At 31.6% G+C, this 71,346-nt stretch overlaps 7 protein-coding genes across 7 annotated transcripts in view; 3 read left to right on the forward strand and 4 right to left on the reverse strand.

Annotated features, from left to right (window-relative positions):
* Positions 1–6,981: 6,981 nt before the first annotated feature.
* LOC114755023 (ent-copalyl diphosphate synthase, chloroplastic-like) lies at positions 6,982–10,480 on the reverse strand. Its single transcript, XM_028943896.1, has 12 exons — positions 10,180–10,480; positions 9,898–10,081; positions 9,561–9,775; positions 9,322–9,442; positions 8,960–9,072; positions 8,553–8,779; positions 8,285–8,400; positions 8,110–8,208; positions 7,780–8,010; positions 7,580–7,670; positions 7,286–7,480; positions 6,982–7,194 (listed from the first exon to the last, which is right to left on the reverse strand). The coding sequence occupies exons 1-12, from the start codon at positions 10,478–10,480 to the stop codon at positions 6,982–6,984; spliced, it is 2,106 nt and encodes a 701-aa protein (XP_028799729.1).
* A 5,697-nt stretch (positions 10,481–16,177) lies between these two features.
* Positions 16,178–20,011, forward strand: LOC114755021 (ent-kaur-16-ene synthase, chloroplastic-like). The gene is made up of 13 exons (XM_028943894.1): positions 16,178–16,203; positions 16,317–16,605; positions 16,729–16,909; positions 17,112–17,329; positions 17,422–17,542; positions 17,654–17,751; positions 17,851–18,077; positions 18,205–18,317; positions 18,479–18,577; positions 18,725–18,946; positions 19,059–19,200; positions 19,299–19,544; positions 19,640–20,011. The coding sequence occupies exons 2-13, from the start codon at positions 16,353–16,355 to the stop codon at positions 19,952–19,954; spliced, it is 2,235 nt and encodes a 744-aa protein (XP_028799727.1). The 5' UTR covers positions 16,178–16,203; positions 16,317–16,352; the 3' UTR covers positions 19,955–20,011.
* Positions 20,012–25,268: 5,257 nt separating this feature from the next.
* On the forward strand, positions 25,269–25,808 carry LOC114755040 (cytochrome P450 71D10-like). The gene has a single exon (XM_028943911.1). The coding sequence runs from the start codon at positions 25,269–25,271 to the stop codon at positions 25,806–25,808; it is 540 nt and encodes a 179-aa protein (XP_028799744.1).
* A 9,603-nt stretch (positions 25,809–35,411) lies between these two features.
* LOC114755067 (cytochrome P450 71D10-like) lies at positions 35,412–37,174 on the forward strand. Its single transcript, XM_028943939.1, has 2 exons — positions 35,412–36,298; positions 36,427–37,174. Exons 1-2 carry the CDS (start codon positions 35,546–35,548, stop codon positions 37,045–37,047), a joined length of 1,374 nt encoding a protein of 457 aa, XP_028799772.1. The 5' UTR covers positions 35,412–35,545; the 3' UTR covers positions 37,048–37,174.
* Positions 37,175–40,752: 3,578 nt separating this feature from the next.
* LOC114754953 (ent-copalyl diphosphate synthase, chloroplastic-like) lies at positions 40,753–45,882 on the reverse strand. The gene is made up of 14 exons (XM_028943808.1): positions 45,704–45,882; positions 45,416–45,603; positions 44,993–45,302; positions 43,778–43,961; positions 43,410–43,624; positions 42,998–43,118; positions 42,702–42,814; positions 42,383–42,609; positions 42,159–42,274; positions 41,969–42,067; positions 41,648–41,878; positions 41,463–41,574; positions 41,187–41,381; positions 40,753–41,053 (listed from the first exon to the last, which is right to left on the reverse strand). Exons 1-14 carry the CDS (start codon positions 45,831–45,833, stop codon positions 40,841–40,843), a joined length of 2,454 nt encoding a protein of 817 aa, XP_028799641.1. The 5' UTR covers positions 45,834–45,882; the 3' UTR covers positions 40,753–40,840.
* An 11,905-nt stretch (positions 45,883–57,787) lies between these two features.
* The window catches only part of LOC114754975 (ent-kaur-16-ene synthase, chloroplastic-like), a 15,019-nt gene continuing 1,460 nt past the window's right edge, over positions 57,788–71,346 (reverse strand). The window contains exons 2-15 of the mRNA XM_028943838.1: positions 63,128–63,221; positions 61,533–61,588; positions 61,118–61,403; positions 60,817–60,997; positions 60,504–60,724; positions 60,273–60,393; positions 60,053–60,150; positions 59,733–59,956; positions 59,526–59,638; positions 59,333–59,431; positions 59,009–59,224; positions 58,760–58,901; positions 58,395–58,640; positions 57,788–58,298 (exon numbers count right to left, since the gene is read on the reverse strand). Of these exons, the coding sequence (XP_028799671.1) occupies positions 57,990–58,298; positions 58,395–58,640; positions 58,760–58,901; positions 59,009–59,224; positions 59,333–59,431; positions 59,526–59,638; positions 59,733–59,956; positions 60,053–60,150; positions 60,273–60,393; positions 60,504–60,724; positions 60,817–60,997; positions 61,118–61,403; positions 61,533–61,588; positions 63,128–63,173 (2,358 nt within the window). The 5' untranslated portion in view covers positions 63,174–63,221 and the 3' untranslated portion in view covers positions 57,788–57,989. The remainder of the gene's footprint in view (positions 58,299–58,394; positions 58,641–58,759; positions 58,902–59,008; positions 59,225–59,332; positions 59,432–59,525; positions 59,639–59,732; positions 59,957–60,052; positions 60,151–60,272; positions 60,394–60,503; positions 60,725–60,816; positions 60,998–61,117; positions 61,404–61,532; positions 61,589–63,127; positions 63,222–71,346) is intronic.
* On the reverse strand, positions 69,398–71,252 carry LOC114754977 (cytochrome P450 71D10-like). The gene is made up of 3 exons (XM_028943840.1): positions 70,352–71,252; positions 70,139–70,240; positions 69,398–70,034 (listed from the first exon to the last, which is right to left on the reverse strand). Exons 1-3 carry the CDS (start codon positions 71,234–71,236, stop codon positions 69,519–69,521), a joined length of 1,503 nt encoding a protein of 500 aa, XP_028799673.1. The 5' UTR covers positions 71,237–71,252; the 3' UTR covers positions 69,398–69,518.

The following is a 71,346-nucleotide window of genomic DNA, read 5'->3' on the forward strand; positions in this document are numbered from 1 at the left end:
TGCCTGCTGCTTTTGTACCTATAGAATAATTATTTTGATATTTAATTATCTGACTTATTAGATGTTTAAGAGCAAGTAACCCCCACTTACTAGTAATTATACTATTTTGTGTCCTTCTTTAAGGGAGTGTGTACTTTCAGTGCTCAGGTAAGGGTCATTGTCCTGAATGACCAAGGTAGTAACTTATATAATAGTAGTATTATTTTAAATCTGTGTGCCTTTCATACGTGCTTCAGAAGTAGGGTTCAAGTGTGTGAATCACTCGTCAGTATTTATATATAAAAAAAAATTGTCATTTTCTATAATAGAACACTGGCGTCTAGTGATCTACAGGTGTTAAGTGGACCCTACTGGTTTATAGAAGGTTAGGCGTTGCAGTTACAACAAAAGAATAAAATTTGAAATAAGACATTCAATGGTGGTTTGAAGAACAATGATTTCTGTCTCAAAAGTTTAAAATCTGCACATTGGTGTTGTTTCATGATTGTACTTTAGCTCACTTTGAGTTGATACTTTATTACTCATGTATTTCACTTGTTAGTTCATTTCATTCATTTGGCCTTGCTTTCCAACATTACAACCCTTCAAGTCCCCTTGATCATGAGTCCAAGGTATATTAGTGGTGGAGACATTAGAATCTTTACAAGCTTATGGTAGGTGCTAATCTAGGTAGATTGAGTGAAACTTTTCCCATTTGAGAGATGAGTGAAACACTTGTACCCTATGTGAGCTCTATTATGTTTCTCTTCCTTTATCTTGCTATGTTCTTGTGTTAATTTCTTTGCACTGAAGTATTCTATGATTGTTGATTGATTAAGAATAAAGGTTGCTTAGGTTAATTGCACATTTATGCTTAGTCAATTTTATGTTTGCTTGCATTTAGTGTCTCTATTGGATTCTTCCTTATTGATGTTTTGCCCAGGAGTGCAAAAGGCCAAGTGTGGGGGAGTTGACAAATTCAATTATTTTTATATATTTTGATATCTTTTATATGGGTTCTATCAACTTAATTAGTCCTTTTAGCTTTAATTGATTGTTAATTGATTTAACATATTTTATCTTAAATTATTATTTTATTGGGGCAAAATTGTCATATTTTGGTTTAATTGTGACTATTTGATTTTTTAGGACAATTAATGCTACCTTATCTTTGAATTTTGTTTGCAAGTTTTTGGAAGATTTAAAAATAAAAATAAAAAGAAAAGAAAAGAAAAGAAAAAATAAATAAAAAGAAAAAAAAATAATAAGGGGGGGTTTTGCTCCCATCCCTAATATCCAATAATCATCTTCTTCATCTTAGAGGCGAGACAAGCTAGACGGCAGCAGAGAAAATAAAAAAACAGAGAGGGGCGAGCAGAGTACGAGAGCAGAAGGACGAACTAGGGGCAAGACCATTGGCGACATTCTCTCCATTCACCATTCATCTTCTCTGCGTCTTCTCACTAGTGGTAGAGAGAAGACGGCAAGAAGGACAGGGAGAGACGCAAGGGTGCTTGGCAGTGGAACAGAAATAGCAAACCAAAGGCGACTTCATCGCCTTCCTCTGTTTTCTCTGTGATTTATTCCTGGCGGCACGAACAAATTAGTGACGGCAGCGTGAATAGAGAAGAGCAAACAATGACGGTAGAGTGGAAGAGCTTGACGGGAGGCAGATATGAGCAGGAGCTGGACGGCACCATTAGCATCATCTTCGGCTTCTTCATTTTTTTTCCACAGAATCACCAGTATCACCGTCTTCTCCATGGAACTTTGTAGCAGAATATTGATCACAGCAATTCTCATGCCAATCCATGGCTAAGGTTCTACAATTCTCTAATTCAACAATAATGGCAGGAGCTTGGATCATCAAAGGGGAGCTTTAGTTACTTTAATTTCCTGTCTAATAATTGTTTAACAATTCCTAGGTCTTAGGATAGTTATTCTAATTATTAAAAAATTTGTATTGTTTAATCTGATTATGTTTGGGGATTATTGTGACTAGATTATTGTTTAGCATTTGACATTGGGCTGTTTATAACTTTAATTTCAATTATAATGTTGTGGTTATGACATTTGTATTGATTTTGGAGTTAATATATTGTGATTTTCTAAGATGGCTTGGAATCTTAGATCATATTGTTTCTTGCTAGCTTTAATTTTGTTGTTTTGGATTTAAAAGTTCCAATTAAGCATTGGTTTTTAGCATTCTTAATCCTATTTTACTATTCTGGTTGCAGTTAGTAAGTTGGAATTTTAGGAAAACATTTTGTGACAATTCGAGGTGGCTCGGTTGTTGAATTAAAAGCTTAATTATAATTATAAATTCATTGTTTTAACTCCCGTATCTTTTGGAGTGAGGATTTCCTGTGTTGTTGAATTGGAGGATTGATTATTATCATTGTTATTTGTGTGTTTCATTTTCATTTCTTTAATCTTCATTCATTTTAATCATTTTTATATAAAAACAAAAAAAGTATTTTAATTTCAATTTAATTCATGGTGTTTAATTAGCAATTATCAAATGAAAAATCCTTTTTATAGTTTAGGTTACTTGCATTTATTTACTAGAATTTAATTTTATTTTCAGCTCCTCAAAGTGAATACGACCCGGATTGTGCATTATTTGGCATTAATTCGGTTAATTTTTGGAGTAACCCCAAAGCGACAAATTTAGGGTAATTAACTTCAAACCCACCACATGTGCCATGGCATTTCCTTTACTATGTTTGCATGGATACAATGTTTCTTCAGGTTTGTGTGTCCTTTTCAATTCAATATATATGTAGCTGATAAGGAATCAAACAAAAGTAGCTAAATCTGATATGATGATATGTGTACTACTTTTTCATGTGCACTTGATCGGTTCTCAAAAGACGGATTTTACAATTCCCTTCAGGATTATTTGAGGGATTTTGAGGTTGCTTTGGAGTTACATAAGGCTTCTCATACAGTTTTGCATTCAAATGATTTAGTTTTGGAGGAACTAAACTCTTGGACACAACATTTCCTTGAGGAATATTTGTCCCCTCCCTCAAAAAGTGCTAATAAGCTACCTTCTAATTACACTGACCACGAGGTATCTACATATATTAAACTCGCAAATTCAATTTTGGTTTCAACTTTCAATGATATTCTGAAGTCCCATCTCAATAAGATAAGCTCAAAAATCATTTCATATGGTAATTTCAGGTACCTTTTGATATGTGTTTTCCTCATCATGATTATTTGGATTTCATCTTAAACCGAAGATCTATAGAGCATTACGACGCCCATCAAAAGAGAATTTCAAAATCTTCATATTGGTGCATACATCATGTTATGAATCTACTCTATTTTTCATGTGAGCTTCCTGAAAATTCATGCTCACTTTGTATGTTATGGCTTTCTTGTTCAGTCCTATGAATCTCGCAAATAAAGAATTCCTCAGATTGGGAGCCGACGATTTTAATCACTCTCAATTGTTATTTCATGAAGAACTCAACATGTTCAATAATTTAGTATATTTTTCAAGAACTCAAAACCTATGAAAATTAAGATTCAATTTGTGTTAGTTTTTTCATCCTAATCTAACGCCATTCTTCAAATAACTGATAAGTTTATCAGGTGGTTTATGGAGAGTGGATTGGAGAAACAACATTGTTCAATTTCAAAAACAAAAGCTGCCTATTTCTTCTTGACTGCAGCAACTAGGGATGTGCAAAAACCTAGTGGTTTGGTCCAGTCCAGTTCAACCCGAAGCGGTCTAGTCTTGTCCAATCCAGTCCAAATAAACTACATAGTGAAATTAGACTAGACTGTATCAGACTAGTTGCTCAGGGTGGACTGGGTTTCGGACCAAGTGATCAGACCACCTCGATTGGTCTAGTCCACTCTAGGTGAATTTTTCATTTTTCAATAATTTATAATTTAAATGTTACCTTTATTTTTTTAAAATGTTTTTAGAGATTTTTATGTATTATTGATGGAGTCTTAATATTTTAGGATGAGTTTTATGTGATTATAAGTATTTTTTATTGTCTTAAATTGTATTTATCATGGTAAAATCTTGCTTCTCATAATGAAAAAAATTTTAAAAAGAAAAAAGAAAATTGGAAACCTGAACTGCCTGAACTAGACTAGTCTGGTGGACCAGGTCTAGTCCAACCCGACCTCGAGTCACTAGTGAACTGAACCAAACCACAGACTATCAAACCCAACCTAATCAAAAATCAAACCAAATTTCAAGTTAGGCTCTAGTCTGGTCTGGTCTGTTCGTTGTACAGGCCTAGTTGCAGCAACATTGACCTCCCCAGAACTTCACGAAGCACGCCTGACATGGGCAAAACAAAGTTTGCCAGGATGTGTGGTTGATGTTTTCTTTGATGTTTGGTATACTAAAGGCAAACACATAAACCTTATTCAGTCGATGGAGAAGTACGACCTATGCAATAATTACACCCATATAAATTAAATATAATGTCGCTTTCTCTATGCATAATACATATAAATTATACAGAAAGATTATGTGTTTGGAACATTGAATTTCTAGTGGGACGTGGATGTCGACAAAGAAAGTTGCTCCGAGATGATGAAGATAATATTCTCAGCACAAAACAAAACAACTTATGAAATTGCAGGCGAGGCATATTAAGTTCAAGGACGAAGTGTGTTGAACCACTTGATTCAAATTGTAAGATCATAATTATCTCCTCCTTGTTTTCTTTGTTAATTTCATCATCACACTAATAAACTCCATTAAGTAAATATATTTACGTGTATATTAACAGACATTTATTTGTTCGATCTGAGTTAAAAGAGGCAGAGTGGTGCAGAAACAAGTGTGTGCCAAGGATAGAAGAATATGAGCGTAATGGAATTATATCGTTGGCCATGGGACCAATTATTATTCCTGTAATGTATCTTATTGGACTTAAGCTTCCACTACCTGTCATTGAAAGTGATGAATGCAACTACCTCTTTGAGGTTGTGAGTCTTTATGGGCGATAACTCAATGATGTCAATGGCTATCAGGTAATGATGAGTCTTTTCCTTCCTCTTAATATTGTTTTTGAGTTTTCTTAAGTTGTAAGTGAATAAGATCATTGTATGTGTTTTTGCAGAGAGAAAAGGAACAAGGGAAATTTATCAAGTCCATAAGACTGTGTTTGCTTCATGGGCGTGGGAAAGAAAGTGAAGAAGAGATCATAAAGAAGATACAGAATGAAATAGAGGAGATCCAAGAGAAAGGAGTCGCTGAGAATAGTGTTAAAAAAAGAAGGAAGCAAAACGGCAAGAAAAGTAGGAAATGTGTATTGGAAAATGAGAACATCACTTCACATATAAAAAAAGATGTGATTCATGCCAAGGACATGCCAAATGAGCTACTCAACATCGAAGTTGTAGTTCTCAACAATCCCATTGCTTTAGATTCATATATCACTACTCTAGAATTTTCAATTCTCTCTCATTTGATTGGAAATAATTTCCAAACAGCAATAATGGCCTTATATCTTTGGCCCCTTAAATTTTATACAAACTCAATTAGCAGTTTAATATCTATCATTTTATTTTCTTCCTAAATAAAATTGACTTTTACAAAAAAAAAAATTACATTACATTGTGCGATTTTAATATTGGCCTCTCTTGGGTCGAAATCCTGGTCATGCCCTCCTCGAGAGTTCAATATGACTGAAACAAGGCCCCAAAAACCCCTTTTTTTTTTTTTTAAGTTGAATGATTCTGATTTAAGTTGCTCCGAATAAAATTTTTAGGAAAATACATAGAGATTTTGACTTTAAAAAAATAGCGCTTAGCATTTTTTTCCCCCTTGACAAAGGAAATTTTTATTGCATAGGATTCTGTTTTACAAGAAAAATATAAATGTGCAGATTGCAGAAGATAGGATTCTAATATTTTTATTTTTTAATAAAAAGAATAATAATATCGGCCCAAGGGTAATGGGCTAGAGGGCTTATTGTTCGGCCCATCATAATTCCTTTATGGCCTATTAAATAATACCAGCAAGTTTTTCCTAGCGGAAACAGCAAAATAAGCCCCCAAAAAACAACGTTACGCACAAACAGTTACTGATATGGCCACGTGATGAATACTGAGGATTAGGCAATAATTAAAATGGAAAAAAAAAAAACACACACACACATTTCTAAGTTCTATTCAAGAGGACCGACTAATATACTGCAAGATAAACAAAATATTGTGATAAAACTTATATATATATATAGATATATATTTGGATGTCAACGTCGTGGTATGTTTTTGAAATTATTTTTTTCCATTTCATCACATAATTTAAGATTAACAATTTGGTTGATCATGTTTAACACGAACGACAGAAGAAGAATAACTAATATAGTTGGCGTTGAAGAATATTTAAAATATATGGAAGTAGAATTTTTTTTTTGAAAAAAAAAACAATTAAAATAAGCTATAGAAATTAACCATACAAATAAGGAGGGGGTGATGATAAGTATCAACCCATTTTTTAGTTGATAATTAAATATAATTGGGCGGTAGCACTAGATGAACTGATGTTAAAAATAACAGACACAGACCATGGGAGTGTCTATTTAATCATTGATCATTGAAATTCATGCAATATAATTGTTCTTTAAATTGAATACACGGTATTTTTTTTTTTTTAACTTGAAGAATACACGGTAACAAGACTTTATGTAATTAGCTACTACCTCTGATCCAGCATCGAGATCAGATTTGATACCAAATATATGATCTCAATTCATTTTATCTCCCAAATTTATAATTCATTATCTAAAATATCCATATTGATTATACATACCAGGAAGATTTCCATTCAAGAGTAATCATGATTAAAATAATATACTTTAAGACAGTAAACTTACATTTATTACAAATAACTTACTTAACTAACTTCTGTAATCTATCCAAATTAGTTAAGTAGCTCTTATTTTAAGGATTGAACTTTGCGATGCACAGTAGGAGTGGGACCACCCCCCATCACTCACATGCGACTGTGTGTGTGTATTACATGACTCTCTGGAAGAGGACTTTTTCAATGTGAGAGCTAACAGTTTGTGGGTGAGTGTGAGCTGCATAATAGAAGGTTTTGGTGACAGTGAGGAATGTTTTCTTCATGTTGAGATCCATGCCATTAGAAGACAGAACCAATTGCACCAGCTCTTGCATTTTCTCCCCTATTTCTGGCTTGCCCTTGCAGCTTGCATTACTATTGTTTTCCTGATATATGAATTTCAAAACCAGATATATAAGGGACTAGAAGATTAAATAATCTCATCATTAGTTAATGAAGTTGGTAACAAGTAATCACCTGGTTGCTCTGGAGAGAACGTAGTTGGTGGCAGATTTGATTAGAGAGTTGAACAAGTCTCTGATACTGAGGATTGATTTGTAAATGATGAGGAAGTTGGTAGCCTGCATTTAAGTTGATCATGTTCACTAACAGCTCAGTTTCTCCTTCCCACTTATCTCCTTCGCTTTGCCATCCCAATAACCACTTTTTCCACTGTATGCATCGAAAATATCAAAATAGTGCCAAATGAAATTACTCAATACTGTATTTTCATATTCGAAAGTTCATGAAGGTAATAGACAGATCACTTACTGCATCATGAAGAATATCGAAGCTAGCGGAAGGTGAGCTCTGAGAGAAGGAATGCAATGTCTCTAGTAAAGTCCCTAAAAGACCCTCCCTGCTCCTGTTTTTATTCAGCCATCTGCAATATGCATATATTATTGAGTTAAGCTTTTAATCAAAATTAAAAACCTACGAGATTTTTACTGCTCCGTCCGAAGTTTAATTACCGTTCGGTTAAGGAGCCACTGATGTTATTGAATTCATACGCAAAGGCCTTTCTTTGGTCATGGTCATGATATGTGGATCTGAGTGTGTGAATAAGAGCAGAAGTTTTGACCCATGCAAGTCGTTCTTGGGATCTCTCTGGTTCAAATATGTTGGCTGTAGCCAAGAAGTAAGCCAAAAGAAGCCTTTCTTTGCTCAGATCGAACATTTCTAGTCCACATTCTGAGCACCACCTGTGTAAAAGTCATCATAAATTTTCGTTAATATTGCTAAATTTATGCAGCCTCTGAGAGAGAGAGAGAGAGAGAGAGAGAGATTTAGGTCTTTCTTACTCTTGAATTCTTTTCCATTCCAGTCGGTGCAAGGCTTGGCATTTGTTATAGTCCAGTTTTCCAAGTTCAAGGTTATCGCTATTGCTGACTTTGGGCAGCCTGCAAAAAAATTAGATCCGTCTTTTCCTCTCAAAATGGTCAAATTATATTTTAGATTGAGACTTTGATTAGTTACCTGTAGAGGGTCTTAGAAATCCAGACATCATCTCCTCCGCCATATTGGTCCAAGTAAAACCTAGTCTCTAGCCGGGGCAAGCTTGCGTACCATGGAAAATCCAATGCATAGCTCACCTGTTATTACATAGAGAGCTTAATGAAAAAGATACAAACATTCTGTATCAATGTATTATTTTAATTGCTAGGTGAAACAAATTTAATCAACAATGTTCATGACTAATTAGGTTCATTATTTATTTCAAAATAAACCTGACTAAAAAATATACCTCGCCGGGTAGATCTTTGGCTATGATCCATTTATCAAGAATCTGATTATCAGCTCGTTTTTTAGTTAAGAAATTGGTCGCAAAGTTCTTTCCTTCATCAAGAATTGTCTCTCCTGGAAATTGAACTTGAGCAGCTCTGTAAAAATTAAATATTACTGTCGCTCCTTCATCTGTCTGCCCAGGGAAGCAGTAAAACTCTCCATCTCTTTGAAATGTTTTGAATACATCTATGATCAAAACCACACCAATGCCACTCATTAGCATTTTTCTTTGAAAGTAAGTTCATTCAACTATGTAAAGTGCTGTAATATGATTATATATAGATATTTATAAAGAGATAAATTAAATTAATAATAATTAATGACTATAAAGTTGTAATTAATATAACACTTGGTATTATTACTTACTAGCTGAAACATCATAGCCGTTCAATCTTAGTAATCTGAACCCCATACTTGTATCGTCTAGATCTGGCAAGTCTGAATATCTTGTCCATCCAATGCCTCTCTCATTCCAATTTCTGAAAAAAGTGCATTTTTAGCATTGGTCGGAATTCTATTGTTTATTTCTTGTTTTCATTGAATTACATTAGTCTACAATAACGAGTCTTTTCCTATTAGGTGAGATCATCGGTTATATAGATCAAATGGCGCCGTTAACTCTATCAACAACATGGATCACGTGACCCATAAAATTATAAACAATCAATTCCATGATAAAATCCCCAGAATGAGTACTCTTGTTGAAAAGAAGAGACAGTTTTGTATACCTGTGAACGTAATCCAAAATCTCTTTTATCTTTGGTTGAAAATATCTTGCAATTCCCAAGCGCTCCAATCGATCAACAATCCATAACGGCTCAAAAAAATCTACCGGGTAAGAATCTGGGGCTACAATTTCAGAAAACACAAATAAATAATGTCACAATCATCCAAAACTAATGTACAACCATAATCTGAAAAAGGATATTTGTTGGTAAGCTAGCTGTAGGTCGATATATAGACATACCTCCGCCATTATAGTTTTGGGCAACATTGTTTAAGTAATTGAGGCAGTGAGGGTCCTTGCTTTGGTTGAAAGCAAAAGCAGTGGAAGAAGGACAGAACAAGTAGGAGCCATCTTTGCTTCTCACGTTTTGAAGCTTATCCCATTGAAGCCCTGGTATTGCTTCCAAGCTGAACAGCAACGACGTAGGAACACTTTGCAAAACCTCCATCGGTATCCTGTATATGTAAGTTTAAAATTATGCGCTATCTGATATACATATAGTAATTTTACATGCTTCCAGTAATCTGAACAAAGTCTTTTTTTTTTTTTGCCCCCCTTTAAGAGAAAGACTCTGTACCTTTTGAGCTTGGCATCTCTCCTTGCCAATATTTCTTTGAGGGTAGGGAAGTCATGAGGCAGATCGATTTTCAAATTTTGTGCTAAATGAAGAAGTGTTGGAAGAATCACTTCAAACCCACATGTCATGTTCTCTCTGTTTTCTGCTTCCAGCGTGTTCACATTCTCTTTAAAGAATCTAAGCCCTATATGTATAAACAAGCATATATTAATACAACATCTGAATATAAAATTCTCGAGACTTTAATATTTGAATATTGATCAATATTATTCAGCCACGTACCTTTCTCAGCTTTTTCAGGATGAACTTTGTAGTGTGTTAACGCAATAACAGAAGCTAAGGTGCAAATAAGCCTATCATAAGCCACAAATACGTGAGCATCTCCCCAGGATCCATCTGGTAGCTGATTGTCTATTATCCACTGAAGAGATTCTGGGAACTGTGGGGCTTCACTTCCATTCACATCTTCTACCAGAGCCACTAAAGCCGTAGTATAAGCTGAGGGTGATATGGTCTTCTCTCCTTCATTCGATTCTAAGTTCAACCTAATGGCGTCTACTCTCTTTCTGATCTCCTCATTCATTACAGAAGCCTTTTTCAAACCAAAGTAATACTTGTGAATCATCGAACTCGCCAGAAGGAAACATGCGTAATGCATGCATGCGGCATTAAGATTAGTGAAGAAATTAGAATGTTTTAAACTATACGTACCTCCAAAGCTTCCTCATCTCCTCCCTTAACCTTAATCCCATAATTCCAATCGTATGTTGGAAGTGTCAAACTTTCATGTTGCAGAACTTCTGACGAAGTTATTTCTTGTGACGCGCCACTACTGCTTCTTTTTGATCTGAAATCAGAGTTTTTTGCTGAAACGATTACTCTAGCCTTCAACGGCATAACCCCTATAACAACGTAACATAAGCAATAAAACCATATGTAAGCATTAGAGGAAGATAAATGTTTTTATATATATATATATATATATTTTCTTGAAGAGATCGTGGGATGAAGTTCAGATTACCATGAAAGGTAATGGGAGCAGACAAATACAAACAGTGAGTTGAAGAACGAAAAGAAGGAAGAGAGTGGGTGGATTGGTGACACATGGTGGATTGAGAAGCCATTATTAATGTTGTTTGCTTTTATGGTAGTAATCCTCTTCAAATGAATAATATGGCTGTGGCCTGTGGCGATAATACACTATTTATAAGCACGAGAGGGTGGTACTCCTGTAAATTCTGAAGATTCGATGGCGAATAAATAAATAAATAAATAAAATGATGATTAAAGCAAACTTTTTAATAGTAATTTATGACAAGTATACGAAAATAATTTTATCTTGACTTACATAAAATATACTTATAAGTGACATCATAACACGTGTTAATTTTTTTTTAAATTTAAAAACGGGGCACCTCATTCCCCCCTCTCATCACATGTCTGACTTCAGCTTCCCATCTCTCTTTTAAAATTCTACACACTCTGCTCAGAAACCATTTAACTTATCACCTTCCCCAGATATCAACATCCCATTTAACTTATCTACCACCATCCGCAAATCTGATTCAATTACCACTTTTAGATACTAACATATTATCTCCGGTCTTTAATATAAGAGTTAATTTAATATTCAATTTGGTCCTAAATATAAGACCACAATCCACTTTGTTTTCTATGTTTATCCATTTCTCCCAAAGTAGTCCTTATATAGTAGTTGCACATGTTAAAAATTTCATCAAATCACATATGATTAGCAAGGGTATTTTAGGAAAAATAACACTTATTTATTACAAACAACTAACTTAACTAATTTTCTTAATTTACTCAAATTAATTAACTAGCCCTTATATTTTTTTTTTTTGAGCAAAAAACTAGCCCTTATATTAGGGACTGAAAGTAGTATTATATTTAATTTTAAGATAAATAAACTTAATTGATTAAAATTAAAAATTTTCATTTAAGAATTTTTTGTCAGTATTTAAAATTATAATGCCAGCATCTTTTGTTAATAACATTAACAGTGATTAAGGGTTTAAACAAATACTTTGTAAAATAGAAAAAACTTGAAAAATTATTCTTTTCCAAAAATTTGATCCTTTTAAAAAAATTTTAAAATTAAATGTGCAGTCTTATAAGTATAATTAAATGGTTTAATAGGTATTCAAATGTTATTTTCCCTAGACGAATTTCCAGTGCGAGGATAGCTGGTATTAGACTTGCCAAAGGTCCAACGGTCACAAATTTTTATTCTATTAATCACTGGCCCACCGAATCAGAGGTTTAAAATGCAACTTCTCTTATCACTACTCTCTTGCCGTTTGTAATTTACTTACAAGAAAAAAAAATTATTTCTAAATATAAGTTACTTGTAAGGTAATTAATGGAATTTTTTAATTTTATTCCCATTGAATATAATAAAAAAATATATGAGAAAAAATTTACAACATATTTTGTCCAATGCCCTTTCTTTAATAGGGGTAAGTATGAAAAGTTGTATCAATTTAATGCATAGTATGCGAGAATAGAGTATAAGTAACTTACGCATAAAAACAGAGTAATATGTTGTTTTTGTCCTAATATTTATAAGTTAGAGAATTAAGTATTTTTTGTCTAATTCACTTCATTAATTTTTCTTTCATGAAACAGATAAAAAAAGGGGATGTAATAAGTATATTTTGTGGTGTTGTGAAAGAGACTATGACTGCTGTTGGACTTGGCAAGGGGGAAGACTATGATATAACAAAATCTGCGTGTCACTCCCATTTCCAATAGTTTTGCTTCGCTTGTTTGTGAAAAACTGCAATCTCGCTCTCGCTCATCTGTTTTGAATATTGACTTGTTTTTTTTCCCCAATAACAGCTAAACAAAAAAAGACTAGGTACGTAGTTTTGTTTTTGGGCAAAGAAATTAGTACATAGTTAAGTAAAGTAAACATTCCATGGATGCATCATTAAGTTTGTTGGGTGGGGAAAATTAAACATACGCAACAAATATCATACGTAAAAAACATGCAACAAGCGTCAAAGAATTTGAACGTTGATTAATTATTTTTACATACCCAAGTCACAATCAGAGGAATTCCAATTTTGTTTTTGTTTTTTTCAGAATAGTATCTCACATGCTTCTATTTTTGAATAGTTCAAAACAAGTTACTTCTTGTTTGTTTGTTTTAAAAACACCCTTGGAATCCATAACCTCACGCTTAGCTTATAATAAAACCTTAAAAGAGGTACTTGGTGTTTTTTGGCTTCAAATCCCGACAAGCGAAGTTGTTCATAGCTTGTAACTTGATTAATACTACCTTCAGTTCTTAATAGAAAATCTACTTGACTTAACTAATTTAGATAGATTAAAAAAATTATTAAATTAGTTATTTGTCAAAAATGTATTGGTTTTCCTAGAGTAGTCTCTTAAATAATCTAGATTGAAATTACCTTTTGATACAAGCTCCCTTAACTTATGTAATTAATAGCTTGGATAAATAACTTATATTTAGGACCGAATTCAAGCTCCTTATTAGCTTTGATATTATGGAACAGAAATAGTATTAAATACAGTCTTACATTATTCTTCAATTTTCCAATTTAAGATTGTGTAATGTGAGTTTCAATATGTTGTCACAAAACTACCTGCAAGTGGTAAATTACTGAGCTATGGGCAGTGTATTTTACTGTGGGAAGACTGAGTTGTGATAGTATCATTTTTGAGTAGGAAATCATTCATCTCCTATGAGACCAATAAAACTAAAAGAGGATGTGTGTGTGTGTGTGATGAAAAAGCTTTATATGACGGCATGGTCTGGAATTTTATTCGGGAACTCACTTCCAATAGTTTTGTTTTGCTTGTTTGTGAAAAATATCACTCATACTGCAGGCTACTTTGAAACATAATTTGTACCAAATTTTCTAAAGTTCAATACCAACCAAAAAAAAAAAGGGAAAGAAATTTGAAGATCAGTATGTGGACTTGAAATAAAAGCATAGATCTAATATAATTTAAGATAACTTTTCCTTGAGAAATATTTTGTCGCTTAGAATTTTCTTCATAAGGTTTTTGACGAGACAATTTCAATATGCATTGTGTCCTTCCTTGTTTTTTTTCCCCCCTCATTATCAAATCTCTTAATTTTATTCTTTTAATATTATTAATCTCTATAACTCTGCTCTATCAGTATTATTAGACCATACATAAAAACTAATTGTGCTAACAAAGTAAGATTAAATAATTTAATATAATGAAAAAAACCCAGATACTTAATTAAAATTAAAAATTGAAGAAAACTATTGCTACCTCAAAAATGATTGCATCAAGCAACATTATTTAGCCGCCATGGTAACTCCGAATTCCAGCCACGGAAGTTAGGCTTGCGCAAAAAAGAAATTAAAACAAAAAACAAAAAAAGACCGGTAAATCCGTGGAACATTAATCGGTATATATCGGAGCTGCTTTTCTAAATTTTACAATTTGACAACGACACTGATCTTATTTTTGTAAGACACTTTAACTAAATTACATATCTTTTTGCAAAAATAACTAACTTATAGTATCTCTAATGAATTAGTTAATAAACTTTGCTTACCGTTATTATTTAAGAGGATGTCTCAATCCAAAAGCCATAGTACTCCTACTAGTTATTACTATTTATAACCGCTGATCAGCGACAATTTTTTAAATGTATTAATTACACTTACCGATATATTAAAGTATTATTGAACGAAATAAAAACAGTTCTAATAATTTTCTATGGCTTTTTAACAACAAAGAAGCACCCGCATCAATGGCTTTTTACCAATCCAACTATTTTGTTCCTTCTTTCTCTTCTTCAAGTCACTATAATAATTCTCTAACTTAATTTATATTTAATATATATTAAGAATAACAATCCAAAAATATATAATAAATAAACAGTAAAATCGATGTGATTTGTAAATAAAACAAAAAATACTCATCCCTATAACTTATAAATAGGACCAGAAAAATATGAGAGATATTTAAACATAATATTACTAATATATAATAGAAGTTGCATCTTAATGATCCAAATAGGACAAAATAATTCGGTGGGACAGTGATTAATAGAATATAAGTTTGCGTCCGTTTGACCTTTGGCAAGTCTAATACCAGCCAATATATAACTTTTTTTTTTGGCCGAAGCCAATATATATATATATATATATATTTTTTACGACGGAGCTTGGGCGGCATGCACACACACACACATATATAAAGAGACGTAGCGAAAAAGAACTATGATCTGTCTCGTATATACTTATTTAAGGGAGCACCTGAAAATTAAACACTTGCGTTATCAGGAAGAAGAAAAGGAAAAATTTTCATCATGTTTCTTGGAACCACCATGTCTCTCTCGCACCATCGCTTGCCTCCTTCGGCTTCTCCTGGTTTCATCTCTCTCCCTCTCAGTCTCTCTCTCACACACACTCCGCAGATAATTGAGTTTGGTATTTGGGTTATTGAGATCATTAGTTTCCTCGCTACTTATGGTTTATATCTTAAACATCAATGGGAGAGGAGTTATAACCTAGAAAAGTGATGTTCGGCAGATTTTTTTTCCCCCCTTTTTAGAAGTCAAGGACTTGCTATAGTAGCTGTTACAAAAAGTGAGAAATTTTCATCTCAAATTCTTTGTGTTAAAAAATAAAATTTAAAGCATGTTTTGTAGATTTTGTATAAGATTAACGGTGTTAGAATTAAGAGATTAAAAGTACATTTTATTAACTTGAAGGATTAAATTGAAATTTGACATAAACTTGGAAGACAAAAATGTATATTTTAGCTTTTATAAAAACTTGTATTATTATTTTATTCAAATCAAATCAGTGAAAATGAAATTTTTTACGTGTTATTTATTTTATAACTTACATTATTTTGGTCAAAGACCCTTTATTTTTTAATCTTGCTCATCTGAAATAAATTGAGAGTACTTTGAATCATTTTAATCTCTCGGAGTGAGGTCTCTGGCACTAATTATAACTCATTTTTAGTATTAATATTATTAGATTACTTTTATTTGGTTGAACTTCTACATTTATGTTAAAAGTATATTAAATTGAACAAGTCATCAATACATATCATGTGTGTGTAATTAATTATATGATTTTGGCATAGCGTTAGAAATTACTTATAAGCATATTTCACATAGTCAAGATAAAACTTCTCTCATATATTTATCTCGTATTCTAAACAAGTTCTAAGAAAATCTAACGTCTTTCTCTATTCTCATATCTCCCAGCATCTCCGATTGGATCGATTGTGAAGGGCAAAGTTGGGAACAGAACTAACATTATCGTAAAATATCAACCTTCCATCTTTTGTATTTATGAACATCTAGCTAATTCCAATATCCGATTAATTTTCCTTTATAAAAATAATAATAAGATGGTGAATTGTATTAAATGCAGGTATTAGAGGAGAATAACAAGGAGAGAATAAGGAAGATGTTTGATAAGGTTGAACTCTCTGTCTCTTCTTATGACACAGCTTGGCTGGCAATGATACCATCACCTTCTTCTCCACAAGCTCCTCTGTTCCCTCAGACCCTAAATTGGTTATTAGGAAATCAACACATTGACGGATCATGGGGTCTTTCTAGTGATAATAAGTTGCTGACCAAAGACACTCTTTTATCTACTTTGACTTGTGTTCTTGCACTTAAGCAATGGGGTGTTGGTGAACAGCAAGTCAATAGAGGTAAATTGATATGATTTTGAATCTTATTATAATTAAATTCATTGGTGTTATTTTGAAGAAGCATACATATATATATATATATAATGAAATAATTGGGAGATTCCCTTTTTATTATTGTTGAAGGACTTGGATATATTGAAACAAACATTGCTGCAACTGATGATGATAAACAAGTTTCTTCAATTGGATTTGATATTATCTTTGCTCAATTAATTGAGCAAGCCCAAAGTCTGGGTCTAAATGTTCCTCTTGGAGGGAATATTTTAGAAAAATTCATCCAAAAGAGGGACTTGGAGCTCCAAAGGTACCACTTTTTTTTTCCCCCTCATCTTCATAAAACATTTAGGGAAGAGTTATTCATGCATGGTTCACATACAGATAGCAATCATTTACCCCAATCTCGTAACAATATTCACAAGCCATAAATAACTAAACTTCACATCATATTGAAGAATATTCTGGAAGATATTAGCTTGAGCTCTTTTGTGTATGGAAATTAACTACAGTGGATGGGGAAGCAACTCAGAAGGATGGAAGGCTTATATGGCATACATTTCAGAAGGATTTGGGAAGTCACAGGATTGGGAAATGGCTTTTAAATTTCAAAGAAAGAATGGCTCTCTTTTTAACTCTCCAGCCGCCACTGCAGCTGCATACACTCATATCAACAATCCCCACTGTCTTGATTATCTACTTTCACTGCTGGCAAAATTTGACAATGCTGGTTTGTTCTTTCAAACCTTACTGTTTTGATGGATTTATCTTCATTTCCATTACGTTAATCTTTGGGTTTTACACCAAAACTTGTTCGTTCAGTTCCAACAATACATCCTATTGATGTGTATGCTCGACTCCATATGGTTGATACTCTTGAAAAGCTTGGGATTGGTCGCCATTTTAAAAATGAAATTGGAAGTGTATTGGATTATACATGGAGGTAATATTAAAACTTGAAAATGAAATTATAGCTTTTGTCGTGGGAAGAACAAAGACCACATAATGTAATTAATCTCTTTTTATTATTATTTTATGTTTGATTTTCAAACAGGTTGTGGCAGCGGGAAGAAGATGACATATTTTTAGAACCCACCACCTGTGCCCTGGCATTTCGCTTACTACGTTTGCATGGATATGATGTTTTCTCAGGTTTTAATTTGCGTCTTTATATTAAGACAAATTCTGTGTAGCCAATAGAGGATTATTAAAAAGAAATTAAAGTCTAACTATGATATTTGTGTATTTCAGATGCACTTGATCGGTTTTCAGAAGACAAATTTCGCAATACTCTTCAAGGTTATTTGAAGGATGTTGAGTCTGTTTTGGAGTTACATAAAGCTTCACAGATAGTTTTAGATGCAAATGATTCAGTTTTGGAGGAATTAAACATCTGGACAAGGCATTTTCTTAAGGAATATTTGTCCGCTTCCTCAAACAATACTCATAAACCACCTTCTAATCATATTGATCATGAGGTATATATACACATAGTAGTCCCAAATTTAATTTTGATTCTCAACTTTTCTGCAATTCTGAAGTTTGATCCATCTCAATAATGTACTCCATACTAAAAAAAAGGAAAAAAAAAACTATTAATTTCAGGTACCTTTTGCTTTACGTTTCCCTCATCATGCTTATTTGGATTTGATGTTAAACCGAAGATCCCTACAACACTACAAGGTGGACCAAAAGAGAATTTTGAAATCTTCATATAGGTACATCATATATCTATAATCTATATATATATATATTTATAATCACAGCTTACTCCATTTTTCCTCGATGCCATCCACATGGGAGCTTGTTGATTTACATAGATTAATTTATTACTTGGTACATATTCTCCTTGGCTCTTCTTCTTCATCTTCTTCTTCAGTTCTTTAAACCTCGCCAACAAAGAATTCTTGGAACTAGGAGTTGAAAACTTCAATCGCTGCCAATTAATATTTCGTGAAGAACTTGAGCTATTTAACAGGTGAGTATCTTTTTCATGGCCACTAGAATGTGTGTGCGTGTTTTGGTTTCCTCTCCTAACAAATAACCAACCTTCTAGTGTTAATCTTAATTAATTGGTAATCCAAGAATAATCACTGATCAACGTATCATACATCATAATAATCAGGTGGTTTAAGACGAGTGGAATGGATAGGCTACATTTTCCAATTGCCAAAACAACAGTTATGTATTCCTTCTTGTCAGTGGCAGCAACACTTCCTCCTCCAGAACTTCGTGAAGCACGTTTAGCTTGGGCAAAGCATGGATTGCTCACATCTGTGTTTGATAGTTTCTTCGATGTTTGGAGCACTAAAGAGGAACAACAAAACCTTATAAAGTTAATGGAGAAGTATGCATAATATAGTACATACGTCTAAATTTCTCTCTCAGCATTAATAAGTGTGTGTGTGTGTGTGTGTAAGATTGTGTTTTGAAATATTATTAATTAATGAAACACACAGGTGGGATGTAGATGTCAACAAAGAATGCTGTTCTGAGCCGGTGAAGATATTATTCTTAGTGCTTAAGAGAACAATTAGTGAGACTGCAGCCCAAGCCTTTAAGGTTCAAGACCGTAGTGTCCTGAACCACTTAATTCAGCAGGTAAGAAAAAGGTCTACCTATCTCTTTTCTTCATTGATTTCCTCATCCATAAACTAAAATCGTATGTCGACTTCAACCTTTTTTTTGTGTGTTTTCAGTGGGTGGATATTCTACGATCTGGGTTGAAGGAAGTAGAATGGTGCAAAAAGAAATGCGTGCCGAGCATAGAAGAATATGAGCGTAATGGAATTATAACAATGGCCTTGGGACCAATTGTCTTGTCAGCTATGTATCTAATTGGACCTAAGCTTCCACAAGCCGTGGCTGAAAGTGCAGAATGCAATTATGTTTTAGACGTTCTTGGCCTCCATGGGAGATACCTCAACGACGTGAATGGCTACCAGGTGAGATAGATGAGTCGATCAAACTCAGTTTTCATGTGAATGTTGTAGAAAGAATGATATAAGATTTGGATGTGTGTGTGGTTTTTTGTGTGCAGAGGGAGAAAGAACAAGGGAAACTGGTGAACTCAGTAGGGTTGAGGTTGATTAGTGGGAGTGAAGAAGAAGAAGAAGAGATGAAGAAGAAGATAAAGAAGAAGGGTGAAGAGAAAAGGAAAGAGCTTCTGAGATTAATGGTAAAGAAAGGAGGAATCATAGCATCTACTGATGTGAGAGAGGTGTTTTGGAAAATGTGCAGAACTCTTGAGGTGATTTATGGGAAGGATGATATAATTTATTCAACAGAAGTGCCTGATGAGGTGCGAAATATCGAAGATATTGTACTTACAAATCCCATCGTTTTAGGTTGTTAATTCCAGGCTGGGCTCACTATAATTCTTTTTGGGCCATGAATAAAAGTGTTGGGCCTATCATAAGACATTCGTGTGTTTGGGATCCCATATCAATACTACTGCTTCCTTCCGGTTTTAATTATAAGGTCTTATTTATAATTTATAAATAAGGTCTTATAATTAGAAGTTGAGGTACATAAGGTCTTATAATTAGAAGTTGAGGTAGTGCTTTGCAATTAGTGTATTCTGTATTTTGTATTAAGTGAAAAGTAAAGCAATATGGATTTTGTATTTTGTAAAATTATGGAATTATCAGATAATCAATTAATCGATCTTGGATAACTAGATGAGAAATTTATCTTCACACCATCAAATAACTTCTAAATCGATATCATATAAATACTCCTAATAATCCTATCAGTTCATGAAGTTGAGAATTCATAAATTTCCTAAAATTTATTTTTTTAAGCAGGAGAGAGAATTTTATATTTATAAGGAAATAATTACATGATAAAAATATTTAAAAATTCTATAACTTCGTGGATTTCAACTCCGGATGATTTTATCCTATGTATATAGGTTAAAAAAATTTATTGGTTGAGATAATGTATTACTTTCGAAAAAAAAGAATAAAAAATAACTTTCCTGCATAGCTTTGCTGCATTTATAATTTAAAAAAATTCTGAAGGTGGAACATTCAGTTAATGCAGCATCAATCGTCAAATGCGCTTCTGAATTCTTCTTACATATACCCTACACACACACACACATTAAATGGAAGAAATCGGTCCTTCACATCTAAAAAATTAAATGTGTATAAATTTTTTTCCTTGCCAACAAAAATATGAAATTATCCTTTTCAGATTACAGCCGCCTGGTAAATTGAAACTTCTATTGCATTGATGGTCGGAAACATTGAATCATTTACAAAGTGTACAAATATCGTACACACACACAAACATACACGCACAATCACTTATAATTCATCCTCACATATTAATATTACCTTCAGTTCTTAATATAAGATCTTGTTTAATTTTTACTTTGATCTTAAATATAAGACCCGCATCTATTTTGCCTCTCATGTTTATACATTTTTCTGAAGGTGGTCTTTCTAATAATGATAGTTTTAACCAATACATTTGATTAGTAAGGATATTTTAGAAAAGACAAACATATTTATTATAAATAAATAACTTAACTTATTTTTTAATCTACTTAAATTAGTTAACTAGCTCTTATATTTAGAACCGAATGTAGTATATTAAATTCATAGAATTTTTTAAAGTTACCCTTATCAAAGTTCTCTTTCTGTATCCACCCCTCTTCTCTTTCTTTTTTTTCGTTTTTAAAGATAATTAAATAAAAATGAAACTAGAAAATGATAATTAAATATCCTACAAGTCACTATATATTAAGAATACAAGTGGTATATCTGTGAATGAAAAACACTATATTAAGAATCGTAGTATCCCTGAACCAGAAGCCAGATATAAATCATATAAATGCCGGAAATTGCTTAGAAAGCAACAGTGAAAATAAAGAAAGAGTCATAGAGATAGGAGGAGAAGGAGAGAGAAAGAGGGACGCTATTTTATTAATAAATTAAGTTTCACTATAATGAGAAATCTTAAAAAAAAAAAAAAAAACTAAACAGATAATGTTCAGATGACCTACATATATATTCTATATTTTTATTGGGAATAAGGAAAATCCAAAATAATCCTAAAAAAGATGTGATTATAAGAAAATCCCCCGTTAAATCTTAATTAATCTGCGGAATGTTTTAAATATTCTTATTTAAATAATTCTAACTATATAAAATAATTTTTATTATATCTTATGCCATATTTCACCATGATGCCTGGGTGTTTGGTTTTTGAAAACATATTTTCTTTTGGCAAATTGAAACCCAACTCATCATGCAAGTCAAACAAAGCAACCCCCTGAACTCAATAATGTCTACTTTTCAAGCACGTAAATTTTCCACCAAAGACCTTGTTCATTCTTTGAAATTACTATACAATTCGCAGTCTTTCGGTGTGATTATAGGTATTCTTACAAGGCATAATCAATCAAATGTCATCCTAAAACTAACTTCCTCAAATTAAATTAGTCGCACAGCTTTTTGTTTGGTAGACTAATAATACTAGTGCATTTGAATTCAACTTAATCGCTAGTTTTGAACATCCAAACAAAATACTAGTGCAAATGAAATATTAATAATACAGTTAATTAACTGGATTAATATTGGAGGCCCCTGTATGTATTGTGATTTGGGTATGCCCAATAGAATTAATTCGAGTTGGCACATATTATCATTCATCGATTCAATGCAAAATACATATACCGCAAATAAGTTTCTTCAGGTCTTCCTTAAAAATACAAATCATGAAATTTTAGTTTGGGTTATATATTCTTTCAATTCTTAATATAAAACCTAATTAACTAATTTAAGTAGATTAAGAATGTTATTTACATTAGTTAATATAATATATATATTTTAAACACCCTAATCATTTTTTTTAATTCCTTCACTTCTTCTCCTGCTTGATTATTGTTAAGAAAGTATCAATAGGATTAATTTGAAAAAAATTGATAAACATGTAATATTAACTTTCAAATTGTGACACAAGTTAAGGACTCAAGGAGTATTACTTTTTATATTTTAATCATATTTTTCTATTACCAATTTCTCTCTCTCTCAATGCTAGTGAATTCATTCAAAGCTGAAAAGTCCTGGTCCAACTAGCCTACGTTAGAGAAATCGGTCCAATTCCTCTGATAAAAAATAATATTATATGGCAAAATTAGTAAGACCACGTGAAGATGGACGAAGACATGCACTAATTTATTTTGAACGCATATCTTCTTTCGGAATTATGTCATTTTCCTACAACTTCATCAAATTAGTTGGAAATATCACATGTCATATTTATATACTCGCTGTTGTTTCAAGTATAAAGCCGATATGAGAGTTTTGGTTTGCTTTTAAATACATCAATAAGTCTTATTTCCTCTCGTTTCCTATAGGTGTTTATTTCTTATGCACTGCTTCTATTTATTGGGACATTTTTATTTCCAAATATTGAATTTAATCATTAAATAACAGCAGTCGTTTTGAAAAAAAAAATTATTTACATATTAATTACAAACAATAAATTATTTTAACTACGTTTTTTCTATGAATTAGTTAACATAATTTTATATTTAGGAATAGTGGGAGCGCATATTTAGCCCGTGCGGCCAAGGGAAAAACTTCACATATATTATAAAAAATTTTCTTTCCTCATTATCAAAACTTTTACAATTAATCAGATTATTTATTAAATTTCAATATTTTAATTTCATACATAAAATAATAGTATAATTTTTATGATATCTAAATCAGGGTAAATGATGATGATGATGATGATAATCTCCTCCTTTTAAATGATACATTTTCACTGTATTAAAAATTCTCGCAGCATTCTTAGATTATGTCAATTTCCGTTAAAAATAAAAGGAAGAAAAAAAAAATACATGAGAAAACAATTTAAAAAACATGAATAAAACAAATATAAATTTGATATGCTTTTTTTGGTAACGTTTTTAACAAGTGACTGATTATATACTATGTTAACCAAAATAAACTATTGAAAACTAGCCTTAGTGTGTTTCTATATTTACACACACACACTCCTCTAGTCCTTAATATATGACTTATTTAACTACTTTAATTAAATTAAAAAAGTTAGTTAAGTTAGATAATAATCATAAATATGACATATGTTTATCAAAATACCCTCAGTTAAAATTTCTTTAAGAAATTGACATTTCAAAAAATATTTTAAATTATTTTATTAAAAATATCAAACAGTAGAATTGATATGATGTATCTATGAAATTAATGGGTAATAAGTATTCACTGACTTTATAAAATATATAGGCATATTATCAATAAGTAATAAGTATTATTGTGATATTTAATTATTTAATAGGGGTAATTTAGAAAAAAATTGGTAAATATAAGAAATATGTCCTATATTTAGGTCTAAGGTTAACCTTCTAATTAGGTTCTATATTGAGGACCAGAAAAGTATATATTGTTGTTGAAATACGTACGTTAGTATTATATTAATCAAATTTTACTATTAATAAAGGAAAAAAGGGCCATCAGTCTAGTATAAAAGCAGCACTTTCGCTTCTAAAACGACTAAACCCTCACTTCAGCATTAGTTTCCATTGTCATTATGGAGATTCAAATTCCATATTCCATCCTCTTCACCTTCTTCTCTTTGCTCTTTCTGGTTCTAATAAAGCCTTCAAGATTCAAGAAATCGAACAAACCCTTGCCCCCGGGGCCATGGAAGCTTCTTATTGTAGGAAATTTACACCAAATGGTAGGGCCATCACTTCCTCATCACATCATGAGAGACCTTGCCAACAAATATGGCCCCTTGATCCACCTTCAACTTGGACAAACCTCCAACATCATAATTTCTTCCTCAGAAATGGCCAAAGAAATTATGAATACACACGATCAAATCTTTGCCAACAGACCCATTTATTTAGTAGGCAAAATTGTTGGTTACGGTGGTCCTGATATTGGCTTTGCTCCATATGGACATCGTTGGAGGCAAATTCGAAAGATTTGTACGTTGGAGCTTTTGTCTGTAAAGAGAGTCCAATCATTCAGGAATATACGGCAAGAACAAATGGGATCTCTCATGAAGTATATAACAGAACCTGAAGGTACTGTTATTAATCTTCATAAACAACTTTTCCCCAAATTCCATTGTTGCTCGTGCGGCCATTGGTAAGTGCAAGAATGTGGACGACGTTGTGATTTATATGCAGAAAACGATGGAGCTGTCTAGTGGACTTGGTGTTGAAGATCTTTTTCCTTCACTCAAATTCCTTCCTGTCATCACTGGTTTGAAGCGTAAGCTTGAGAAACTGCATGAACTGGGTGATGGGCTTTTGCAAGAAGCCATTGCAGAACATAGAGAAAGGAATATAAGAGAAGCCAGGATGGTGATGATGAAGCACACCAGGAAGATCTTGTCGATGTTCTTCTCAGGGTCCAAAAGGAAAATGACCTTGACATTCACATTTGTGACGACACCATCAAATCTATCATTCAAGTAAGTCTTCTTCCCTCTCTTTGAATGCTTCATACATAAAAACAAATACTTGATCATTTATAAGTTATAAATAAGTGTTTTACGTTATAAATATTGGAGTTTGACTCAAAGAAATAAGCTATTCTCAGGACATGTTCTTCGGGGCAACTGAAACAACAGCAACAATTTTGGAGTGGGCAATGGCTGAATTGCTGAGGGATCCAGAGACAATGAAAGAGGCTCAAGCAGAAGTGAGGCAGGTCTTTGAAAACAAAGGATACGTAGAAGAATCAGAATTTCCCAAGTTGAAATACATAGATGCCGTGATCAAAGAAATCTTGAGGCTTCACCCACCTCTTCCATTACTGGTTCCAAGGGAAAATTTTGAGACATGGGAAATCAATGGTTATAAGATCCCTTCCAACTCTAGGATTATTGTCAATGCTTGGGCACTCGGAAGAGATCCCAAGTATTGGAACGAAGCGGAAAAGTTTCAACCCCAAAGATTCCTTGATCCCGCAACGGATTACAATTTTAAGGGTACGAACTGTCAGTATATCCCATTTGGGTCAGGAAGAAGGATATGTCCTGGATCTTCATTTGGTTATGCTGTTATCGATTTGGCTATCGCCAAATTGCTTTACCATTTTGATTGGAAGCTTCCTGATGGGGTGAAGCCCGAGGATTTGGACATGGAGGAAACCTCTGGTAACGCTGCCTCTAGAAAAAACCATCTATGTGTGGTTCCCACAGTCGTCTATCACCCTTAGTTACATATATATAGTGTTATAGTAATACCACTTGGAAAATAATAAGGGATGTTTAATTTTCAGTATAAAATAGTGCTTTATGTTTTTGCAAATGTTTTCTGTAATAAAAGAATATGTGTGTGCCGTGCTAACATAAAACATGTCTGTTTGAGTAGTGTTTTATTTAGTGTATCCATTGTATTTGTTGCCTTCCTCCCCTACTATTTTATATTGTTAGGTATTTATTTCAAAACCATTTGTTACTCACAGGCCGAAATCCAACATTTGATAGTTTTTCAATTTTGCATGATGGAAAAGAAGAATAATCAAAATTTCACCCAAAAAAACCTGAAATGTCGTAAGAGAGATAATATAAGAGGTCTAGTTATTATGGGTGATTTAGTATTTTTAAAATTATATTTTCATTTTTGGTCTTTTAAAATAATTATGATTTTCATGATCCTCTAAAATAAATATTGTTTTTTCTTGGTCCTTGGTTTTGATTCTCCCAATCAATTATAAACGATATCACAAGAATTTAGCTCGGGGTTCGTTTTTCTTTTTAATGATATTTTTCTGTTATGCTATCTTTTTTATATTGATCATATAAATGATTCACTACGCGTATAATGATAAAAACTAAGAGAAATCCCACAGGGCCAGGATCTATATAAGTTGGTTACAAAACAACTTCGATGTAATTTGGGTGTATCTGAAAATATAAGCCTGGCTTGTTTCTGTTTTTTAATTTATGTTTTTAGAGTTAGTTTTATGAAATTGACTTTTTAAAAAAATTTAAAAAAATGAAAATAAAAATTATTTGGATAATTGTTCTAAAAAATTGCATTTGAGAAAAAAGACTAAACACTTATTTGGAACAATTATTTTGAAATCAACTTGAAAAACTAACAGAAAGTGAGAGACAAAGTAGAAACTGGAGAATGCAATAAATGACAGAAAGAGGGTTGGATTGAAGTATTTGGAAATGACAAAAATAGGTGCAAGAGACAGAATGAAAAGCATGGCGGCGAGTAAGGAAAAAAATTATGCAAAATAATAAAACAGAAAAAATTTAAAACGGTCAAAAAAAACATAGATATCTATTTTTTTTGTTTTACAAAAAAATTAATTAAAAATTAACAACCAAAATTTTTTTTAATTTTCTGGTTTTTAAAAATAAAAAATTATTTTGAAAACAAGAAAATAAACATGCCCGTATTGCACGATATTGCCCTCAACATAAAAACCGATAACTGAAATCATAAATCGCGTGGTTTCTCGCAAAAGTAATAGTGTAGAGCACACCTTTGCATTTGAAAAGATACATATTAAAATTGATTTATGAGAGAGAACTTTTCAATGCTGGCTTAATTACGTGAATTATTGATTGGAATGGATAAGCTACATTTTCCAATTGCCAAAACAACAGTTACGTATTCATTCATGTCAGTGGCAGCAACACTTCCGTCTTCAGAACTTCGTGAAGCACGTTTAGCTTGGGCAAAGCATGGATTGCTCACGTCTGTATTTGATAACTTCTTGGATGTTTTGGAGTACCAAAGAGGAACGAATAAACCTTATAAAGTTAATGGAGAAGTATGCATAATATAATACATACGTCTAAATTTCTCTCTCAGTATTAATAAGTGTGTGTGGTAAGATTGTGTTTTGAAATATTATTAATTGATGAAACACACAGGTGGGATGTAGATGTCAACAAAGAAAGCTGTTCTGAGCCGGTGAAGATATTATTCTTAGTGCTTAAGAGAACAATTAGTGAGACTGCAGCCCAAGCCTTTAAGGTTCAAGACCGTAGTGTCCTGAACCACTTAATTCAGCAGGTAAGAAAAAGGTCTGCCTATCTCTATTTTTCTTCATTGATTTCCTCATCAATAAACTAAAATCGTATGTCGACTTCAACATTTTTTTTTTTTTTGTTTTCAGTGGGTGGATATTCTACGATCTGGGTTGAAGGAAGTAGAATGGTGCAAAAACAAATGCGTGCCGAGCATAGAAGAATATGAGCGGAATGGAATTATAACAATGGCCTTGGGACCAATTGTCTTGTCAGCTATGTATCTAATTGGACCTAAGCTTCCACAAGCCGTGGCTGAAAGTGCAGAATCCAATTACGTTTTAGATGTTCTTGGCCTCCATGGGAGATACCTCAACGACGTCAATGGCTAACAGGTGAGATGGATGAGTCGATCAATCTCAGTTTTCATGTGAATGTTGTAGCAAGAATGATATAAGATTTGGATATGTGTGTGTGGTTTTTTGTGTGCAGAGGAGAAAGAACAAGGGAAACTGGTGGACTCGGTGCGGTTGAGGGTGATTAGTGGGAGTGAAGAAGAAGATAAAGAAGAAGGGTGAAGAGAAAAGGAAAGAGCTTCTGAGATTAGTGGTGAAGAAAGGGGGAATCATAGCATCCACTGAGGTGAGAGAGGTGTTTTGGAAAATGTGCAGAACTCTTGAGGTGATTTATGGGAAGGATGACATAATTTATTCAACGAAGGTGCCTGATGAGGTGCGAAACATCGAAGATGTAATACCTGGAAATCCCATCGTTTTGGTTGCTGTTAGTTCTCAGCTCGGCCCACTATAATTGTTTTGGGCCATGAATAAAAGTGTTGGGCCTATCATAAGATGTTCATGTGTCTGGCAGTTTTCCAATTAGAAGATGAGATCCCATGTAAATAATACTACCCGTAATTCTTAATATAAGAATTCATTTAAATTTTATTTTGATCATAAATATAAAATTTTAATTTATTTGATCTCTCATATTTATCTTTTTTTTCTAAAGTAGTCCTTGTAATAATAATAGTTTTAATCAATACATTTGATTAGCAAGGATATTTTAAGAAAGACAATACTTATTTATTACAAATAACTAACTTAACTAATTTTCTTAATCTACTCAAATTAGTCTATTAGCTCTTATATTAAAAACTAGAGATAGTACTTTACAATTAGTATGTTCATATGGCTACATATTATTAAGTGAGAATTAAAGCAATATGGATTTTGTACTTAGTAAAATTATGGAATTATCAGATAATTAGCTAATCGATCTAGGATAACTAGATGAGAAATTTATCTTCACACCATCAAATAATATCAAATTGATATTATACAAATACTCCTACTAATCCTATGTTCATTAAGTTGAGAATTCATAAATTTCCTAAAATTTATCTTTTTTAAAGAAGAGAGAAAATTTTATATTTCATAAAAAACTAATTACATGATAAAAATATTTTTAGAAAAATTCTAGAACTTCGTGGATTTCAACTCCGCAAGATTTATTCATATGTATATAGGTAAAAAAAATTTTATTTCAGTCAATGTAGTATCAATCATCAAATGCGCTTCTGAATTCTTACACACACTAAATGGAAGAAGCAGCCATGATGGCCGGCAATATTGAATCAGTTACAAAGTGCACAAATATTATATATATATATATATATATATATATACACACACACACCAACAGAGGTTGGGTCTAGTGAAACGAACTAATCCCTCACAACGTGACGAACCAATGTTCAAATCCCCGCTGGGAGAAGTGCCCACATTTAGTGCCGGATAGTGCCTCTAATAGGATTGCCTCCAATAGGAGGATACCAATGCTTTAGCAAATATATATATGTATATATAGACACACACATACACACAAAATCACTTGTAATTCATCCTCACATATTAAGAAATACGTTAAATTTTTTTTTGCCAGTGAAAATATTAAATTCTTTTTAAAGTTACCGTTATCAAAAGTTCTCTTTCTGTATTTATAAATTATTTCCACCTCTCCTCTTTTCTTTTTTAATAAGAATTAAATAAAAATAAAATTAGAAAATGATAATTAAATATCTTACAAGTCATTATATTAAGAATCTAAGTAGTATATCCGTGAACCAAAAACACTATATTGAGAATCGAAGTAGTATATCCCTGAACCACAAACCAGATACAAATTATATAAGTGCTGGAAATTGCTTAGAAAGAAACTCTTATAAGGCATAATCAATCAAATCTCATCCTTAAACTAACTTCCTCAAATTAAACTAGCCGCACAGCTTTTTGTTGGGTAGACTAATAACACTAGTACATTTGAATTCAAGTTAATTGCTAATTTTGAACATTCAAACAAAATACTAGTGCAAATGAAATATTAATAATACAATTAATTAAGTGGATTAATATTGGGGGCCCTTATATGTATTGTGATGTTGGGTATGTCCAATACAATTAATTCGAGTTGGCAAATATTATCATTCATCGGTTCTATGCAAAATATATACACCGCAAATAAGTTTCTTCACGTCGTCGTCAAAAGTACAAATCATGAATCTTTTTTTTTTTTTTAAATAAAAGGAGTATATTGATCAAAATATGTACAGAAACAGAGTACAAAAAATTACACAGTAGATCTAATGGAGCTAATTACACCTGCCGCGTTGGCAGTGTGCCTAGCCAATGAATGGGTAGTAATAATAATATTCTCGGGGCACAATGGGTCATTGGCAAAGATACATCTGTTTCTATTATCCCAGAGTTTCCAACAAAGAGTGCCAAAGAGAAGTCTCCAATGGGTACCATTACAGCGGGGATTAAGGTTCCATAATAACCAGTCTTCGAGGGGCTTGTGAAAGAAATCATGGGCACTATGTGGTGAAATTATCTTCAACCAGCGGTTTCTTGCAGTAGGACAGTGGTGAAGGATATGGTTGAGGTCTTCTTCAGCAGAGTGACAAATTGCGCAAGTTCCTTCTAAAGTCATTCCCCTTCTTACTCGTTCGGTGAGGAGGCGGTTTTTCAATGCAAGCCAAAGAAAGTTACAAATTCGTTGTAATCCGGGCCGCTTCCAAATCCATGTCCAGCTGCGGTCTTGCTCGTCACAAATCATGAAACTTTAGCTTGGGCTACATATTGTTTCTGTTTTAAATGTAAAAGCTAATTAATTAATTTAATTAGTAGATTAAGAATGTTAGTTAAATTAATTAATATGATATTTTTTTAAAACATTCTAATTATCTTTCTTAATTCCTTCACTTCTTCTCTTATTTGACTATTGTTAAGAAAATATCAATAGGATTAATTTTAAAAAAAATAATAAATATATCAAATAAATCTTATATATAAGACCAATATTAACATTCGAATTATGACATACGTTTGGACCGAAGGAGTATTACTTTTTATAGTTTAATGATATTTTTCTATCACCAATTCTCTCTCTCACAATGCTGGTGAATTTATTCAAACCTGAAAAGTCGTGGTCCAACTAGCCGACGCCAAGTTAGAGAAATCGGTCCATATCCTTTAATAAAAAATAAGATTATATGGTTAAATGAGTGAGACCACGTGAACATGGACGAAGACGTACAATAATTTAGTTTGAACGCATACCTTCTTTCGGAATTATGTCATATTCCCACAACTTCATCAATTTAATTGGAAATATCACATGCCATTTTTTGACCGAAGTATCTTTCTATCTAAACAGTAAGAGACTACTCTCTTAAAGCACTATCAGACACTGTAGTAGAGACTCATCTTAGCAATATTTTTCTTCATAAACACTGCTCCAAAGATCAAACCTGAAACATAATGTTTAAGTTATTCAAGTCTCTTCCACTTGAACTAACAAGTGTTGTTCCACATGTCATATTTACATAAGCACCATTGTTTCAAGCATAAAAGCCTGTTGAGTTTTGCAAGAAAAATAATAGATTTGTAAAAGATAGGGTAGGATCTATAGGTGAGAATGGGGCACAGCACTGGACCCATTCTAATTATGGTATGGATGCCTTACTCTTGTACCCATAATAATTTAATAATTCTTTTTGGGCCATGAATTAAGTGTATATATAACAGTAGGCTTTTTCCTAGGAGAGTCCAATATAATGTAAGATATTTTTAATTGAATCATATAGTTTTAAAAAAAGTTGTACCAAAAAAAAATAGTTTAAAAAAAAAAAACAGTTAAGTATAACATATACTACCTTTGATCCTTAATATAAGAATTGGTTTAACTTTTATTTTGGTCTTAAATATAAGATCCCAATCCACTTTGTCTCTCATATTTATGCATTTTTTTTTCCTAAGATAGTCATTCTAACAATAGTAATTCTAGCTAATATATTTGATTAGCAAGGATATTTTAGAAAATACAACATTTATTTATTACAAATAACTAACTTAACTTCTTTTCTTAATCTTCTCAAATTAGTCAACTAGCTCTTATAATTAGGACTGGAGGTGGTAGTATTTTTTTCTCAACAATTATCATAAAATTCCAAATTTAATTTTAATTAAAGTCATTAACATGCATCATAAAGTAAAAGACGATATTTCCCAATAAATTAAGAGTTAATTGTATTGAGAATATTTTTGAAAACGCATCACATATGATTCATTAAGTAGGTGAAAATTGATTATCCAATTAAATAGGTAACAATAATCCTAAAAGTTAATTAATACTAATATACAACAAATTAAATTGATCAAATTGAATAATTTATCATTGGGATGCTACATATTCTGTGCAAACCTTCTTGAGATATTTGCACTAAATCGGCTGTGATTATACTTATTTGATCTTTCAACAAGATTAGCTAATAAAAAATTCATGTTAATTAATCTTAATCCATACAATAAGAAACACTTGGAAAATTTAATCAATATTTGAATCCTAAAAAGGAGTGAGGAAAAACTTACAAAATGTCATAAAATCAAATTGAATATCATCCCAGAAAGATTACTGTATTGTTTTAATTAATCCTCGTGGATTTCAACTCCGGAAGATTTATTCCTATATATATATATATAATTTTTTTTATTGGTTGAGATAATATGTTAGTCCTCTGGTTTTTATTTATAGGGCAAAAAGAAAATATTTTTTGGTCATATTTATAGGACATTGAGAAAATTTTTTTGTATAGATGTTAATTTTACCTTTCATTTATTATTGTGTTGATTTTGTTTACATAAGATGTAAGGTATATTAAATAAGGATAAAATTGAAAAGTTGTTAAATTTTAAATAAGAGTTAATGTAGTTTAAAATTTTTTTTAATCTGTGTAAAACAAGTTGGAAGTGACTTATAAATAAGAGTAAAGGAGTATTTTCAGGGGAAAAAAACTTTCTTGCATGTGGAATAAAAAATTAAAAAAAACTCTGAAGGGGGAACATTCATTTAATGTAGCATCAATTATCAATACATTTCCAAATTCTTACATATACATATACGCGCCCGCGCACACATAAATGGAAGAAGTAGGAATGCAGGTTGTGCCTCAGAAATCGGTCCTTCACGGCTAACAAATTAAATATATAAAATTATCTTTTCCAGATGCTTGATAAATTAAAATTAGAACTTCTTTTTTTTTTTTTTTACCAGCAAATCAAAACTTCTACTATGCTTTTGAAATATCTCATTGATGGCCGGAAACATTGAATCATTTACAAAGTTGACAAATATCACACACACACCACCCTGATACTTGATATAAATCAGTCATACTCATTCTCACATACTAAAAATATATATTAAATTGATAAAAAAAATTTTAAAGTTATCCTTATTGAAAGTTTTCTCTTTCTGTATTTATAAATAGTTCTCACATCTCTTCTTAATAATAACTGACTAGCTTGTAATGATAAATTTTAGAGTAAAAAGTGACAGCCTTTGACATGTCATTGGTTGGGACTTTATAGTTGTCATATTCCTTCTTTAAAACTTTATTATAATTCTCCCAATATTGAAAGAGTCAAACAGATAGGAGAAGTTTTGAACCAAAAAAAAAAATAAGAAGAAGGAGAGTGAAAGGGGGAGGCCATTCAATCAATCAATTAAGTTTGACTATAATGAGAAATCTCAGAAAAACTAATCAGATAATTTAGATCACCTATCTATATATTCTATATTTTTAATGCAAATAAAGAAGATCTAAAAAAAAAAGATGTAATGATAAGAACCCCCCATTAAATCCTAATTAATCTAAAGAATATCATAGATATTCTTATTTCAATAATTCTAAATATATAAAATAATTTTAATTGTATCTTATGTCATATTTCACCATGATGCCCGGGTATTTTATTTTGAAAGCATATTAAATTAAATGAGCCAAACCCTTCATATAAATTGAGAGTTTAGCGAAGTAACTCTTTTGACTGACTTTAATTTGGTGGGTTGAAAATTCAAACCCGGCTCACCATGCAAGTTAAACAAACCAAGCACTTAACTCATTAATGTCTATTCCCATTCTATTCGCAAATGAATTTTCCACTAAAGACCCTGTTCATTCTTTGAAATTACTGTATACTCGTAATTAGTAGTATTGTAGGGTGATTATAATAGGTGCCCTTATAAGGAATAATCAAATCGCATCCTAAAACAAACTGATCGTGCTAGTGAATTTGTTCAAAGCTGAAAAGTCGGGGTTCAACCAATAGACGATACATTAGAGAAATCGGTCCAATTCCTCTAACAAATCGTGAAGATGGACGAACACATGCATTAAGTTAATTTGAACGCATATCGTCTTTCGTAATTATGTCATATTCCTACAACGTCATCAATTTAATTGGAAATATCACATGATTTATATTTTATATACTCGCTATTGTTTTAAGTATTAAAGCCTATATGAGAGTTTTGGTTTGCTTTTAAATATAGCAATAAGTCTTATTTACTCTTCTTTCCTATACGTGTTTATTTCTTATATGTAATGCTTCTATTTATTGGGACATTTTTATTTCCAAATATTGAATCCTAATCATTAAATAACAGCGGTAGTTTGTTTATATAAAAAAATTATTTACATATTAATTACAAATAATAAATTATCTTAACTATTTTTTCTATGAATTAGTTAACATAATTTCATATTTATGATTAGAGGGAGTACATATCTAGCGCGTGCAGTCAAGGGAAAAGAATTCACATATATTATAAAATATTTTCTTTCCTCATCATAAAAACTTCTACAGTTAATTAGATCATTTATTGAATTGCCATATTTTAATTTCATACATAAAAATGATAGCGTAATTTTTTATGATCTCTCAATCAGTGTGAATAATAATAATAATAATAATAATAATAATAATAATAATAATAATATTATTATTATTATTATTATTATTATTATTATTATTATTATTATTATTATTATAATTATAATCTCCTTTTAAATGATACATTTTCATTCCATAAAAATTCTTGCAGCATTCTTAGATTATTTCAATTTTCATTAAAAATAAAAGGAAGAAAAATACATGAAAAAACAATTTTAAAAAAATGAATAAAACAAAGATAAATTTGATATGCTATTTTAGGTAACATTATTAACAAGTGACTGATATTTTATTTATATACTACCGGTCCCAATTATATAATCTCGTTTGTAGTCTATAAATAAGGTAAATAAGGTTTTATAATTAGGACCGGAGGTAATATATACACATATAGTGTTATACGTACATTAATATTATATTAATTAATAAAGGGGAACAGAGCCATCCGTTTAGTATAAAAGCAGTACTTTCGCTTCTAAAACGACCAAACCCTCACTTCAGCATTAGTTTCCTTTGTCAGTATGGAGATTCAAATTCCATATTCCATCCTCTTCGCCTTCTTCTCGTTGCTCTTTCTGGTTCTAATAAAGCCTTCAAGATTGAAGAAATCAAACAAACCCCTACCCCCAGGGCCATGGAAGCTTCCTATTATAGGGAACTTACATCAAATGGTAGGGCCATCACTTCCTCATCACATCATGAGAGACCTTGCAAACAAATATGGCCCCTTGATCCACCTTCAACTTGGACAAACCTCCAACATCATAATCTCTTCCTCAGAAATGGCCAAAGAAATTATGAAAACGCACGATCAAATCTTTGCCAACAGACCCATTTATTTAGCAGCCAAAATTGTTGGCTACGATGGTATTGATGTTGGCTTCGCTCCATATGGACATCGTTGGAGGCAACTTCGAAAGATTTGTACTTTGGAGCTTTTGTCTGTAAAGAGAGTCCAATCATTCAGAAATATAAGGGAAGAACAAATAGGATCTCTCATGAAGTATATAACTGAACATGAAGGTTCTGTTATTAATCTTCATAAACAATTTTTCCCTCTGGCAAATTCCGTTGTTGCTCGTGCGGCCATTGGTAAGTCCAAGAATGTGGACGACGTTGTGTATTTTATGCAGAAAACGATGGAGCTGGCTACTGGACTTGGTGTTGAAGATCTTTTTCCTTCACTCAAATTCCTTCCTGTCATCACTGGTTTGAAGCGTAAGCTTGAGAAACTGCATGAACTGGGTGATGGGATTTTGCAAGAAGTCATTGCAGAACATAGAGAAAGGAACGATAAGAGGAGCGAGGATGGTGATGATGAAGCACACCAGGAAGATCTTGTCGATGTTCTTCTCAGGGTCCAAAAGGAAAATGACCTTGACATCCACATTTGTGACGACACCATCAAATCTATTATTCAAGTAAGTCTTCTTCTCTCTCTTTGAATGCTTCATACATATAAACAAATACTTGATCATTTATAAGTTACAAATAAGTGTTTTACTTTATAAATATTGGAGTTTGACTCAAAGAAATAAGCTATTCTCAGGACATGTTCTTTGGGGCAACTGAAACAACAGCAACAATTTTGGAGTGGGCAATGGCTGAATTGCTGAGGAATCCAGAGACAATGAAAGAGGCTCAAGCAGAAGTAAGGAAGGTCTTTGGAAACAAAGGATACGTAGAAGAAACAGAATTGCACAAGTTGAAATACACAGATGCTGTAATCAAAGAAATCTTGAGGCTTCATCCACCTCTTCCACTACTGGTTCCAAGGGAAAATTTTGAAACATGGGAAATCAATGGTTACAAGATCCCTTCCAACTCTAGGATTATTGTCAATGCTTGGGCACTCGGAAGAGATCCCAAGTATTGGAACGAGGTAGAGAAGTTTCAACCACAAAGATTCCTTGATCCCTCAACGGACTACAATTTTAAGGGTACGAACCATCAGTATATTCCATTTGGGTCAGGAAGAAGGATATGTCCTGGATCTTCATTTGGTTATGCTGTTATCGATTTGGCTATCGCCAAATTGCTTTACCATTTTGATTGGAAGCTTCCTGATGGGATGAAGCCTGAGGATTTGGACATGGAGGAAACTTTTGGTAACACTGCCTCTAGGAAAAACCATCTATGTGTGGTTCCCACAGTCGTCTATCACCCTTAGTTATATATTTAGTGTTATTGTGATACCGCTTGAAAGATAATAAGGGATGTTTAATTTTCAGAATAAAATAGTGCTTTATGTGTTTGCAAATGTTTTCTGTAATAAAAGAATATGTGTGTGCCTCGCTATGCTTATTAATTGTACTTAAAACATGTCTGTTTGAGTAGTGTTTTATTTAATGTATCTATTGTATTTGTTTTCTGATTTATTGGTATACAATATACATTTTTTTTACATATATAGCTGCTAATTGAAATTAAATAACCCTAATCAAATCATGATTCATAAATCAATTAAACGATATCACAAGAATTTAGCTCGGGGTTCGTTGTTCTTTTTTAATGATATTTTTCTGTATGCTATCTTTTTTATATTGACCATATAAATGATTCCCTACACGTATAATGATAAAAATTAAGAGAAATCCCACAAGGCCTCCTCCAATTTTCGATGAAATATTACCCAGCCAGGATCTATGACTCTATAAGTTGGTTACAAAACAACTTCGATATAATTTGAGTTTGTATCTAAAAATATAAGCCTGGCTTATTTCTATTTTTTAATTTATGTTTTTAGAGTAGTTTTACAAAATTGATATTTTAAAAAATTTTAAAAATAAAAATGTTGGATAATTGTTCTGAAAAATTGCATTTGAGGACAAAAGATAAAAACTAATTTGGGGCAATTATTTTGAAATCAACTTGGAAAACTAATTGAAAGTGAGACACAAAGTAGAGATTAGACAAAGAGACATTAACAAGTGCAGGAGACAGAATCAAAAGGATGGCCGCGAGTAAAGAGAAAAATTATGAAAAATAATAAAACAGAAAAAAAAGGAAAACGATAAAACATGTAAAAAAAATTTTTTTGAGGTTTTTTTGAAAAAAAAAATGATATCTAATTTTTTTTGTTTTACAAATAAACTTAATCAAAAATTAACAACCAAACAATTTTTTTTTGTTTTTAAAAACAAAAGATTATTTTGAAAACAAGAAAATAAACATGCCCGTATTGCACGATATTGCCCTCGACATGAAAAACGATGTAGAGCACATCTTTGCATTTGAAAAGATACATATTAAAATTAATTTATGAGAGAATACTTGTCAATGCTGGCTTAATTATGTGAATTATTAATTCTGCTACGCAAAACTTTTTTTTTTTTAATACTCCTCCGGTCTTTATTATAAGACCCAATTTGACTTTTTATTTGGTCCTAATTATAAGACCCAATCCATTTTCTCTCTTATATTTATGTATTTTTTTCCAAGATAATCCTTCTAATAATGATAGTTTTAGCCAATATACTTAATTAGCAAGGATATTTTAGGAATAACAACACTTATTTATTATAAATAACCAATTTAACTTACTTCCTTAATCTCCTCAAATAAGTCAATTGGGTCTTATAATTAGGACCGGAGGAGTACTTTGGACAGTATTTATTTGACTTAATGTCTATCTCCTTAGTCCAACGACCGTCTGGAAAAGAGGCATACTTACCTCATATGGAAAACGGTCTATCACGTTAAACGAAAAGACTTTAGAAATATGAGCCAATGAAAACCACTTTTCTTTGGCCAACAACCACTTTTGCTTCCATGCTTTTGAATAATTGATACAAATATTATGACTTTTCGGCGTAGGACCACGTTACATGAGAATCTTCTATCTTTTCAGATTGTTAATTTAAAATTAAAATGTATTAACTATATAACTGAACTTGTTAAATTTTAAAGTTGTATCATAATAATTTTTTATTTAAAAATTTATTACAAGTGTGTTTTGGAGATAAAAAATTATTAATTTAAAATTAAAATATGTTAACTGTGAAATGTAACATGTTACTTTTCAAGATTATCTTGTGATAAGGTTTTATTCAAAGGTTTACTGCAAGTTTTAAAGAGATATGAAGCTATTAATTTAGAATTAAAACTTGTTAACTATCTAATTGAACTTATTAATTTTCAAAATTATATTTTGATCAATTGAACTTTTTAATTTTCAAGTTTTATTCAAAGACTTATTGCAAATGTGTTATGAAAACAGAAAATTGTTACTCCTCCGGTCCTAAATATAAGACCCTTATACATACTAGTATAAGAGTCTTACATTTAGAACCGGAGGAGTAATTTAGAATTGAAATATGTTAATTATAAAATGGAACATGTTAATTTAGAATTCTCTCTTGGTTTCTAATAAAATGAGTATTAGAGTCATTTCTTAAAATTTTAAAATTTCTCTTCACATCCCATGACCTAACTAGGGGGTTTGACAAATTTAATGACCCAAGTAATAATTTGGGTTATTTAAATGTCTTTTTAAAGAATTTTTCTTATATATTTTTGCCCAATTTTAATTTTCTAATAAGAGAATTTATTTTCTTAAAAAAATAACTGTTATCTCATTGTCATTATGTTTTGGCTCTACTAAAATTATTAACAAAAAAAATATGAAATAATTAACATCCAATTTTATAAAAAAAACTCGAAAATTCCCTTCTAGCGTGGTACATATAGGGCCCAAATCATAAATATCTTTTCAATTGTGATTTACGAAATATAAAGTTATGAGAGAGGAGCTTTGTTTTTTTTTTTTGTTGCTAAAGTATAGACATCTTTCTATTAGAAATAATTTTATTCGAGACACTGTCAGGCACTAAATGTGGAAACCTTTTTCAACAGAAAGAAATTTTGTTTTGATTTAGGTGAAATATGTTTATAAATATTTTTTATCACTATTCCAAACAGGCTTCTAGTGTTTTTTTGCTTTTTTGAGGTAAAACAGGCCCTTACTTGGAGGGATGTGCATACTTTTTTAACAGGGACGCGGGCCTCATGTAATCAAACTTAAAAGACATTATGGCCCATATAATTTTTCAAATTGACCAGATTGCCCTTATTTGACCGAGAAGGGAGACAATCGAGCAGCGCAAAACGGCGTCCTCGTTCAGAGATGATCGCAGGCTTTCATGAAGAAAAAGGTAATGGAGAGGCAGAAAACGGCGTCCTTGTCCTCCCTGTCCTCAAGCTTTTGCTCTAGCCGACGATTGAAGGAGAAGAACACTGAACCAGAAAAATGGCGTCCTCCCGCTTCTCTGTTCGGCTACGTACTTCAGAGCAACGCTTCCCTGTTCTTCGTTTTTCCTTTTTGTTTCATACGATTAACAAGTTCGTTTGACTGTGACCGATTTAATAACACCAGTTGAGAGGGACATGGTATATTTCTTTTGACTTTATTATTATTTTCCCTTGAAACTCTTCATCTTGTTTATACATATCCAAATATATTAATGGTTTGTCTTCTGCCCCACTTTTGACTAAAGCTATAAACTAATCCTACGAAGAAACGGGCCCTCTCCTCCACTTTTGAGTAAACTATTTATGGATTTCCTTATTATTTGTTCATCTTGCAATCTATGGACGTCTCTTGAATTCCTTTGTCCACACGTTTTTTAAAAGAAAATCGAGTTAATTTATCAAATCCTTTTGGCGCTTTGATGCAGGGGGAAAAAAAAAGCTCCTTAAGTTAAAATGACACTGCACCAATGTAATATTCTTCTATTATATATGTAAACTTGTACAACCTTAAGATTTGATAATGCATCACAAACAACCTTTTGTTTTTGAATTTAGCCTTGTTAATAAATCAGGAACAGAGTACGTGGCACAATCTTGTTATATACGTTTAGTATGGGGCCAAAAATGAACCAATCCGAAACATCATTTTATTACTTAGAAGACTTACATGAAATTACAAATCACACAGGGGTTATTAGATGCGATTACATTTATTACGCGACTCTCTCAAAGAGAACTTTTTCAATGTGAGAATTTACAGTTTCTGGATGAGTGTGAGCTGCATAATAAAAGCTTTTAGTGACAGTGAGGAATGTTTTCTTCATGTTGAGATCCATGCCATTTGAAGAGAGAACCAACTGCACTAGCTCTTGCATTTTCACTCCTATTTCTGCCTTCCCCTTGTAGCTAACATTGCTATTGTTTTCCTGATATAAATTCCAAACCAGATATATAAGTGAACTGTATCATGCATACATATACTACCACTAAGGAGATGAAATAATCTCGTTATTAATGAATGAAGCTGATTAATGATGTTTCTAGTTAAGAAGTAATCACCTCGGTGGTTTGGAGAGAACTTAATTGGTGGCAGATTTGATTAGATAGTTGGAGAAGTCTGTGATACTGAGGATTGATTTGTAAGTAATGAGGAAGTTGGTAGCCTGCATTTAGGTTGATCATGTTCACCAACAGCTCAGCATCTCCTTCCCACTGATCTCCACCGCTTTGCCATCCCAAGAGCCACTTTTTCCACTGCATGCATTCAAATATCATTATACTGCAGAATGAAGTTACGGAATATTGCATTTGTATTAACGAAGACAGATCACTTACTGCATCATGAAGAATATCGAAGCCAGCAGAAGGTGAGCTCTGAGAGAAGGAATGCAAAGTTTCTATTAAAGTCCCAAAAAGACCCTCCCTGCTCCTGTTTTTATTCAGCCATCTGCGATATGCATATATTATTAAGTTAAGCTTCTAATCAGAAATAAAAACGTACTAGTGAGAAGTGTAATTACCGTTCATTTAAGGAGGTACTGCTGTTATTGAATTCATGAACAAAGGCTTCTCTTTGGTGTTGGTCGGGATATGTGTATCTGAGTGTGTGAATGAGAGCAGAAGTTTTGACCCATGCAAGCCGTTCTTGGGATCTCTCTGGTTCAAATATGTTGGCTGTAGCCAAGAAGTAAGCCAAAAGAAGCCTTTCTTTGCTCAGTCCGAACATTTCTAGTCCACATTCTGAGTACCACCTGTATAAAAATCATCATAACTTTTAGTTAATATTTCTGACTTTTATGCACCCTGCCCAGAAAAATGAGAGAGATCTAGGTTGATCTTACTGTTGAATTCTGTTCCATTCTACTCGGTGCAAGGATTGGCACTTGTTATAGTCTAATTTTCCAAGTTCAAGGTTATCGTTGTTGCTGACTTTGTGCAGCCTGCAAAACATGAAAACCATCTTTAATTTTCAACTCAAAATATAATGTTCAGATCATATATCCCAGAATGAGACTTCAATTAGCTAGTTACCTGTAGAGAGTCTTAGAAATCCAGACATCATCACCACCACCGTATTGGTCCAAGTAAAATCTAGTCTCTACTCTTGGCAAGCTTGCATACCATGGGAAATCCAATGCATAACTCACCTGTCATTATCGCTTAGAAAACTTAATAACAATTTTAATTTTTGTTCATATGAATTAGCAAACTTATTTACAAGTAATATCGAATGAGCTTAAAGAAGAAATTAATACCTCGCCTGGCAAATCCTTGGCAATGATCCACTTATCAAGAATTTGATTATCAGCTCGTTTTTTAGATAAGAAATTGGTTGCATATTGCCTGCCTTCATAAAGAATTGTCTCTTCTGGGAATTGAAATTGAGTGGCTCTGTAAAAGTTAAACATCACTGTTGCCCCTTCATCTGTTTGTCCTGGCAAGCAGCAGAACTCGCCATCTTTCTCAAACGTTTTAAACACATCTGTCCCATATGACCCACCAATTTCATTCATTAGTATTTTCCTGGAAAATTAAGTCCATGTTTATTGTTGTCCAATATGGTATCTTACTTACTAGGTGAAACATCGTAGCCGTTTAGTCTTAATAGTCTGAATCCCATGGATGTGTCATCAAGGTCTGGCAAGTCTGAATCTTTTGTCCACCCAATGCCTCTCTCATTCCAATTTCTGAAAAAGAGTTATTGATAATATTGATCAAAATTCCATTGTTCTTGTTCCATTTGAGGTTTAAACTTCAATCAAAGTGATTTTAATTTCCCAACGTTACAATTTTAAGCAATCAATTGCAAGCTAGACAAACCCCTGAGATGGTAACCCGTTGGAGAAAAAGAGAAGAGAGGCAGTTTATACCTGTGAACATAATCTAGGATTTCTTTAATATGTGGTTGAAAATATCTTGCGATTCCCAAACGCTCCAACCGATCAACAATCCATAGTTGTTCGAAAAATTCTATGGGGTAGAAATCTGGGACTGCAATTTATTAAACAAATTAAAAAAAAAGGATTAATGTCACAATCATTCAAAACTTAATGTTAGGCAATTTAGATCAATTCCATGATGTTGCATAATTATTTACTCCCCTAAGTCTTAAATATAAAATCTAGCTGAACAATTTGTTTTGGTTATAAATATAGAACCTGAATTGTCTTTATCTTCCTCATTTAATGTTTTTCTTCCAAATTACGCTTATTAATTTCTTAACCTCAAATCACAAGTGTCATACTTAGTACGAGAGAGTACAATATATATAATTATACGCACCTCCGCCATTAAAGTTTTGGGCGACATTGTTCAAGTAAGTGAGGCAGTGAGGGTCGTTGCTTTGAGTGAAAGCAAAGGCAGTGGAAGAAGGACAGAACAAGTAAGAGCCATCTTTGCTTCTTACATTCTGAAGCTTATCCCATTGAAGCCCTGGTATTGCTTCCAAGCTGAACAGCAACGTCGTAGGAACACTATGCAAAACTTCCATCGGTATCCTTTTTCCCATCATAAAATAAACCAGTCAAACATTTGAGTATTATGGGGTCGATTTAGGAATAGTTCTTCATATAGTTTGGATCTTTGAATTTAAGAGGGAATCTATAATCTTTCTATTATTAAATCTATAATCATCAGTATTATATATGTACCGTTTGAGCTTGGCATCTCTCCTTGCAAGTATTTCTGGGAGGCCAGGGAAGTCATCAGGCAGATCCATGTTCAAACCTTTTGCCCAATGCAGAAGTGTTGGCAGAATGACTTCAAACCCACATGTCATGTGCTCTCTATTTTCCGTTTCCAGCGTGTTCGCGTTCTCTTTGAAGAACTTTAGCCCTACATTTATTTAAAATTATTAAATTAATATGTAAGATTTACATAAGTTCTCTAGACTATATATGCATCATGTTGGAATTATTCAATAGTCGAACAATGGTGTGAGGAAATTCCATTGAGCAGACTAGTCAAATTTTTATATATAAAAATGAAGCAAAATGACCGCTAACCTGTCTGCATTCTTGCTCATTTGAAAAATAATGAGTATTATTATATGGTCACTTTTAAGATGAATTGAATTGTCCATTGGAAATTTTAAACTAATTTTCATTTTTATATTTTAAACTAAATTTATTTTATTCTAGAAAAACCCAGAAAAAAAAAGAGTCTAAATGATTACTACATTCAGTCCTTGATATAAGAGTTAATTTAATTTTCAATTTGGTTTTAATTATAAGACCCTAATTGACTTTGTCTCTCTTATATATCTAGTTTTTTTCAAAGTAGTTTTTGTAGCAGTTGCATATATTAGATGTTCTATCAAATGATGATTCTAACTAATACACATGATTAACAAGAATATTTTAGGGAAGACAACACCTATTTATTACAAATAACTAATTTAACAGACTTAATTAATTTACTCAAATTAGTCAACTAACTTTTATATATATATATATATATGTATATTAAGGACCGGAGGTAGTACTTTATATCCTTAATTTAAAAGTTAGATAATTAATTTGGAGATATTAAAACGATTCATTAAGTTAATTATTTATAATAAACATGTGTTAGCTTTCTTAAATTACCCTTTTTAATCATGTGCTTCATGAAAATACCTTTGGGTAAGAACCCCTTACAATTAGTAGGAATATCTTTTTAAAAACAGTTACAAATTTAGGAGATAAAATGGACTTAGTTCTTATATTTTGTATTAGACGTAATCCTCTGACTAGTTTATTTATTAAAAGGTGAAGGCAGCAAGTAAATGGCCCACATGTTTGAAGATTTGACTGAGAGAGTAAGAAACGAAAGAATGATATAACATCTCAACTAATTAGGGTCATAATATAAGGGGGGAATCCTACCTTTGTGGACCTTTTCCGGATGAACGTTGTAGTGTGTTAAGACAATAACAGAAGCTAAGGTGCAAAGAAGCCTATCATAAGCCACAAATATATCCGCATCTCCCCAGGATCCATCTGGCAGCTGATTCTCTATTAACCATTGAAGAGATTCTGGGAACTGAGGGGCCCCACTTCCATTCACATCTTCAACCAGAGCGAACAATGCTGTGTGATAAGCCGATGGTGATATACTCTTCTCTCCTTCTTTTGATTCCAAGTTCTTTCTAATGCTTTCCACTCTCTTTCTGATCTCATCGTTCTTCACAGAGCCCTAATTTTCATATCAAAACAATACATGACATTCACATATAACACATCAAACTCACTGCATTAATATTAACATCGCACGTATGTCAACAAAGTGTTCAATGAAACTATACGTACCTCCAAAGCTTGTTCATCTTCTTGCTTCACCTGATCGATCCCACTCTTCCAATTCAATTTCGGGGTTGTCAAACCTTCCACGAGTTCTGATGAAGTTTTTGGCTCTGATATGCCTCTAGTGCTTTTTGCTCTCAAGTCAGAGTTATTCTTCTGTGAAACTATGACTTTAGCATTCAACCGCGAAGCCCCTGTAACAACATAATGATCATCACATAGGCTTATAAAGAGAACGATAAATTAATATACTCGTAAAAACCATTAAGAGGTTGAAGTAGTTGATTAGATTACCAGGAAAGGTGTTGTTAGAAGGAAGATGGATTGGCAGGGGATTGATGGAGGAAGAAGATAAGTCATGGCGAGTTGAAGAAGAAGGAAGAGACTGAGAGTAATAGTGATATAAGGTGGATTGAGAAGCCATTATGGCTTGCTTAGCTGCTTCTTCTTCTTCTTCTTATTGGAATAATCCTCTTCCACTGTAAATGGCCATGGCGATATTCATATGCCATTATATTTATAAGGATTAAAGACAACGGGTGTGGAAAAGCACGCGCAGCCTCCAAATAGATTAAATATTATGATGTTCAAACTATTCTTGCCCCACTTATTGACTAGTGCTATAATATAATCCAATGAAGAACCGGGCCGTCTTCGTGCACATATTTTAATGATAGAAATAGTTATGGTTTTCCTAGTTATTTGTTTATCTTGCAATATAATCCATCGACCTGGTTTTAATTTTTTTTATTTATGTTATCTTAAGGGAAGATAAAAAGAGAATTTTACTTGACCTGAGAAATGACTCATTCGATCGTGGAAAAGTTTACTGGGTTTACAGATATAACCATTGTTTTTCCAAGGAGAAAGTATTCTTTTGTTTTTTCATACGTAGAAGATATAGATCATCCTTAATAGTATACGTTATAAATAAAAGTCGAGAATTGAATTTTCAATAATTTGTATTTTTTTGACCTTAAAAAAAAAAAAAATACAAGACCTCAACTACTTCTCTTCTTCATTCTCATGGTTTTCCACACCATGCAATGTTGATCAGTCCAAATTCCATAATTTTGTATATAAATTATTGTTGTTGTTATTATTATTATTATTATTATTATTATGATTATGATGCACGGATGAAAACCTTCATAGTAAAGTTCTTATGCATAAAGGATGGGGAAAATTCAAAGATAGAACAACAGATGGGAAATAGCGTTACCAAAATTTTTCGTCCATCGATCGAGCCTTAGTCGTCATCAAGACTTCTATTAATTGTAAGAAGAATCTATAGACTCACAAATTTTGTTGACAAAACTTGGCATGTATTGAATTTTCTGAGTTAGGATTCTTTTGCGAAAACATTAATGGAAGATGTAATAATTAATAAATTAAATCACATGCTAACTAATTGAGGTTTTTTTTTTTTCATTCAAAATTTTGAAATGGCTTTAATTCAATGAGCATAAATGCATAATATTATATATCTGAATTTTTAATGATAAGATGGAATTTAATTCCAATAATAGCACCTAGCTTTGATTGATTTCAAAATTAAATTTAATCCATTAAGGGATAAAGTTGAAAACGTGAAAAACCTATGTAGGAAATGTTAAATGTATCAAAAAAAAAATGTAGGAGATGTCAAAACTACTTAAGTTCAGTCTAAATTAAGCATGTTTTTCATAATAATCACCGCAAAATCAATGTTCATGTGGATGTCCTTGTCACTTTGATTGCCTATTTAATGATTTGTGTCCGTTTCCGTTCCTCCATTTTCATGCCGCCAAAGTTTCCGCGCAAAGTTAAAATAGTTTTTTGTTTTTTGTTTTAAAATCAACATGATTTTGCAATCTGAGGGGAAAAAATCAAAAGATAATAGCTTTTTACTATAACTACACAACATTTAAAAATACTTAAAGCGAAATCATTTATATTAATATATAGATTTTTAAAATATCAAGAAATCATGAAAAAAAAGTTCATATCTATAATATCTTTTTTGTAAATTGATATTTAATAAAATATTAGCATAAATTTTTAAATTTTATAAAGCATAAATTTCATCGTTAGCATACTTTAATACTACTATAATTTAATGTTACATCATGCCGCATTTGTTAGAATTAAATAATTTATGCTATAAGTAATTCTTACATTAAGAGCCAGAAAGTAAATTTAATTAATTGGGAGGAATCCATCATGTGCTCTTATATCAAAGTTTATCCCTTGTACTCACCACAAAAATATGATATATAAACAATTTATATAATGAAAAGTAAATAATTTCGTAAAGTAGCCTAACATATCCCTTATAAATGAAAAGTTCACTACGTTAATCATAAATTAATACTCCCTTCACCCCATTTATATAAACTAATAAAATATATCTTTTATTTCTATACTAACAGCATTTTTTTTTGTACGACGGAATACACAGCAACAACATATTTTACTTATGCATGTATATGTAAGTGTATGGGATAATAAGCACATAGATAAATACAAATGAATAATTTATTCATCCATGTGATTTAAATACTAATTTGGTATGTTAATTGGTTTTATAATTTTCGGCCCAATATCCTGTCTTCATGGCTGATTTTTTTTAATTTTATTATCAAGTCAATAAAGCTGGTTGCGTGGGTAATGATATATCTCATAAAAAATTTAAAAAAATCACTACTATAAGGTTTTAAAAGGAAGAATATAATCACAAAAAAAAAGAATCATAATAACATGTAAGTACTATGACTTGTCATTCATTTGTTATGAGATTTTTTGTAGTGATTATATTCATTCTTTGAGGTCTTTTTCTTAAAAAAAAGTGTAATTTTAAATCCACTTTTGGATATGAGAATTTTGTTAATTAATTATTTATAAATGTATTTTTATAAGCGCTTTTAAAGTTTTAATTTTTAAGGTCTGCAATTCTAGAACCCTCTCAAGGCCCGGCTAGATTTGGGCATTCACCTTTTTTTCAAACTAGAAAAGAAAAATCATTATTGTACTATTAAATTCTAGAGTAAAATACTTTAACCTTCCTTACATTTCGTTTTAATTACACAAACTTTCCCTCTATTTTGAAAATATACACTTAAATCTAAACTGTTAATTTCGTTAAGAATATTTGAAAAAGTTTTTTTAATTCAAATTTATATTGAAATACTTTCTATTTGCTAAATTACCCTTCATAATACTAAATCCCAAAATCTTAGTTAAAATTACATCGAAGAATTTAAGATTTTCACCTTTATCCTAATTTATTTTTTTTATTTTTAAAAATGTTGTTTGTTTAATGTTTTTATCGTATTGGGCCAAAAAATTAAGTAATTTAGTTAATGCAAATATAAATTTAAATGATTTATATAAGTTTCCAAACTTGAATAATTTATATTATGTGAAAAGAAAATAAGTATTCAAAATATTTTCTAGCCATTTAAAAAAAATCTTAAGTTTCAATATTTCATGAGAAACTAAAATTATATAATTTTATAATATAATTGAAATTAAAAATTTTGAAAATACATGTATTATAATTATTTTTTTATAGTATCAAAACTTATTTTTTATAGATATAAATGTTTAAATAATATTTATGTTAAAGAGGGATATTTTGGTCAAAATAAAAATTTAAAAGTCAAACTTAACAGTCAACTAACTACTGGATGGATGGAAATTGAATTTTAAAAATATAAGAAAAGTTTATGTAACATTCATTTCAATTTGAAGGGAAGTTTATATACGTTTTCAAAATAGAAAGAAGATTTCCGTAATTTAGATAAAATAGAGGGGTTGTCAAGATATTTTACTCTAAATTCTATCTTCTAAACAAAGCTTCAAGCAACATGACTGATTTAAAGTCAGACGTATGAGTACTTGAGTCCAGGTTCAACGAACATTTCACGTGTTATATAGACATGGCCTATTATCACTGCGATTATTCTTACCGGGCAAAAAAGATTCGTGAGATTTATACATATTTCTTAATTCTATTTTATTAACAAAAATTTCATTAATTTAACATTTAAGTAAAATTTATTTTTTTTAAAAAATCAGAAGAAATCATGTATAAATGAATATAGAGAGTTCGAATTCACCCCATTGCCATATGAGTTATCTCTTAGGTGACATTTTTACCAATTATGCAGCTATATGAAATTAAACTATAATATTTTTATAATAAATAATAATAGTCAAAGGTTGTGTTGAATATATAAATATATATTGATATACTCATAAAATTAGCTTTTATATAATAATTGGTAATTGACTATTAATGGGCCGCTGAAGACTACTCAAAATTGAATCTGGAATACTTTAAAAGGTTAAAAAAAAAAAAACAAACAAAAGAGGCTCGTGTGGCATATGGAGACAGTAAATTTACAGTAATTCTATAATGAAAGCATAGTCTGTTTTTATTATAATATATCGAATGAATTTCATTTTACAGAAAGTTATTAATTATATGCCTTAATAAAACTTAACAAAAAATATTTTTCACAAACGATAATTATATGGTTAGTTTTAGTAAGTTTATGGATTATATAATATATTGGAATGCGATACTTTCGATGGCCAAAAAAGGAATGCGATATTTTACTATTGTTTATAAATCAGAATTTTATTTTCCGTATTTTAAGAAGAAATAGTTTTAAATACATGTAGATGATAATTTTAACAAGAGTAAAGTATACTTTTGGTCTCTTAATTTTATATAAGATTTTATTTTTGTCTTTTAACTTTAAAATGTAATCTTTTAGTCTTCTAACTCTAAAACCGTTAATAAAAAACAATGATATTGAGCTATTAAATGTTGATAAAATATTACTAAATGTTATAATATTAAGTTTAATTTTCAAAACAGTCATGATTATTATAAAAAATTATCATTTAAAATTAAAAATTTTAGGGTTAAAGGACTAAAAGTATGCTTTTTAAAGTTAAGAAACCAAATTAAAACCTTACATAAAATTAAAAGACTAAATGTATACTTTAGCTTTTTAATGAATAATGAAATAATTTTTGCCCAATGACCCAAGGCCAGCAAGACTAGGAGAGACCAGTAATTATTCAATGCTCTCTAGAGAGAGAGAGAAACGTAGCCGCCATGAATTTTTATAGCAAGTCCCGTTTGGGACGAATTATATTTTAATATTTTTTTGAACTAACTCAGTTGATATTAATATTATATATAATACTTATTTTACATGTTTATAGTTAATTAAATTTTATATTAAGGATTGAAATATTTCTATGAAACTCTTAAGAGAATTTGCGCTAATAATTTTAAGAGATGAAATTGATTTTGGACCCCTAATATTTGTAGTTATTACTCATTAATCAATCAAAGTTTCTTAAGTGGCTGAGCCGTCTTGAGCTGTCCCTCAAGACTCGAGAGTAACTGAGACAATAAGAACAGAGTGAGATGAAGGTAAGAATGAAGAATTCAACTTTAAATCATGATTTAAAAATATAAAGTAAATATAATTAGAACAAGTGTCTTTCTTTTGTTGGCTAGGCTGCAGAAGCTGTGTGGTTTATTGTTTAATTAACTAGTTTTTCCAATAATAATGATTAAATAATTTTTAAAGTGGACACATATTTATTTCGTTTATGACAGGCGGTCGACATTGGGGTGTAATTTAAAATAAATACTATGCATTATTTTTCTAAGTGAAAATTTTATTTTAATGCTTTAGTCAAATGTCCATTTTCCGAGCTCACCTTTTTTTTAATAATTTAATCCCTTCATTTCAAACAGGCCAGTATAGACTTCTCGTGCACATACACTCTCTTCAATTATACTAATTTTAAATCATAAAATAAAAAACTTATTATATATATGGGATAATGAAATTATGGTTTCTCAGTAAGAAAATTGATACTTTGATTTATAACTATGACTCTTTTGAACTTGACAGAGCAATTGAGTTAGTAGCTAGTCTAGTTGCATGACAACAAAAAAAAATCCAGTTGCACACACATTGTATAATTATACCATGATACTCTATATTAATAATTTTTTTAGAGTGACCAAAATATTAATATTATCTTACAAAAGATCTAAATATGATTTCTAACCTATATATTGTTATCCACACACACATTGTGATGACCAAGAGTATTCCACACATAAAATCACAGTATCAATGTTCATAACAGACAATACAATACAACAAATTTAGTAAAGTTGTGAATTCGAATTAGGTTGTCGATGTGAGGATCTTGTTATTAAGGTGGGCAATCTGTAAGTATCTTTGTAAATAGTCTCTAAGTAAAAAGACATACCCTGACTTTAGTGAGCTCTGAGAACTCAACTTACCTAAACTTTTATTCACACAAAAAAAATAATTATTAAATTTAAGATTCAAAATTGACGTATAATTTTTACTTTGTCCAATCTAGCAAGATCCATATTTAATTTAAAATGAATAGCATGCCTTTTTTTCTAAACGAAAAAAAAAAAACTGTATTGGATTAGTAGAAGAGTACTTAATTTAAATATTTTTATAAAAGTTTTATCTATTAGGTCCTTGAAAATCGATCATGTATACTTTTAAAACATAACAATAAACACCCCAAAAACAGAAACTTACAAGTCTCAAAATAGTTGGCTAAAAAAATCTCAAAAAAAAAAGATCATTTATTTTCCGAAATAAAATATATGAATCATGTGACGGCATTTTTTGTTAAAAAAGGTTAATTTCATTAATATTCGCTGCACTGAACGATACAATTATCAATTAGGCATATATCAACAAAAGTTATAAATAAAATGTTTCGAGTCAACTATTGAAACTTGCACACGATTCTAACCTTTTATTCACGTTAATTAGTTAATCTACATCGGTGTTACGGGTATTTTTCTAACTGAAAAAATTTGTTTTATTGTTTAGTCAAATTCTGTTTCCATAGTTTACCTTTTTAAAATTAATTTGAGTCCTTTATCTTCTTGATTAAATTGACCTTTCATAAAATTTTAATATTTTATTTAGTCACGATAATTAGTCAATCCACATCAGTATTATATGTATTCTTCTAAATGAAAAACATACTTTAGTTGTTTAGTCAAATCCTGCTTTCTTTCTTCTTCTTTTTTTAACCCAAGATATCCGCTGTGAGTAACGGTGGCTAATCCCTCACACTATATGCTTTCCAAAGGGGCTTTAATACTACCCATGAGACCAACTCTATACATACTATCAAGGATCAAACCGCAGTTAAATATTTAAGGAACCCAATGAAGTGTCAACTATGTTAGGTGTCCTGGTTTCTTGTTTTTCTAGTTTAGTTTACCTTAAGGTTAATTTAAATCATTGAATAATTGACTTCTATATATTAATCACACACCTTAATTATTGACTGCTGTGGCATTAAGCACTCTCTGAATTATAGTAATCGGTTCAGTTCTATCTTAATTGCTAGCACTCTCTTTACAGAGTGTAATCATATTAATTCATCCTACGGCATCAACAATAAATTCACTCGTTTCAATAAAATTTCTGCATCTTGGCAAGTTGCCTGCTCATTTATCATCATCATCATCATCATCATTTCTTCACACACAATCTTAGCATATAGTTAAATCTTATTATAAATTTGGCAAAGAAAAATAAATATCATTATAAAACCTTGCTGGAAGTTTTCAGAACTCGTCGTCATCAAAACTTCAAGATCTATTTAATATGAGAAAAATGGAGAAAAGTCAAGACAGGAAGGTAAGAAAAATTTTAATGAATTCAATTTTAAAAAATTGAAGAAGTGAAGTTAAAAAATTTTAATTCATTTTTCTTACTCACATCTTTTTTTTATTAAAATTTTATAACCCCACTTCTCCAATCTGTTGAATTAAACTCATTAAAATTTCTCATCTCCTTTTTTTTTCTCTCTCTCTATTTTTCTCGTGTCAAACAAATGGCTAGGGATCGAGAAAGTGAGTTATATAGAAAAGATAGAAAAAATGCCGTTTGTGCTAATCAATCCCTGGTTCCCCCCCCCCTTAATCTTTGAACGGAAGGGTTAAGAAATTTTAATTTTATGTAGGAATATAATAGCTTAGTTTGGGGCAGACTAATTTAATTTTAAAGTTTTCGTGACTTTTGCGTTTTTAATTCATATTTATATCATCACATATGAACAAGACTCCTTGTTTTATCAATCTTTCTTGTGTTTACTGTTATATAATTCGACATCGTATAATTATTCTTAAGAGATGGCCGAATCATCCCAATGCTGATAGATTAAGAAGTCAATCAAGATCGGTTGGCAAAAAATAAAGAATAAGAAGTTGATTAAAGTCGTATTAGATCCTAATCTATAGGAAGGGCGCATATGCGTTAAGGAAAAATTAAGGAAAAATAACTCTTTTTTCCCTCCAGGCTTTAATTGTCTTATCTAACTAAATATTTAACATGCTAAACTGATTTTCGGTTCAACGAATCATTTTCTAGTCAACTCTCAAGTTTTCAACCTGAAAAAAGAAAAAAAAATAAAGGAAAATGCTAAAAGGTAAAAATTTGTCACTTTTGACTTATGCAGGTAAAACTCATTCTATATATTGGTAACATTTTTATTTTTGTGGCCTTTAATAAAACATTTTAATTCGTAAAACTAAAAATTATTTGCACGTATTACAAGTATCCAACAAAGTGTAAAATATATATACATATGTCAAATAATAAATCTTACCTTTAATTATCTTATGCAACAACTTTTAATATTTAAATAAAATTTTAATTTATTGAAACGTTTGGGTCATATATATATGGGTGATTGTAACGTGTCAGTCTATGTTGCTGAATCTGATAAATAAAATGACTGAAAGATTCAAACAAGAATATTCACTCATCAAAATAAGTAGGTGAAGGGCAATTATTTCAGTTGAATGAAATCTAAAAAAAAAAAATAAAGACTTAGAAAACAGAACAATGGAGCCAAAAATTCGACGGTTTAATTTATTAATAATGATATCCTTGTCCAGCTAGAAAAAGAAGACTTTGAAGTTGCTAATTGACTAGGAAAACGAGAGCTTTCATGTTGGAAAAGTAGGAAGAGGTGAGGCTTTTTTTGACCAACTTTATTTCACATAAAGCTGGAAAAAATAAAATATGTACTAGTTAAAATTCTAATGTCCTAAATTTCAAAACGAAACCCAAATTTATCCAAAATCTGCCGTTAAAACTATTTAACTTCCACTATTTTCGTGTGAATTGCACTTTGAAATACTATCGTACCAACTATATATGTACTACCTGGAGAATTGAACTAATCATAGGGCTCATCAGTTTTTCCAAAATTTAGATATATTTAGTTTATTTTCAAAGAAATACAACATAAAATTAAAATAATATTCCAGATTAAAAATAAGGAGAAAACTTATATCCAGTTCATTAGATCCAGTCCAACCAGTTAACAAATCAATACGTGTCACCTAGATTAATTAAACACGTCACCATTTCACACTGTCTCCCCTCTTTAATCAGTTGCAAGTTCCTGAATCTACAGTCCTATTTGCTACTATGGAATTAATAACACAGATTGCTGCCGTCCACTGTTGGTCAATCTTCCTCGGCTGACAATCCGATCCGCTTTGCCGAGTACACTGCCACTGCCCTCTCTTCACTGCCGCGGCAACTTCTTGGGCACTGTCGGCATTTCTCATCGGCTGCCGTCATTTCTTGACGATCACCGCCCCATGAACGGAGATAGGGAGGAGAAATCCGTAGTAGCAAATAGTATTGTAAATTTAGGAAATGACTGTATCTACAAGAATCTCCTGCCTTCTATGGAGCTCAAGTTCACAAGATCTTCGTAATGCTATCTCGGATGTCTTTCCCCTGATGTAATCTGTTTTGATTTTTTTTTTCCGGTGAAGGTTTGTTTTGATTTGTTAATTTCTCAAGCTTAAGCTTACCTTGTTATTTGGGGGGAAAAAAACACAAGAAGGAAATGATTAATGTTACGACTCGTTAACGGAGCAGGAGACAATGTGAAATGATAAGGTGTGTTGTGAATCCAGGTGGCACATGCTAATTAGAGAACTGGTTGGACTGGACCTAATGAACTGGATATAAGTTTTCTCCTAAAAATAATGATGAATTTAATATGAAATTTAAATTTTAAAATATAAACTTCAAATAAAATAAATATGTGTGTGTGTTTTTTTTAATACAATATTTCTCTCTTTATTCATTTATATTAAGACAGAGATAGCTAAAATATATGAGTATTATTAAAATATAGAGCCCACACATTATGTAAGAGTTTAGGTATAGAGATAGTTTAGAGAAGTAATTAAAGAGAGAAATTCGATAAAAGCGGAGAGAGGAGCCGAAAGGTAAACGGTGTAAGGAAATAGAATAACGGGTTTGCTCAGTCATAATTATGTTGCTTCTGTAGTGCTATCTGAAATTCTCCCTTTTTCTTTTATGTTAATTTTTCATTTATGGAATTAAAGAGATTTTAGATGTGGAGGGAAATCCATATTATCATATTTTTAAAATATTGTTAGAATAAAATAATATTTTCTTATTATATATTTTGTATACTTTTCCAATGAAATCATATTTTTATGCTTTTGTGTTAATTATGATTTTAAAATTTGTGATTCTTTTAACTGTTTTTTTTAGCCCTCTAATGAAGTACTACCTTTAGTTCTATTTATAAAACTTCATTTGTAAAAATCTTATAAATAGAACCGGAGGTAGTGTCATTGAACAGAGTTTGGATTCCCTGAAAATCCGCATAGAAGAAGTACTTGTAATCAAATTTCTTTTAGTAAAGATTTATTTTTTTGACACGATGTCACAAATTTGTTCACTTTAGATTAACCCTCTTAATTATTTGTACCAAGTTCCCCACTTCCGTACCAATAATTGAAGATACAAACGCTCTTGAAGTGTCGTAAACAACTCCTCTTCCTCTTCCTTCAATGATCAAACCCAACCCTGTCGTTATTAACACCAAAATATCATAATTTGTTAGATTGCACAACCCAAACCAACATTGAACGTCCAAGTTTGATCTGGCGGTGTGCATGGAGACGGTCTCATAGCCAGGAACGGTGTGAATACAGGCCAACCCATGATAGTGCGGGCTAGTGAAATTTTTTGTATAAAAATTTTTTTGTTATTGATATGGGTTTGGCTTAATTTGAAATATTAAAATTATATTTGGAGTCTTAAATTTGAGTAGTGAGTTGTAATAAAATAATATAAAGATTAAATTATAATTTAAGAAAATATTTTAGAAAAATTAACACTTATTTTCAATAAATACTTAGTTTAACTAGTTTTTTAATCCAAATTAATTAAGTAGATATCTTATTTTGGTGTGTGTATAAGTATCACATATTTATTTAATCTTATAAAGGCATGCATATTCACGCAACAAATAGATGAAAAATAAAAGATGAATGATACTGTTTATATAACTACAAACATATATAAAAATGCTTAATTATTACATATGCAATGATCTAAATGAGATAATGTTCGTATGAAATTTGAGTGTCAACATCTTTCAATTATATTATAAAATATATTAGGAATTATATGAAAAATCTTTATAAAAAAAAAAGAGAGAGAGACTAGCCCGAGTGGATTCAAAACGGCTTCTGTATCTTGATGGGTTGGTATTTTGCCAACCTCAACCCGTATTACCGGTTATTGTAGCCAGTATTAAAGCCCCTTAGAGCCTGAGGATTAAATAGCTTGTGCTTTCCTTTATTCTCTTGAACTTGCCTAGTCTTTAGCCCGACCTGTTGATTCTATTGTAAATACGCATAAAAAGTTTAACAATGCTATATATATATCATGAAAATTGAAAGTATATAATTTATTTTATTATATATACATTTATATACACATGAACACATGTGAGAATATACACTGTTATTTTTTATTTTTTTACAAAAACTATCCTTGCTCCTCGCTCACTGTCGTCACCAAATACCAACAAGGGAGAATGACAAAAACATAAGGTGGAAATTACTAGATCTCAAATCAGATTTAGTAACAACACTTTATTTAATATTAATAATACTGAATTTGTAAATGACATCAAATTTTTGTTGACATCCTTTATTTGGCATTTATAAATTTTCAGCTTTCTTTTTTATCATTTTTCCTATCAATAATCATTACCACATCGATAAATATATTATTTTCAAAGATCTTGATCTCACTATAGCTTTAAATGCTAATTTCTTTATGAATAACCTATGGAAACCATAACCTAAATTCATTACATAACTTTATTATGAGCCAAAAATATAATTATGTTTTCTGTCCCTAAATAATCATTTTATAGCCAATCTCAACAGCTTTCAAGCTCCAAACGTATACTTCCTAAATAATCATGGGTAAAATTTAAAAAAAAAAAGGAAAGAGATTATTGGTCAAATTACATCACTAAAAAGATCGTACTGAGTACGTAAGAGAAATATGATCAGACTTAAAATTACATTTTTAGTGAAAAAAAAATAAGAAAAAACGCTGAATGTATTCACTTGCAGTTGCAGGTAAAAGTCACTGTATTGATACAATATGAATCTATTTTTATTTTCAAACATACTTCACTACTTCTTTAGAACCATGGGATCGCTGACAACTGCATCTTTGATACTAATGACCTCGTCCGACAAGTCACGTGCATGGATCACATCTTCTTTCTTGTAGATAACATACAACGATCTTGCCATTTTCCATATTACATCCTTAACTTCTGTTGGTATTATGCTTCCTTCTTTCTGCAAAACCATTCTCAACAGCTCTTTTCTGCTTTCATCAATCTCCTCCTTCACCTTCTTCACCACTTCTTCTTCACTTCCTGATCCATGCCTCACCCTCACTGCTATTGCGTTCAGTTTCCCTTGCTCCATTTCTCTCTGCATCAATCATATAACCATACAAAACCCTAATCAGAATTTAATATATAAGCATTCTGTAAAGTGGGATGAGACAAATAGTATAAAGAGACTGACCTTATAGCCGTTAACGTCGTTGAGCAACCGTCCATAAATGCTAACGAGATCAAACAGGCGATTGTATTCATCACTTTCAATACTATCCTGGGAAAGCTTAGGTCCAACAAGATAGAGACCTGGAAGAAGAATTGGTCCCAAGGCAAATGATATTAATGCCACAGGCAAATATTCTTCATAGGTCGGCACATAATTGTTTCTCCGCCATTGAGCTTCCTGGAGAAAAGATTTCAGACAGTCCACCCACTGCAAAATCAAATCAAATGAACTTAATTATGGTAACTAGATTACAGGCCGTTCAGATATGATCTTCACTGTATTTTTGTACTATAGTTATATATAGATGTATGGAATAGTTTTCTCACAAGTTGAATCAGGTGGTTCTTCACGCTTCGTCCTTGAATTTTAAGGGCTTGGTCTGCTATCTCACAGATGGTCCCTTTCAGTGCTAAGAATAATATCTTAACTGGCTCTGAACAATTTTCCTTCTCGATATCAACGTCCCACCTGTGGTTGTTCATATGAGCACAACATTGATTAGTTTGTGACTACATGAAAGTTGTGGAAATTTCAGTGCACAAGGGAATTAGTTTCAAGTATGGGTTAATTCATACTTCTCCATTAGTTCGACAAGCCTTATCTGGTCTTCTTCACAACCCCAAACATCGTACATGTCATCAGAAACACATACGAGCAACCCATTCTTTGCCCATGACATGCGAGCCTCACGAAGCTCAGGTGCCACATGTGTTCCTGCTGCTGTCAAATAGGAATAGGCCACTTTTGGTCTCGGAAACTGTAGCTTGTCCATTCCACTCTCCATGAACCACCTAGTCGTTGTATGATTCAGTTAGTTAAGGACAGGCTATTAAAAGAATTCTGCTAAGCGAAGAGATGTCTAATTAATTAATAACAAGCTCTATGGAGTAGAGATTCACCTGTTGTATTGTTCGAATTCTTCACGAATTACCAGTTGGCAGCTGTTGAAGTCTTCCACTGCTAACTCAATAAATTCTCCGTTTGAAAGGTTCTCGGAACTGCAAAGATTAAGATCGTTAAAATATGAGAAAGATGGATGATAAAGAGTACTAGGGAGAAAAACATATCAAGCAGAAATAAAAAGTACTGTACCTGTATGATGTTTTGAGAATTCTCTTTTGGTCAGCCTTATAATTCTCCATTATTTTTCGGTTGAACATACGATCCAAGTAAGTGTGATGAGGAAATCTCAAAGCAAAACGAACCTATGAAATATATATAAAGCTTCATTTACAATCACCGACAGATCAGAAGTCAAGAACTGAAGTGTTTTTGTGAGATTGTAGTTAATGCGTTTACCTCGTGATCAATTTTATGAAGTGGTTTGTGATCCTGTTCTGAGGAAAAAGACAGATATTCCTTAAGGAAGTCTCTTGTCCAAGAGTTTAGTTCTTCCAAAACTGGATCATTTGACTGTAGAGGTATTTGTGAAGCCTTGTGTAATTCCGTAACAGCATTGACGTCCTTTAAATATCCTTGAAGGGTATTAGAGAACTTGTCCTTTGAAAATCGACTTAGTGCATCTGAAACACAAGAACAAACATCAAATTTATGGTTGTTTCTTTGGTCTTTCTCCTTCTCATATAAATTAAACAGTACACGACGAAAGGTCACAAAACCTGAAGAAACATCGTATTCATGTAAACGCAGTAAACGAAATGCAATGGCACACGTGGTCGGTTCCAAAAATATATCCTCCTCCTCCTGCTGCCAGAATCTGATTGTGACAAACAAAATAGAAACACAGATAAGTATATGAGACTCAATACATTTCAAGGTTGGAATTTATATACAGATATTATATGCATGTATGTATGTACACGGATGCTCATCAATTACCTGTATGTTTGGTTCAACACAGTATCGATTTCCTCTTTGAAGAAACGATCAATGCCCAGTTTTTCAAGACAATCAACCATGTAGATTCGAGCGAAGACATCGAAAGGATGCCACGTTGGAACTGTGGAAATTTAAACATTTTGTGTATATACAGATTGCATTAATTAGTATAGAGAGTTGAAATTGAAATGAGGAAAAGAAATCATACTAAGATCGAAAAGCCACACTAACCGGCATCCCCAAATTTATCCAATAATGAACTCAGATAATCAAAACACTGTGCATTGTTGAGGTGTGTAAAAGCAGATGCAGTAGTGGCGGGTGAGTTAAATAAAGATCCATTCTTTCTTTGATGTTTCATAGCCATTTCCCAATCCTGAGACTTTCCAAATCCTTCTGAAATATATGCTAAATATGCTTTCCATCCTTCTAAGTTGCTTCCACTCCAGCCTCTGTATATAGTTGAAGAATCATATTAATCAATAACTTAGCATTACAGATGACAGAGAAAGCCATGTGTGTGTGTGTGTGTGTGCGTATCTACCTTTTGAGTTCTGATTCTCTCTTTTGAACGAATGTCTCTAAACGTTTTCCTCCAAGAGGAAGATTGAGATCCAAGTTTTGGGCTTGCTCGAGTAAATGAGGGAAGATAATGTCAAATCCAATAGGAGAATGTTGCTTATCATCCAAAGCAGAAGCAATGTTTGACTCAATATATTGAAGTCCTTCAAAACACACGGTGAATATGCATCCCATTAGTTAACTACACATAACTGATGGGCTAAAAGGCACTACAACGAAAACAGGAAAAGTCTTAATTAAGTCTGATCACATCACATCAATACCTTTATTAGTTTGCCGTTCACCAACACCCCATTGCTTAAGTGCAAGAACACAAGCCAAAGTAGATAAAAGAGAGTCTTTGGTCAACAACTCGTGGCGATCAGGAAGACTCCATGATCCATCTTTTTGTTGATTTTGTAGTAACCAGTTTAGCGTTTGAGGGAACAAAGGAGCTTGAGAAGAAGTAGGTGATGCGATCGTGGCCACCCAAGCTGTGTCGTAACTTGATGTAGAAAGCTTAACTTCATTAAGGATTGTTTTAATTCTCTCTTTATTCCCCTCAAACATCTGCATTTGGTACGTAGGGAAAAATTCGCCTTAGCTTTTTCATTTATGATTAAATATTCTAGTTGCTCTATGAAAGTATATTTGGATTTAATTCTAAAAGAGAAAAGTTCAGAGGAGCCGGATACTTACAATATTAGGTCTGCTCAGAAGTTTGTTCTCTACGTTTGTGGATCCAACCGAAGTTGCTGGAACCAGAAAACGCATTAAGATATTGTCATTGTCAGACTTTCTTAATTAAACGCATAAAGAATAATGCAATTAAAATAAACGTCAACAAGTTAAGAAATTGCAAAATGAAAACAAAATCCAGAAATGGATAGTTTCTGGAACGATATAAAACATAATAGAAAAAGTTCTCATGAAATAGGAGTTAATAAACTTATCTTCGTTAATGCTACTTTTTTTTTTTTACAACGATTTTCGTGAATACTTAATACTACTAAACTACAAAGGTTCATGTATACATTTATATATTGATAAAACGTAAATTTATTCAAACTCATATAAAAAATTATACTAAAAGGCCAACCAATCACATTCAAATGTTTATATATATATATATATATATAGAGAGAGAGAGAGAGAGAGAGAGAGAGAAGGAGACTTCAACAACGACCCATTCAGACAAGTACGAAGCTGACTCATTAATCTCTTTATCATCATCCAAGTCTAGATTAATATCCGATTAATCCCATTTATTACAGAACATATAATGTTTTACCCGAAACTAGACATATGGAACGTGGTCAGCAATAATATTCATTTTGATCAATGAAATTGACTTTTTCAGATCATGTATTAACATTCCGTTCAGCATTTTTTTTGTGGTCTTCCAAAGAGCTTGGTAGAAATAATAAATTTAAATATTACGTGATTTTAAAGGTCCTGAGTTGAGAAGTGAGGAAGATGTAAATCATTTATATATCTGAAATTTTGTGGTTCATATTAATAAATATGGCTCATGCATGTAAATAACACTTAAACAATCCTAAAGGGTAAAGTTGAAATTCAAAATCCTAACTACCTAACTATTCTTCTTGGTTCAAGTGTTTTAGTTAAAAATGTTTTATATTTGAAACAGAGGGATTACGACGTTCCCAAAGTACCCTTACTTTAAAACAATTAATTTTTAAACCTTAAACATGCTATACCCATTCCCAAATGAACTAATTAGATATGTGGGCATTTTAAAACGAAATATCCATTTGTTTTTCACTAAATTTTGTAAAGCGTCTTATATTCAGTGCTCTATTAGGCAAAGTTTTCAAAAATTTTCTTATATTAATTATCAGACCGAGTTTATATTAATAGACGGTACGTGTGGTACAACGTAGAGGAAGGTCCCCCCCCCCCCTCATTTTTGTTTCTGGTCGGTCTATAAGTAAAAAGGAAGTAAAACTAGACTAGTATTATGCAAATATCAAAATTTATATTCACAGCGAAATTTAATTAGTGACACCCCACCTCTAACAAATCCCCACTTTTAGATTGAAGTGAGGAGATCGGGAGAGGATGAAGGAAAATTCATTAGAGTTCGCCTATAAAGGGAAGAAAGGTGACCCCGAAAGAAACAACAAAAAGAAAAGTGAATTTGTAAAAACTTAATACTGTGGAGCTTAAAAGTTGAAATCATGCAAACGAAAACAACCAGTTCAATTCATATATATATATATATATAGAGAGAGAGAGAGATAGAGAGAGGGAGGGAGGGAGAGAGATGAAACCTGAAGTAGTGAGAGAAGCCTGAAAGGAAGGAGATGAAAGAGACATGGTGGAAGCTAAGGCAGACAAATATTGAGGGAGAAGTGAGAAGTTCTCCTCTCAATTGCCCAAAGCCTTAATTAGTTTATGCTTTCTACAACATATTTGCTATCTTATATATACAAATAACACAACCACGTAACAGTACGGAGCAATTCGTAAGAAAGAAGTGCTGATTGTTTCTTTTTTCAAACATAGCGTTGCCATGCTTGCATTGACATTATGAAATAAAAATCTCTCTCCCTTTGATTTTTTATTTCATTTTGAATAGTCAAATCATCACCAACACAGTGAATAATAAATTAACATGACTCTAATAGAATAATTAATTATAATAATACCGGCACATGTTATTATATTCCTGTATCCCGGTCAGATTAATTAATTAATATAAAGTGAAAAATGTAGCGCAGCCTGCAGCGTGATCCTGAACACTTCAACTTGCAGACTTTTCATTGGTACGCAAGTAATTAACTCACTAAATAACTGAATAAGCCATCTTAATGTCTTAATAATGACAAGAGAACAACTTTTTCTAATCCATCTACGCCGTATGGGTTCATCAGAACTCAGAAGTCATTGTTAATTACTTCTAACATATATGTCTAATCAGTGCATTTTTCCGTATTATGCTTGGACATCAAGTTCAGTAATCGATATTTACACGTCTAATATTGTATTTACTACAATAAAAAAAAATCTAATTCGTTGAAACAATTAAATAATCCTAATTATAGTGTATTTGATTATCGAATCTTCTCCATCTCCCACACAAATTATATTTAATTCTCACACCATTGAATACCTTGCCCCAAAGATCTAGTACAGGAAAAAATGCATAAATATTTAGATTCCCAATTTGACTAAACTCCCTCTGGTTCTAATAAGTTTGACCAATTATGAATATGATCAGTGTGAATTCCTTCTATTAGATGAAAGAAGACAAAACATATTTTAAAAAATGATGCACTTATTAATAAAGGTAAATTAGAAAAAGAATATATATTTTTATTTATAATTAGTTTATATATAAGATGGAAGGGAATATATAAATAGGCCTTTGATGCCATTTTGTCTTGGAGATGATATCATTCTTACTTTGAGGATCTCCCATCCAAATTTGAAATTTGGTGAGGATTGGACTATATAAAATGAGGAATAATATAATGCTGACTTTGAATACAAATATACAGCTAATTGGACCCTATTATTATATTTGATATGTAATTTTAATATTGTTACATTATTCATTGTTGATTTGGACCGCTAGTTATATTAAATTTCGTATTGTTAGACTAGACTGTGCATTATACTGCAAAGTCCACTAATAATAAGACAAAATCAAGGCCAGTTTGACCAAATAAAAAAAAAATTCATATTGGTCATTAAATTCAGCAATCTCGTGTTTGGAGGGGCACGTCAAAGTACTTGCGTTCCTTTCACTTCAGGCAATCTCGATTCAGATTTACTCAGTGTTCAAAGTGTTTTTGAGTTAGTTTGACTAAGAAAACAAAGGCTACATATATATATATATGTAAAAGGAAAAATAAATGAACTTAAATGACGATTTCCACCAAAAGGGGAAAAAAAAAAAAGGTTGGATAGATCATATATGCTCAACGTTTGAAAGGAACAGTCATGGATAAAATATCCTTTGGACAGTGAAATAAAATTTGAAAATGATTAAAAAGAAAGCTATTGGAAATAATTATTTTGCGTGCACTTTAACTTTCTCTCAATTTTTAATTTGGTAACCATACTGTTTCATTTTTATATTAAATCCTTTAATTTTACTCTATTAGCACTATAAGTCCTGGATCTTGGCTTTGTTAGCATCATCAGCATTTTTTGTAAGAGCTAATAATGCTAACAGAACAAATTTAAAGGATTTAATAGAGAGTGAAAAAAGTGTAGATACCAAGTTAAAAAATAAAAGAAAGCATAGGTACTTATAAAATGGTTTTCCCAAGCTATTACGAGAATCTTTTGATTAAACCATAAAAGTAAATCATATATGTTAACCAATTGGATTAAAACTTACTTAATGCCCTAATTGCCAAATGAAGACATTAAAATTTATTTGATGTTCTAATTGCTAATTATTAATGTCCCCTCATTGCTCCTACCCGGCCCATTTCATGGTTGGAAAATTAGATATATTAGTTATTGGTCAAAACAGGGAGGCTATGCGATGAAAATTTCACCATAGCATTAAAAACTTCTATTGAAAATAAACAATAATTTAGTCTATACGCTTGTGTTGAGGAATCTCGAGGTCATTGTCAAAGAATATTATGAAAGAAGACTAGGATACAAGTCTTATAATTCACAAACTCATTTCTCAATTTTAAAATCTCAACTATACTTTTAGATACTTGCTTTGCCGGTTTGCCCTTTTTTGTGTCCATAATATATGAATATTCAATAGTGAGAAATATTCAAATGGAAACAAAAATTTTGGGCCCATTTGTTTTGGCCTTTTTAGTGAAAAAAAAAGGTCATTTGAAGAAAATAAGTACTTTTGAATAACTTCTAATTATTTTAAGTACTTTCGAAGTAAAGCAAAAATGTTTTCGTTATAAACCTATGAAAATGTAAGAGAGATTTAAGATGAGAGAGATGAATAATCCAAGCTCATTGCCCAGACCAAAAGGGACTGAAAACCGGTGGTCCATATTCAAAGGCTCTAACTAATTCACACAAATAAAAAAATTAAGTAAATTAACTATCCCTCTTTTATTATTTATAGTAAAGTATTATCAACATAATTTATATCTCATATAACAATAATCTAGAACGATGGTTTGAGAAAAGTTGGCAAAAAAAAAAGCTTAAGAAAAAATGATAAATATGAGAAAGAAAGGGGCTAGTCTCTCTTCCACTGGACCCAATTTTTATTAACAAAAATCATATTATTTTGTCTTGAATGAAAAAATGAAATGTTTTTCGGTAACTAGTTTTGAGTGGGCTGGAGAAATCCTATACTCAGAAAGTGAAAAGATGGGCCAAAGAGTAATGGGCTAATATTTGATGGGCCAGAGCCCGTAGTGGTTGTCTCATCAGAATCAAAGTGGCCCACTGAATTCTCTCGCTCTCGCTCACATACATGTGTGTCATGCATACTATACAGAAGTGTTTTACCTTCCGGAGATGTAGCTTTGCATCTTCTCAAAATAACTCGTTTTTAGAAAAAATAAATTATTTACCCATAGCTGACTAAAATCGTATTAAAACATTTAAGCCTTATTTTCAATTTAAAAAATATATTCCAAACCCGATTCTTTTTATAAAATAAAAAATTAATTAAAAATAATAAATATATAAAAATCGTAACTTATTTTTCAAAAATATTATTATTTATGAAGAGGGAGAGAATGTTGATAATTAATTCAGTAAGACTAACCATTATTATGAACACTTAAGCTATAAGTGTTTTACACATGCTATAAGTGTAAATAGAAACAGGGCTATAAAAATAAATTTCATTTTTCAAAAAATGAAATTGATTCTAAAAATTTTTAATTTTACACATGCTATAAGTGTTTTCTTGTAAATAGAAACAGGGCATCCTTAAAAAAAATTTCTTATTTGCATCAAAAAATTTTTTTCTTATATATAAGATTAGAATGAATATATCTTTTTACCCTATTATTATTATGAACACTTAAGCCAGTTTGGTTTTTAATATTATGACAAGATAAATCTAAGAATAGAACCCTTACAAGAGAATTGTAAGGGCGATAAGGAGCATAAAAATGTTTTCTAATTCTTAGTGCAGTAATATAATAATCAATTATCAATAATTTACAAATTATTAAAAATTTAAACTATTTAAAAACGATAAATAACACGATTTAGTTGGAAAGAACACCATTTATTATAAAGTCTATATAAATGAATGGGGTAATGGATATACTCTAATAATCATAGTAGTGTTCACTAAAATATCTTTAAAACCACCCCAACTTAATAGTCATGTCACAGTCAGGGAATGAGCTTTATTTTTTTGGGGGGGGGGGTTGGTAAATTGGAAATTAAATTGGAAATTTCCCGTAAGAGACAAAGTATGAAATTTATGCACTTGTTCGAATACTAAATAAAAGTCAATGTTTTTTCATTGATTTTTTCCACTTTCAAAGCAAGCAAAACTAGTGAAAATTGGCTGCTGAAGTGGGACCACCGCAATTAACTGGAAGTATATTGACTTGGGGTACATTTTTTTTGAAAAAATTATTATTTATTTTTTATCTAAATACTCCCTTAATGGTTTTTCTTCTTACTTGCTTTTCAAAACACCAAAAAACTAATTTTTCATTCATTCATATGTAAATTAACGTTAACAACCTAAGTCAGTTATTTTACCAAAATATCCCAACCTGTATAAATTTACTACTCCCTTTTGTCTATATTATATAGGCTAAAATACGCAAAATTTTCCTGGACTTTGAGTCAGTTGCACATCACCTCCTTGACTTTTAAAAGTTTAAATTAAGAACCTTGATGTTTCATATTTTAATTATAAACTCCCCTGCCATTAAAATTACCTCTAACTTTAATGGATTTTTTCGTGCCACAATTTTTATATATTTTATTATATACCATATCAATTAAAAAATAATATTTGACATTTGATGTGAAATTTGAAATTTGCAATTTTTTCTAAAAAATTAAAATAAAATAACTAAAAACGCAAAATACTTTTAAAAATATTTAGAATATTTATCTGAACAAGTCTTTGTAAAATAAAAACTATTTTTTTTTTTAACTGATAGATATAAATAAAAATTTTAAAAACAGTAACATGGCAAAAACTGATAAAGTTAATAGTAATTTTAATGGCAGAGGAATTTATAGTCAAAATATGAAATGTCAGGGTTCTCGATTTGAACTTTTAAAGGTTAGAGGGTTGATGTGCAACTAACCCAAGTTCGGGAGGGTTTTCATGTATTTTAGCCTATTATATATCATAATAAGTCTCTTACAAGAAATTTTCGATCCATTTTATAAGATGTTTTGATAATTTCAATGGGTATTAAATTTTTTTTATATATGCCCATATTTAATAAGACTAATGAGAGAAGGTAGAAATTAATAAGATGTTGGAGTTTAGTATGATTAATAAAAGTAATATTATTGTTGGAAAAATGAAATAAGGATAATATTGAAAATCACTTAAATTTCATAACAAATTTAATGATTTTATCTATTTGTCTCGGTATGAATGAATTAGTTAGAAACATTTTATATTAGGTAACGAAGGAAGGAGTAATTATTTAATGCATATATATATATATATATGGAAACCAGTTTCAGTGTTTATCATACCGATGAGTATCATGATGCTTATCAAATTTCAACCATTGAAATTTTAATATAGATAACTGAAATTTAATTTTTTTTATATATTTTTAAAAAAATTTTAATAGGTAGATAATCCAAAATAAATGTAATATCTTAACTGTAACTTTTTTTAAAAAAAATTATTTAAAATTTATTATTTAAAATTTTTAAATCTAGATTATTAAGACTTTATCTGAATGTTGTAGATTTCACCACGAGTATTATAGTTCTCATAGAAGGTGGTTCCTATATATACGTGGGCTAATTTCTTTTTAAAACACAGATTTTGAGGGTCGGTTTGACTGAAAAGGTGGAAGCTTCCATTGCAGATCCGTCCCCTTCACGTCTGCGTCACCGCCCACTTGTGCCTGCATCTTCGTCTTCGTCATCATCTTTGTGCAGTTGACTCTGAACTGAATGGGCTAATTAGCGCTCTCTCTCTCTCTCTCTCTCACGCAATAAATAAGATATTATGGGATTATTTGGGAAAAAAACATTCTGCATGCCCCACAACTAACACTTTTTAAGTGTCATTTTTATTGGTTTCGTAGTAGACTGTGTTACTGCGCGTGGAGTGTCATTTTTAGACTAGAAACGCACTTAACATTAACTTCTAATTGAACTCTCCTAGAGTGCAAAGAAAAGACCTTATTTAGTTCTATTTATAAATTATATAATTAAATTTTTAATATGAGAGAAAAAATGTAAAAAAATATTTTTTTCAATACTCTTTTTTAACAAGAGTGTTCGAATTTTGAATGGTCCAAACTCGAATTAATTAAAAAAACATAATATGTCTCTTAATTCTCATCTATTTGGGTGCATGCATATCCTTTTATATATTTTCTATCATAAAGGGGTAGATATACAAAACTTGAAGAAAATAGGCACTCTTACATAACATGTTATATATCCCCCAGATAACGCTTAACATTGCTTCTGCAGTATAGATATAATACTTAAACTGTCCCCCAAGCATCATTTATTTAGGTGATAATTAGTATATATCCCTAATTAAGGGCTATACTTAAAAGGAATGACACATAGGTCATTCTTTCTTCTCATTGTAGCACCAAAAGACTCTTCCACATCCAGTTCTGCTGCCTTCATTCCATTTGGAAGTTGCCAATCAAAATGATAAAGCATATTGGAAATAATTAATTCCACAACTGGTGTGGCAAATGCAATTCCAGGGCATATTCTCCTTCCAGCACCAAATGGGATAAACTCAAAGTTTGAGCCTGTGAAACTGTAATTAACTGTGGTATCAAGGAATCTCTCAGGAATAAATTTTTCTGGTTCATCCCAATATTTAGGATCTCTTCCGATTGCCCAAGCATTAACAATAATTCTAGTTTTTGCAGGTATCTCATATCCATTGATTTTACATCTCTCTCTATTTTCTCTTGGAACCAACAATGGCACAGCAGGATGCAGCCTTAAGACTTCTTTGATGACAGCAGCAACATATTTCAACTGAGAAATTTCTGATTCATCCACGCATCCTTTGCTTTTGAAAACTCTTCTAACCTGCATAACCGTCAAAAAGAAAATTCAGAAAAAGTCCCAAAGCTCACACTATTACAACTTCACTATTATTACATTAATCAAAACAACTTTATGCATAATCATACCTCTTCTTGTGCCCTTTTCATTGCCACTGGGTTTCTAAGTAACTCCGTCATAGTCCACTCTATTGTTGTTGCTGCTGTTTCAGTTCCACCTACGAAAATGTCCTGAAAAAGGATTTAAGACATAATTTGAGTGTCTCTACTGCGTGAATCAGAATATAATAATTAAATAACACTTCTATTTATATAACTAAAGGAGCATGTGGAATTAACAACCTTAATAACGCCTTTAATGTTGTCGTAAGATAAGGGGATCTCGAGGTCATTCTCCTTTTGAATCCTAAGAAGAACATCAACTAGATCTTCATCCTCACCAGCATGGTTGCCAAGGTTCTTTTCTTCATGATCAGTGATAATATTTTGAAAGATCCTATCAGTCTCGGCTTGTAGCCTAATCATTGTAGCTTTGATCCCAGTTATCACACTGAGGAATCCGAGAGAAGGATAGAAATCAATAACATTTAAACCCGAGATTAGCTGAATTGTATGCTCAATAGTAGGTAGAATGGCTTCTACGTTCTTGGTCTTCTTACCAAATGCTGCTCTAGCAACTATGGAATTTGTGAGAGGGAAGATTTTCTTACTAAGGTTCATGACAGAACCTGCATATTCACGGATGTCCTTCATGAGCATTGAAACCTCCTCTTCCCTTATATTCTTGAAAGTTTGGACCCTCTTTGCAGACAAAAGCTCCAAAGTGCAAATCTTTCGGAGCTGCCTCCAATAGTTTCCATACGGGGAGAAAACAATATCGGAGCCATTGTAAGCAAAGATATCAGTGGCAAGAGTTTTGGGTCTATTAGCGAAGATTTGGTCATGTGTCTTCATAACCTCCTTGGCTATTTCAGGGGAAGACACAATCATGAACGGAAGCTGCCCAAGTTGAAGATACATCAAAGGTCCATACTTTTTTGAAAGGTCTCTCAAAGATCGAGTAGGTATTGAAACTAGAAGTTGGTGAAGGTTTCCTATGATAGGTAATTTCGGTGGGCCTGGAGGTAAGTTTCTACATTTTCTGGAATTTGATAGCTTGTGAATCAAAAGGATGAAGCACAAGAAAGTGAAGAGGATAGCTGAAGGGCTATGAAACTCCATGATCATAAAATAATATTGATACTGCAAGTTTGGTGTGAGGTTCTGGACAGTAAGTTGTGCTTTTATACTGAAGATGCGAGTGTTCCACAGTCCCCGTATGGTTAATTTATAGAATG

The sequence above is a fragment of the Neltuma alba genome, unplaced genomic scaffold (genome assembly GCF_004799145.2).
Source record: "Neltuma alba isolate B1F8T4 unplaced genomic scaffold, ASM479914v2 tig00010229_pilon, whole genome shotgun sequence".
Lineage (NCBI taxonomy): Eukaryota > Viridiplantae > Streptophyta > Magnoliopsida > Fabales > Fabaceae > Neltuma > Neltuma alba.

What these genes read in the sequence shown, in the direction of transcription:
- LOC114755040 (XM_028943911.1), top strand. Translation starts at nt 25,269, where the DNA reads ATGAAAGAGGCTCAAGCAGAAGTGAGGCAGGTCTTTGAAAACAAAGGA.
- LOC114755023 (XM_028943896.1), bottom strand. Translation starts at nt 10,480, where the DNA reads ATGAATGAGGAGATCAGAAAGAGAGTAGACGCCATTAGGTTGAACTTA. An exon ending in ATTTTGGATTACGTTCACAG is followed by an intron (nt 9,073 to 9,321) that starts GTATACAAAACT and finishes CACTTTTTTCAG; the next exon opens with AAATTGGAATGAGAGAGGCA. An exon ending in GTTCTCTCCAGAGCAACCAG is followed by an intron (nt 7,195 to 7,285) that starts GTGATTACTTGT and finishes TTCATATATCAG; the next exon opens with GAAAACAATAGTAATGCAAG.
- LOC114755021 (XM_028943894.1), top strand. Translation starts at nt 16,353, where the DNA reads ATGTTTGATAAGGTTGAACTCTCTGTCTCTTCTTATGACACAGCTTGG. An exon ending in GTATTGGATTATACATGGAG is followed by an intron (nt 17,543 to 17,653) that starts GTAATATTAAAA and finishes ATTTTCAAACAG; the next exon opens with GTTGTGGCAGCGGGAAGAAG. An exon ending in GAACTTGAGCTATTTAACAG is followed by an intron (nt 18,578 to 18,724) that starts GTGAGTATCTTT and finishes CATAATAATCAG; the next exon opens with GTGGTTTAAGACGAGTGGAA.
- LOC114754953 (XM_028943808.1), bottom strand. Translation starts at nt 45,833, where the DNA reads ATGGCTTCTCAATCCACCTTATATCACTATTACTCTCAGTCTCTTCCT. An exon ending in AGAGATGCCAAGCTCAAACG is followed by an intron (nt 43,625 to 43,777) that starts GTACATATATAA and finishes GATGGGAAAAAG; the next exon opens with GATACCGATGGAAGTTTTGC. An exon ending in CCAAGGATTTGCCAGGCGAG is followed by an intron (nt 42,275 to 42,382) that starts GTATTAATTTCT and finishes CGATAATGACAG; the next exon opens with GTGAGTTATGCATTGGATTT.
- LOC114754977 (XM_028943840.1), bottom strand. Translation starts at nt 71,236, where the DNA reads ATGATCATGGAGTTTCATAGCCCTTCAGCTATCCTCTTCACTTTCTTG. An exon ending in ACATTAAAGGCGTTATTAAG is followed by an intron (nt 70,241 to 70,351) that starts GTTGTTAATTCC and finishes ATCCTTTTTCAG; the next exon opens with GACATTTTCGTAGGTGGAAC. An exon ending in TGAAAAGGGCACAAGAAGAG is followed by an intron (nt 70,035 to 70,138) that starts GTATGATTATGC and finishes ACGGTTATGCAG; the next exon opens with GTTAGAAGAGTTTTCAAAAG.
- LOC114755067 (XM_028943939.1), top strand. Translation starts at nt 35,546, where the DNA reads ATGGTAGGGCCATCACTTCCTCATCACATCATGAGAGACCTTGCAAAC. An exon ending in CCATCAAATCTATTATTCAA is followed by an intron (nt 36,299 to 36,426) that starts GTAAGTCTTCTT and finishes AGCTATTCTCAG; the next exon opens with GACATGTTCTTTGGGGCAAC.